The sequence below is a fragment of the Ziziphus jujuba genome, chromosome 1 (genome assembly GCF_031755915.1).
Source record: "Ziziphus jujuba cultivar Dongzao chromosome 1, ASM3175591v1".
Lineage (NCBI taxonomy): Eukaryota > Viridiplantae > Streptophyta > Magnoliopsida > Rosales > Rhamnaceae > Ziziphus > Ziziphus jujuba.
The window spans coordinates 37,860,935-37,933,023 of record NC_083379.1 but is presented as its reverse complement, the minus strand read 5'-3'; the positions used below and the strand labels follow the sequence as shown (position 1 = coordinate 37,933,023).

The following is a 72,089-nucleotide window of genomic DNA, read 5'->3' as shown; positions in this document are numbered from 1 at the left end:
CCCTCCGATACCCAGCGTCCCGAGCACCGACTGGCGGGGAGATTAAAGAGAGAAACTTGCAAACGGCACTTCGGTGTCCCGATAGTACCGCTGCTGAAACCGTCATCCTGGCCAAGGAGGGGGGTGGCTGTGGCCAATATCAAACTTGCCTACCCACGGTCCAATGGCAACTCACGGGAGACATAATACTTGCTCGCTAACCATATATACACCAGAACACCAATACTGTATGAATGCGTCTAAAATAATTATTAAATTAATTATAACCGTACCGTTTTTCAAAAATTACCGTGGGAAATATACCAATTTGCACATTTACCATCCCACATACTTTCCTTTAACAACCCGGTACGAAAACATCGATAACAGTAAAACAATAATTTTTCTCGTAATACGAGGTTCAACAAATAATATACCATGGACATAATTATAACAATTTAAACTTCCAATTTAAACAAATATTTTTCTTAAAATATTTAAACCAATTATGCCCGAAAAATAATATTAAAACCACATACGATTATTACTGAAATATACCTTGCTCATGCATAATAAATAAATTAAATCACAATAAAATCATAATTAAATTGCACCACATGAGCATAATTCAAATATCAATTAAACACCAATTAAATATAATTAATTGCCCCAAAATATTTTTAAAGGTGGATCACTCACCTTAAGCGCGTATATCAGCTAAGATCCTCCGCAGGATCAACTCCACTACTCGCACGCGCACCTAAAACATCCACAGTACACCAACCAAATATATTAATATTTTAATCGGATAACTCCCAAATGGGTACCCGGGGAGCGAACACAAACGACAACTAAAAATTACGAGTGATATACCGAATCGAAGCTTGAGTGATGAGGATCACGGATTCGGTCTTACTTCCCGGAGATCGGACCCGAGGTGGCCGGAATCTCGCCGGAAAGCTTTCGGGATTCGACTCCTCAATTCTCCTAAACCGTCGCGAATTGGAGGAAAATGACGCCGGATTTGGATTCAAGAGGTCGAAATTAGTGGACAGGGACCGGCGGTGCAACTGGGTACTTGCCGGAACAGTGACTTCCAGCGAGCCGCCGCAGTCACCTGCAACCGTCGCCGGCGGCGGCGCGTGCGGTGGCCATTGGTTGAGATTTTTGGGAGTTTTGTAGATCGAGGGTAGATGATTCCAACGGGACCGGCAGTGAGGCAAACGGAGGCTGGACGGCGAAGTGATCGGGGTTTGAAGGTTTTCGGTGCCTCGCCGGAAAATGCTTCGATCCCGGCGCGTCGGAGGTCCGGTGGCCGTGAAATTTGGTGGGCTGGTTGGAAATGAGGAGGTGGTGAGGGGTGGCTGGCGTGTGTGGCCGGAAATGGTCAAACGGTGGTGGCCGGCGGTGGAGGGGAAAATCGCCGTCGAGCTTCGCTAGCTCGATCTGGGCACGTCCGGCGACCGGCGGTCGTGAAATTTCAGGGTTCGGCCGGAAATGGCGAGGCGCTCCCGTCTGGTCGGCGCGTGTAGCAAGGATCGGCAGGAAAATTGGTCGAGTACGACGGCCGGTCGTTTCTCTCTCTCTCTTTCTCTCTCCTCCCCGGTGTTTTTGCCAAATAAAAGCCATCGTTGGTGACATTGTTCACCCACGTTGACCAATCAGGTGACGACACGTGGCATTAATATGCACTTAAGCCAGATATAATAAAATATTATGGTATCCGGTGAACTTTACACATCCATAACCTTTTAAACAGATGTCCAATTTAAGCGTGCCGCTAGTCTATGAACTCATATCGACAAGTACTTTACAACCATAAAAAAGTCAAAACAAAATTATACAATGATAAAAAGTCAACTCCCGGCACCTTTTGGACAATTTGCACCTCGACTTGTTTTGCCCATAACTTTCAAACCGTAGCTCCGTTTTCGACGTGCTACTAGTCTACGAACTCGGGGCATCATGCACTTCGCCACGGTACCATGGTTAAATAGAAATTTCAACTGGAGCAAAAAGTCAACTTTTGATCCACTCGGTCAACGGTCAACCTCGGTCAACGTGCACGAATTCCAATGTGATTTGGGATGGGGTGTTACAATATATATATATATATATATATATTAAAATTCTAATTACTATCATTTTAGATTTTAGAACACAATAAATCAATTATACACGTGTAAAACAAAATTTTGAAAATTTTTTTGTCAATAAAAAGCAATTTCCATTAACAAAATCTATACACAACTAAAATAAAACTTTTAACTTTTTTCTTTTTGTAAATAAAATGCAATTTCTTTTCTTTTTTTTTAAAGTGATATAAAGAGTTTTGTTATTTGTCATTAGTGGTGGTGATTGCTAATAGGATCCATGTTGAGATGCAAAATATTGATTGGATTGATAAAAACCTAATTAGGGAAAATCAACCTTTATAAGGTAGCTAATTAAATTGTCAAATGGTATATGGATTCCATTGGTGATCTATTATTAATGGTGACAAATAGCATTTTTTATATACAAAGCTATTTTCTTGAAAACTATAATCTCAAAGTATAATATGAGATATGATAATGTATCGAGGACACATAATTAATAATATAAAATTAAAATCCATTTCAACTGTTAATTGTTAATACTACATATAACTATGTCATCCATTATATGTAATTGAAGATAGTTATCCAAGGATTATAAAGATAGATGTTTTTCATTATATGTACGTCAAAATAGTTCTTCTCCTTAGTAGGGAAAAAAATGATAGTGAAGGAATTTCTCTAATATCTTTTCTCCCTTTGTTCTTCTCCTTAATAGGGAAAAAATGATAATGAGGAAATTACTCTAATATCCTTTTTCCCTTTTTAATATATCATTTTCTACTTGCCTTATTCCAACATAACCATGATTTAATTAGAGAAACATTAATTAAGAAAACTCTCAAGTTCTTAATGTAAGAAAAAATGGTAATTTTTATCAGATAAGTATTCGTACAACATCTTTTGCAGAAAGCCCAAACATATAGATAGGTAGAAGATAGGTGGAAAAACTTGGGGGAGAGGACTTTTACCATCGTATTTGAAAGTATAATCTAAATGGTTTTAAAATATATTCTAAATGGTTTTACTATTGGACCATGGCTATGAATATATACAACCAACACCGTGCATGTATATGTATGTAAAATATATATTTCTTTTTGGTGGCATAAGTAAATACATGTAAGACAACTAGCTGGTACAAACCATACAAGCCTTTATTCCTTACAAACGTTGCAAACGTACCTTATAGAATCATAAAAGATCCCACATTAACGGATAATTTCTATAAATGCATAAATATAATGACCGAACTAGACTCGACATACAAAAGGAAACAACTATTGTTTAATTTCACACCGACTCCTAATTAAGTGGGCATGAAAACATGCACGAGAGAGGCTTACTTGGTGTGCAGCAAAGTTGTAGCAGTTAAAGTTCGTCGTGTCGGGCAATTGGACGAGCCAAAACATTGCCGTTGGGGGCCGGTGCTACGCAGCATTGATGGAAATGGATTTGATCGTTCAAATGAGTGATATTATCGGTGTCTCCCCAGCTAAATACCACGTCAACCAAATGGGCTGCAAATTTTCCAAGAATGTATGCTCCTGCGATGCCACCCACAATTCCTGCAGCCACCACAAACACTGGAGATGCCGCCGCACCCAACAACCCTGTGGCTAAGGCGGTGGCGGCATATTGTCCGAGCGTCCCACCACCAGCTGCTCCTATGAACTGTAAAGTGTCGCGTGCCGCTGTTTGCAGCTTGTTGTCAGATGTATACACGTCCCACAAGGCTATGGCTGCTGTGAAGATGAGCACCGCCATTCCTGTTGCTCCTAGAGCTTTTGACACGTGGTTCACTGTAATTCTTCCCCTCCCCAATGCCTCAATGATTTTATTATACACCTATATATTCATGTATGTAAAACGTTTAATCAAGATTAATACGTCTTTTTTCATTTCTTTTTCTTTTTAATTAAAAGGAAAAAAGAAAGAAAGAGATATTGATGATAGTCATGAATTACTTGCAGCTTTTTTGCATCTTCAGGTTCCTAAATTGCCCTTGAAAGTTAAGTTTGTTTTGATACCTTCAAGCATTTGAAAAGAAAATTTGTAAGGCTTACTAAAATTTTTGTATTGCAGTCAGTACAACATTATAAATCACACGATTGTGAACATATATATATATATATACGAACTGTGTGAGACTGATAGATTGAAGATTTCAATTCGCGTTTTGAAGAGATAGCTAACTAAGCTGTTTCATTTGTTGAGATGTATCATTTTGCTGTTACATAAGCAAATACATCTGTAGAAAGATTTAGATTCGCATTAAGTCGACTTATGATTTTATCATTAGGTCCTATAGCGGTCCAACGAGTTATAAATAAAATTTTCATATTCAATTTATATAGCGATTCAATAGATTTATACTAAAGGATCTGATAATAAAACTATTAAAAATAAAACGATTAAGTCAACTTAATAGGAGCTTGATTGTAAATATATAAGTTGTTAAAAGATTAGAATGTAATATTAAATGAATCAGTCAATCCGGATTTCCTTTTTATTATCCGAATCACTGTGTCTTTGAAGATAAGAGAATATTAATAATGTATATTACCTTTGGGTGAGTTTTCCAAAAGACAAGCCGGTTTCCTTGAGCCATTTGGCTAAGTAGCGTGAAATAGGTCTGTTTTTCTTCCTGACGATCTCCAAGATGGCGTTCCTGAAAATTATTGCATCTTTGGCTAGGCGTTGGACATTGGTGACGTTATTTGGATCAATTTCTTTCAGAGCTCTGATAAGGGCTTTGGCATTCTCACTGATTTTGTCGAGGTAGTGTTTACGCAGACTGTAGTTGCTCAGGAACTGCAAGGCATTGTTCACAGCATACACCACATAAGAGAAAATGTCATTAGCAATGGAAGATAGATTCTCGTCCCCGTCCTCATAGTCTTTCTTTAATTGTTTCACAGAATCCAAAAGGCCAAGCACCGTATTGTAACAAACTTTGGTTTCTCGAAAGCTGTTGGAGTGTTCGATTTCGGAGTTGCATTTGCAGTGTTTTGCTGCCTCTGCTTCTTGCTTGTAAACGACCTTAGCAAGCTTGACGAGCTTTTCATCATCCAGAAGAACAGGATCCGCCGTTGGGGAGAGAGAGAAATAGAGAATCCTCAAATGTATTACATGCTTAATTAACATCCATGACCATCTTTTTTTTTTTTTAAAGACTAGAGGGCGAGGCGTAAGCTTCAGGGTGTTGAGACGTTTGGGTTATGGAGGTGAGAGCAAGAAAGAATTAAAAAAAAAAAGAAAAAAAGAAAAAAAAGAAAAAAAGTCAGATTGTAACCTTGATTGTTGGTAAGATCTAACGGTCAAAAATAAGTTATTGGACTTTATTTCAGTTCAAAATTCTATAGGAGAACCTTATTATATCTATATATATATATATGTATGTATTTAAAATTATTAGAAGAATTATAAAATTATATAAAAAAAAAAGAATTATAAAATTTTGTTAAATTATATATTTAACAAAATGTTAAGGTAAATTGTACATTAATATTACCGCCACGCGTTATGGGCAGGATATTGAGAAATATGTTTGTTTTCTCGTTCAGCCTTTGGTTTAAATTAAAGACTTCCAATTTAAGTAAAGTGGTTGTTCCTTGATTGAACCTACAAAAATATAAGAAATTTGACAGGTTTCTATTTAGTTCATGGAACTGGGCTTGAAATTAAGATGAAGAAATTTTGTATCTATAATTATAATAATGATTAATCGTTCACCTTTCAACAATTTAAATTTTTGATAACATGAAAAAGAGTATTAAAATAATAAAAATATAACAAGGATCCATCTTCTGAACTATTTAGAACATAAAGAGCAAATTTTTAATGCTCTCGAGATAATTGCTCCCTCCTCTTACAAAAAGGTAATATCCATATTGAACCCACAACCACCTCTTTGTAATAGAGAGGAACTGCACTTCGGGAGTACTGCTTCGGGAGTACTGGAAATTTTTTTCAAGATAATTGAAGTGATAAAAATATCGGTATCTATGGAAATATTAATGGTATGATTTTATAAAAATATTGATGGAAATGTCGATATAGATGGAAATGTTGATAAAATTATGAAAACTGTAAATATTTAATTTAAAATACAGATTTTTATATATGAGATAATTAATATAATAAAATAATATAAAAATACAATAATTAGAATATAATAATAATAATAAAATAATCTATATATATAGTATATTACCATACTAGCATTGTATATAAGATTGATTATCTGTTCGTATTTGGTAACAAAAATCACTATTTGAAGCTGTAAAAATAGAAAATAAATCTTTTTAATAACAAATACATATAATTATCTAAAACTATCTAATAGATTTTGTAGAGCTAAGTTTAAAAGTTTTATATATTTTACCTTTTAAAAATTAAAATTGATTTGTGATTAGAAATTTATGACAATAATTATTTTTTAAATTTAGATTAATTTAATCCTTTTTAACTAGTTAAAAATTTATATCTCCATTTCCAATATATTAGGGGAAAGAAAAACCAATTTGTTAAAAAATAAGTAAAAGTCACATGTCAAACTTTATTAAATAAAATATTTGACTTTATCAAGTTACCAAACACAAAACCCAAGCCAAAAAACAAATATTATAATAAAAAATATAAAAAAAAAAAAAAGGAAAAGCACTCTCTTCGGGCTAGGGGAAGTAGGCATGTGGAGCATACATCGACTCGATCAATTAATGAGCTAGGGGAAGCAGGCATGTGGAGCACACATCAAGTCCATCAATTAATAAGGTACTTGACAAAAATGACAAAGCACAAGCCAAAATAATAATATAAAAAAATAAAACAAAAGAAAAACCAAAGTCAACGTATCTCTCTCTCTCTCTCTCTCCTTCTCTGTGCAAACTATTCACCATCATGAAACTCCATTTTATTCGAAACTTAGGAGTCCAGGCTTTTTCTTGCCATACCGATTTTCTAATGTACAAACATCGTCCTTGTGCAAACGGAAACAACAGCTTTTCTCTATAGAGATGCTTAGAATATCAATTTAGATTGAAAACGAGTAACTCAAATTTTTAGTTTTTGATATCAATAAGAAATATTATCGATATCGATAATATTTCCGTAAATGTCCATAAAAAAATTGATATTTCTGTCGATATTCATCGACAAAGTCGATATTATTCATTAATAACGATGACTTTTTCACAAACATATTAGATAGAAATTTTTTCTTCTCTCTATTGGTGTCGAGACTCACCAAAATCCAATATTATCGCCAAAATCGATGACTTTTTCTTCGTTGAGTAATTCAACGGTTTCCATTCAAAAAGACCACATATTAATTTGTAGAAGTTATTCCTCTAGACTTGTTAAAGGAGATATAGCTTGTCTTCTTAATAATTTAAGGAGGGAACAAAATCTTACAATGTATAATGTGAATCCCCCACCAAAGTTTTCTTTTTTATTTGTTTATTTATTTTCAGGTAAAAAGGTCAATTCAATCAAATTGGATAAGCACCCTTGTCCTGAAACAAAGTTTTCAAAAGCCAATGTGGAGCATCCTCCGCCCAGACTTTGACCTTATTACAAGAAAAAGAAAATTAGCGGTACATGGGAAATATAAACAAGAAGAAAAGCTGATAAGGAATAGTAATCAATCAAATATGCCATCTTTGAATATAACTTTAGGTACCATGCCATCAAATCTCCCTCACGTACTCTTTTGAGTCCCTATTATAAATTTGGCCGTTTTCTAATGGAGAAAAATGGAGATATTCGGTTTCAATTCCGAAAGTCCACATATTCGTACAAGTTATTAATTTCATCTGGACTCGTTAAAAAGAGGCATAGCTTGTCTCCATAATTTAATGAGGGAATCAAATTTTGCAACTAGCAATCATTACCTGAATCATGAAGTCCCCGACAAAGTTGGAAAAGAGTGAACAAGAATTTAATCAATCAAATATGGCGCGATCTTTGAATATGGCTTTACGTGCCCATGGCCATCATATCTCCCACTCTTCCACTCTCAAAGCATTTCCGATGAAAACATACACTGTGAAAATAAATATAATTAATAAGTAACCTAGATAATATTTTAAAAAAGCTATTTCCTGATAATGTGCAAAACCAATATTAAACTGAACTAATATAATTTAGATATTATCAAAGTAAATATCTATTTTTATAGATTTCAATCAGATATTTTTTTTGTTTTCCATGAAAAGAAATTTTTTTTTACAAAAAGTGAATATATAATTAATTAAGAAACCATTAGTTATTATAAAAAACCATAAATAGCCTTGTTTTACAATACCCATTGAAGAACAATTTTTTATTTGATTGTATATTTATGCCATCTAAATATTTATATAGTCAACTTTTCTACCATATATATAGTAATTAACATAGTTAATTTCTCAGTCATATATATAGTAATAAACATTTACCATTAAAGATACTCTTTTTTTTTTTTTTTTAATCCCCACCCATGTCCTAAACCAATTAATTAAACCACATATCATAAGTCTACTTTATTTTTGTTCGTTAAGTAAGATTAACTTAGTTGATATGTCCTTCATATTTATATTCATGATATGGTAAATTTGCGATACGTCCTCTCTTCTTTATTTTAGAAATTATTGTAATGATAAAAAGTAATAATAAAAAAAAGTTATTTTCTTCTTTTTTCCCAAAAAAATTCTGAAAATCCAGCACATGACTTTGTGACACATACAAGTGTTGGAAATACAACAGAAAATTTTATAAAATAAACATAAAACACAACAACAATAAAAAAAAGAGAAACAAAAATTATTCTGAAGTTTAAAAGTAGCTTGTTTTATTTGGATTGGATCACACCAAAGCATTGTCTTTACAGAAGATATTGCAAAAGGTTGACACCATTCTTCTCCCAGACACAACGTCCTCCAACATTTGCATGCAGCTAAGGAATCCCATATATTCTTCAAATGCCCAATGCTCAAGATATAATATAATAAAAATTATTATCTTTGTTTTTTAGAATATAACAAAATAAAATATTTTTAATCTACAACAGTGTAAAAAAATATTTGTTTTATGTGGGAAATAAAACCTGTTATCTAGAGAGACAAAAGAAAATATGAAGGAGAAGTAAAGAATAGGAGATTGGAATGCATTGGACTATTGTAAAAATATCCTGTTTATAAGAAACAAGCACAACGTTTTTCTTCTTAATAATAAAAGAAAAACGTTACATGATTGAAAGCAAAAATAAAAAAATAAAAAATAAAAATAAAAAATAAAAAATAAAAAAAATTCACATCATAACTGCATATAAATATATAGAAAATGCTTCAGGTTAGGAAGACTTAATTATTTAAAATTAGATCTTCAATCCTAAGCTTGATTTCTTTCATTGCTTTATTATTTCTTTGATAAAATCAAATATCAAAATTTAAAACCTGATTTTAAAAAAGTCAAATCGTCTTGATTTAAAACTAATTTAATATATAGTCATTTGGTCCCATCTAAACCTTATCTAAGCTTTTAAATATTTGGTAACATGTGATAGTTACTTATATAAATGATCAAGATTTATCTTTTTCATTTATTGTTCTATTTATTTCTTTTTCTATTTACATAATAATATAATGATATGTAATAACTAGCAAATTAACGGCTAAGATTTATTCATTTAGTTTCTCTTTTTCTTTCCTTAATTTTAAGAATTTTCAAAACTTAAGGCGACTTGTTTTAATCAATTGGGATTCTCTACATCTTTGATATTTTTTTTTTCTTGTGAATTTTCTTTCTAACCCAAACAACATATTTGTAAAAGGAAATTAATAGTTGAATACAATCAAAATTTTAATACAAATTTTAGTTGCTGGAGATTTGTTTTTGTAACAGTCCAAACCATCCGCATAAGATATTGTCTGCTTTGGACCCCGTCCGTATGGTTTTGTCAAAACGCATCTCAATGGTTAGGGGTCCCACCCATTCACCTGTTAGTTCCACTGGCCCGGGCCTCCCAGGCCCAACCGAGATATTGTTCGCTTTGGAAGCAAGATGGTGAGCCAAACCTTTCCCTCACTGTCAGGACCCATCCAAAATTCCTCACCGGAACCCTAGATAAGCCTTGATCCTAGTGAAATCCTACCGAACCCTCCAATGAAAAATCCAACAGAACCTCCCATAAGGGTTGGACTTACCACAAAATTTTCTTGAACGAAAAACACTTCTAGAAACATCCCCTTATTCCTCCCACCTTTCTAGAATTTGTTTCCACAAATTTACAGCACTCTAAAATAATAACAGGAAATCGGTAAGCAATTAAACAAATATCTGTTCAATCTGTATATAGAACATTATACAAATAAATATGAAATTAATAAAATGACAGATGAAGCAATACAAGATGGAGAGGAAAAATGGAGGAAATGCTTCTTGGACTTTCGGCAATGAACTGAGACGTCAGACTCGTCCCGGACGATCAACGTCTCCCAACCTGGGCTTAGGGGAACAGAATTTAAAAATATGAGATGCTAATAATCTCAATGAGTGACCCAATCTATTACACAATTATAATATTAATAATATAACAATAAAAGAAACTTAATTAATCAATACCAAACAATTAAATAAATAATTATAATAAATATTTGAAATAATGTATTCTCTCAAAACTCTCACAATCCACTCTGTTAGAAATGTTCCTCTTTTTAAAACGTTTTACAAAATCTGCTATTTGTATGCCCCGAAAACCAAGAAAACAATTAGTCAACTAAATATCAAATAAAGTATAATAAATCAAGGACTCAAAATTTATAATGAAAATAAAATAGAAATAGAAATAAAAATAATTTTATAACAATTACTAAATGATTGATAAATGTCATAAGCAAATAATACAAAAATATTAATGAAACTTACATTAAGACAATTTAGGAAATAGTTAAAATAATTAGAATGAATTAATTAATTGAACAATTGAATAAAGGAATAATTAAACCAAATTAAAACCTCCATTTAAAATAAATGGTAAGAACATAGTAAGATCTTTTTAAAATCATCAAATCAATGTAAATAGTAAAATAAAGATAAAATGCATTGTTAAAACATTAATATAAATAGGTAATTAAAAATATAATAAAATTCCATAAAATTTGTATTAAAATCTCCAATTGAAATAAATAATAAAAACAACATTAAATACATTCTAATTTAAATATAATTTCAAAATATTTATTTTGAAAATTATGTTCGGAAAACCATTTGATGCACCTACTATATACCAGTGGCACCAACGATACCCAGCATCTCGAGCACCGCCAGACAGAAGGTTAAAGAGAGAAATCGGCATACGATCGCGTGGCGTCCCACCGCGCCACTGCTAACAGGCGTCCTGGCCACGGAGGTGGCCGGAAAGTGGACAAAAGCTTTCGGACAAACTTTAACTTGTTGTGTCTCCCAAACGGTAGGAAATTGAGCTGAATGGACCTCAAAATCGAGCTCTGGAGGTCCAAAACAAGTGGAAATGAGTATCAATTTGGCCCAGTGGTGGCCGGATCGCTGATGGAGCCAATCTTGCCATCGTCGGCAACGAAGCCCGATTCGACCGTATCAGGCGATGGTTGGCCGCCATTTTCCGGCAGCTGGCCGGAATCTTCCCTCTCTTCCTCTCCATCAGGCGTGTGTGGCTTCATATGATCGAAAAAAAAAAAGAGAAACAGGGTGAAGCCAAGAGGGAGAAGGAAGGAAAAAGGAAGAAGGAAGAAGGAAGAAGAAGAAGAAGAAGAAGAAGAAAAGAAAAGAAAAAGAAAAAGAAAGAAATTTTTGTGGGTGTTTCCCCATGTGAGGAAAAAAGAAATTTTTTTTAAAATAATAATAATAATAATAAAATAATAAAAATAATAAAATAATAAAATAAATAAATAATATTAAGATAATATAGTATTTAATATGGTTGACATGTGACATCTCTTCATTGTGACACATGGCACAAAATTCACATATTTAAAAATAATATTAAAATAATATTGTATTTGAAAAACTTTACAGGTCTATAACTTTTTAACAAAATGTCCAAATCAGGTGTATCGCTAGTCTATAAACTCGTATCGAGGAGTAATTCACATTCGTACATGAGTCAAAGCTCATATCCCTAAAAATAAAAAGTCAACTGACACCCTTGGACAATTTGGATCTCAATTTGTTTTGCTCATAACTTTCAAACCGTAGCTCCGTTTTTTACGTGCTACTAGTCTTTAAACTCGTAACAATGCATACTTCGCAGCAGTACTTTAGTCAATGTGAAATTCCACTGGGAACAAAAAGTCAACATTTGACCCCTTCTCGGTCAATGATGGTCAAACGTGATCAACCTTGGTCAAATTTGAGAAATTTTTGGTGTACTTTGGGACGGGGTGTTACACTCACGGTTTTTAAACGTGTCTCAATGGTTAGGGGTCTCACCCCTTCACCTACCAATCCCACTGGTCCGGGCCTCCCAGGCCTAACCGAGATACGGTCCGCTTTGGAAGCAAGGTGGTGAGTCCAAACCTTCCCCTCATGGTTTTTAAACGTGTCTCAAGGGAAAGGTATCCACACTCTCTTATAAAGCATGCTTCATTCCCCTTTCCAACCGATGTGGGACTTCACAATCCACCCCCCTTGGGACCCAGCGTCCTTGCTGGCACACCGATCCGGGTACTAGCGCTGATACCAACTGTAACAGTCCAGACCATCTGTATGAGATGTTGTCCTCTTTGGGCCCTGCCCGCACGGTTTTGTCAAAACGTGTCTCAATGGTTAGGGGTTCCACCCCTTTATCTGCTAGTCCCACTGGCTCGGGCCTCCCAGGTTCAACCGAGATATTGTCCGCTTTGGAAGTAAGGTGGTGAGCCCAAACCTTCCCCTCATGGTTTTTAAACGTGTCTCAATGGTTAGGGGTCCTACCTGTTCACCTGCCAGTCCTACTGGCCCGGGCCTCCCAGGCCCAACCGAGATACTGTCCTATTTGGAAGTAAGGTGATGAGCCCAAACCTTCCCCTCATGGTTTTTAAACGTGTCTGAAGGAAAATGTATCCACACCTTCTTATAAGACATACTTCGTTCCTCTTTCCAACCAATGTGGGACTTCACAGTTTTACTCTTTTTTATTTTTTTCCCTCCTGTTTTAAGTTCTTAAAATTTCATATCAATGTATCAATATTATGGTAAAAACTCCAACAAGTATTCTATGTATAAAGGTTTATAAACCTTGAAAAAAAAAAACAAAAGAAAGAAACTAAGGGACTGTTTGGCCATTAGGTATTAAAACAGTTTTTTTATTCTATAAAATAGAAAACTGTTTTCAAAACCAAAGATTACTTGTTTGGCTATCAGTTTTCAAAAATAGTTTTAGAAAACAAATTTAAAAAGGAAAAAAAAATTTAGAAAATATTAAAATAATATTTTCTATTTTTTATTTTTTAGTTTTGAAAACTGTTTATAAACATCAATGGCCACACCTTTGTTTTCAAAAAAAAAAAAAAAGATAGTTTATTTTTTTTATTTTTAAAATAATGATTTGAAAACTAAAAACAGAAAACATGGCCAAACAGGGCCTAAGTTGTTCTATCAATTAATTAGTTATTTGTTCTTAGATTTTTTTTTTTTTTTTGGGGCTAAAAACATGACTTTTATTTTATAAAATGTTTTAAAACATGAACAACTCAAATCATAATTACCCATGGAGCCAATTTTTTTTTTTTTTTCTGGATATGTGAAACCCAAAGGAAGAAGTCAGGAAAAAGAAAAGAAACTTAGGGTTGGTTCGAGGGAAAAACAAAAAGAAATAAGAGATTAAAAAAAATAGTTATATATATATATATATATTAATTGTTTTGATTTATTACCCAAAAAAAAAATAAATTGAAGTCATAAATATATATATATATATATATTAGATAAAAAGAGGATCTTGGTCCTTGTGGTCACATCTGAATCTAAGTAAAATTAAGAGGGGTGTATTCAATCTAGAGTTTGAAGGATTTTAAAAGTGTTTAAAAGTTTGGAGGTATTCGATTTAGATTTTAAAGAAGTCTATACAAATCCAATGATATTCAATTCAGATTTTAATAGATTTTATAAAAGTCCATTAAAATCCAGGTATATTCAATTAGGATTTTGTAGAATTCTTTTGAAATCTAATGGTATTCAAAAAGTCATTGATTTTAAAATATTTTAAAAAATGATGGATTTAATTGGATTTGAAAGGATTTTAACAGTGAAATTGTGAAGAAAATTGTCAATATGAAATCCAGCCTCAAGGGGTGTATTCAATTTAGAGTTTAATGAATTTAAAATGAGTTATACATTTCAAAGGATTTGATGGATTATAATGGAATTCCACAGATTTCATAAAAAATTTATAAAAATCCAACGAAATCTTTAGGATTAAGAGGGATGTATTCAATTTAGAGTTTGATGGATTTAAAATGAATTATAGACTTTAAAGGATTTGATGGATTGTTATGGAATTCTACAGACTCCATAAAGATTTTGTAAGAATCCAATGAAATCTTTGGATTTAAAGGTGGATTTCATATTGACAATTTTCTTCACAATTTTCCTGTTAAATTCTTTTCAAATCCATTAAAATCCATCATTTTTTAAAGTCTTTTAAAATCAATAACTTTTTTAATACCACTAGATTTTAAAAGAATTCTATAAAGTCCTAATTGAATACATCTAGATTTTAATGGACTTTTATAAAATCCATCAAAATCTGAATTGAATATCATTAGATTTGTATGGACTCCTTTAAAATCTAAATCGAATACCTCAAAACTTTAAAAGACTTTTAAAGTCCTTCAAATTCTAAATTGAATACATCCCCCTAAGGCTAAATTTCATATTGACAATTTTTTTCACAATTTCACTGTTAAAATATTTTCAAATCCATTAAAATCTATCAGTTTTTTAAATCTTTTAAAATCAATGACTTTTTGAATACTATTAGATTTCAAAAGAATTCTACAAAGTTCTAATTGAATATACCTGGATTTTAATGGACTTTTATAAAATCCATTAAAATCTGAATTGAATATAATTGGATTTGTATAGATTCCTTTAAAATCTAAATCGAATACCTTTAAACTTTTAAACATTTTTAAAACTCTAGATTGAATACACCTTCCTTAATCCCAAAGATTTCGTTGAATTCTTATAAACTTTTTATGAAATCTATGAAATTCCATTACAATCCATCAAATCCTTTAAAATCTATAGCTCATTTTAAATCCATTAAACTCTAGATTGAATACAGCCTCCTAAAATGATCAATTTAATCCTTGGATTAGTCCAACAGTACAGGATTATTCCAACAGCTCTTTTCACTTTAAAAAGCCAAAATAATAATAAAAAGTATAAATTTTTAGTAAAGTCAAAGGGTAAAAATGGGGAGATGTGGAATGAAACCGCCATGTGCATGAGCATATATGGCATTGGAACCTAACAGTGCTTTAGCTACAACATTACAAATTCTAAACTTCTATATAAACATAGTGGCATAGGCAATGAATACAACAATAATACCGGGAAAAAAAAAAAAAAAAGGTTGGAAGGGAATATTTAATACAAGAACTCTAGCTCTAGCTCCAGAAATCAAGAAATGGGAGGCGGCGTGTTTGGCATCCCTATCACAAACACAACTCTAGAGAGCCTGCTGAGTATGAAAGCAACAGCACAGACTTAAAACCCATTTGACAGGGCACATGTGGTTCTCAATCTGAAGAACTCAGATGGAAAGGATGCTAGCGCTCTCATGTATCTAAATGACCTAAAAGAAGCCAGTGGTTTCGATGTGGGAACACTGTGCCTTATTTACAATGCTACCGGTGACACCCTGAAATATGCTCTCAGAATGGATCGGGCTGGACATATCGGATCTTCTCCATACCCGATTCAGATTGCAAATGAACAATGACAAGGGCTCTACTCAGTCAACAGGGGCAGTAGTGTATCATGGTAAGGACGCTGACTCGGCTGATTGTGATTGGTTGCTGGCTTGGAACAACGCTTGGGAGAATGACAAGGATTTTGCCACCAAAGTGAATTATTATTTTTGTTTCCTACCTAGTTTATAATGTTCAAACTTAACAAATTTGAACCCAATTGATTGATTATATACATAGTATTATAAAAAATTATCTTAATTTCCTCAAAAAAAAATTATAATAATCAACTTATTAAAAATCGATTAATTATAAAAATAGAAATATATGCAACCAAAGGGTGAGTGTAATTCTGTGTAGTTTTTATTTGGTGATCCATTTTACTAATTAACAACTTAATTTTTGGTGGGTATGAAAATATTGTATACATAGTTATATACTGAGGTCCGTGACAGAGATCACTGGAAGAACAATTATTATTGGGACTTAATATTTGGAAATTTGAAGTCTGGTGATATTTATTATTCCGATGATTGGAACGCAAACCACCCGGATCGAACGGAACATCGTCCTTTGTTTCAATTGGTAACCACAATTTCCCTTTATTTACAGGAATCCTCACGCTCAGTGAGTGATCTACTAATGGAGACAACAAGAGCTATAAGGCAGTTTAATTATTTATGTGGTATGTGTGTGGAATATTAATAAATAATGTCATTAATATGGTTTAGACAATCATATGGAAAGTGGCCAAAAAAAAAAAAAAAAAAAAAAGTCTCATATGGAAGGCAAATGTTATACTACTTTTATTCATGTTGGTGTTGGTTTAAGACGCTGTTTAAGCTCTCCTACTATTTGTGTGGTGTTGAATTGGAATAAAATAATGTATTGCCTTGTGAAAATATTGTACCATTTTGAACATTTGATTTGGGGTTGAATTGGAATGTAATAATGTATTGCCTTGTGAAAACATTATACTATTTTGATTTGGTGTTTAATTGGACTGTGTTACTCCTTTGGAATAGCTCAGTTACAATAAATGTTGGTCTTTGTAAAAAATAAAAATAAAAAATGAAAAAGTAATAAATATTGTGATTACGCCCATATTTTAGATTCCCAATTGATGCTAAATGTTGGAAAAATCTACTTCAAGAGGCAGAAATATTTGTTACGGAAAAAATATTAAATAATAATACTAACGTGATACACAAATTAAAATTAAATGAAATATAGGCGTACAATACTACCATTTTCGACAAGATATGACCTTTTTTGAACTGGATTATGTAACAAGTTTTTTTTTTTTTTTTAAGATACAATAATTCTCTAAGAATTTATGCATGCAACTAAAAAACTTAGCACAATCGTTCAATTATTCACAATGCCCAAGAATATTACAATTAAAAAAAATAGTATACTTAAAAAAAATAAAAATAAAAATAAAATAGCATACTAGAAGTTGAATAGAAAGGAAAAGAAAATAATCTTAAAACCATATTCTAAAAGCCACAACTTTCTCCCATCAATATTAGGTAGAAAAACGTGGAATTTGGCCCATTCCCATCGAAACAGATGCTTAATGATATATATCCCTCCTTTTGATTTTTTTTTTTTTTTTTAAATTTTATCTACCCATATTCTTTTTACTATTCCACTATATCCTTTCCAACAGCCCACCCACCATATTCAATCTCTCTTTCTCTCTCTCTCCCACTCTTTACTAACTTATCATAACTCTAAATTCCTTTTCACCAAACCAAAATCTATTTCATTCAAAAAAAAAATATAAAATAAAATAAAATTCTAGACAAGAATTATTTTGTTCAAACCAAAAAATGCTGAACAAGTTGCTCATGGTCATAGCCATTTCAAATAGTACTCGCTTAAAAGCTGAAACACAAAGAAGGAAACTAGGGCATAATGTTCAGAGCTCCATCTTCCATTGCTGAGCATCGACACCTGAGCATTCGACATTCTGTCCTCCATTGCTGCCTTTGAAACTCCATATTCAACTTTGATCTGCAGAATTCCATCAACGCCTTCCTTCGCCTTTGATAGCATCTAAGGCAATTAGAAGAGTTTTTCTCTTTTTTGTTGTCGATTCAGTTCTTTGATAGCATCTCTGTAGATTCATTGCTCCAGTCATTGCTTCACTTGCTTCGATTCACTGCTCAGATTAGTTGGTTGAGCTATCAGCTTTATTTTTTAAGTTTTTCTTTTTCCTATTTCATTAATTTGATTTAATACCTAGGAACAAGGATTTATTCCTGCCATTTCATCAAATCAGCTTGTCATTTTTGGATAAATTAATTTCATTGAAATTTTTAGGTCTCTTTTTTTATAATTCCAATTTTCATTGATAAGAAAAGAGGGGGAAAAGTACTTAAATTGTATACCAATGCTTTAAAGATGGTAAATTGTCAAATTTTATTGGAAATGAATAATTTTATGTTAAATTGTGTAACATGCTTTAGAAGTTACACATGCATTCGCTGTATAGTAATGCTAATTACTAAATTCAACTGCAATTCATCGAATTTTGTGGATAATAAATAAGTTAATTGATTTGATCTTGTGGATACTTATTATTATAATATATTCAATTTTTTAGAAATTTTGGTGTTCAATATTAATGGAATGTGTGTGCTTGTGTTTGATCATTATCGTAGGTTGATATTTTGTTATGAATAAGAAAATTATTATTTTTTTTGTCAAAACGAATGCATTTTTCATTCTTACATTATTATTCAATTTTTGAGAAATTTTTGGTGTTCAATATCAACAAAATGGTATTACAACTATTTGTGTTGTATATGCCATCATAGAAGTTATATTAATACATCAAACACAACTTAAGGAATGAATAAAAATAAATAAATAAATAAATAAATAAAACTAACCCTTTTCTCAAAAAAAGAAAAAAAGAAAAAAAGAAAAAGCATACAGTTGGAATTACTAATGCTCTATCAATAATCACACTAGCATTCATTGTTAATTTTTCCAGTGAGTAATATACTTTTTGAAAAAATTATCGATGACACCTGTCGATATTACCTATGCACCTTTTGATAATTTCTTTGCTAATTTTTGCATGCGATATGTTTATAACACTCTATAAGCTATTACAAATATTTATGTTATGTAGCCATAATAGAAGTTGTACTGAAGAAAATGAAAATGAAATTAAAAGAAAAAGATGAATTAATCCATTAACAAAAAATAAAATAAAATTGCATAACCCAAATTACCAATTGTATAGCTGAAATTACCAATACCTTAATTTTTCTTTAGAGTATCATATTTTCTAAAAAATTATCAATGACACATGTCTGAAATACCAATATACCTTTTGGTATTTCTTTACTAATTTGGTGCATGTGGTAATTTTTTTTTTTATATAATACTCCAAGTAGTATTACAATTATTTATGTTATGTAGCCCTAATATAAGTTGTATTATAGAAAAAGAAAATGAAATTAAAAAAAAAAAAACAAATTGACCCTTTAACAAAAAATAAAATATAATAAATTAGCAAAAAAATAAAATTACCACATGCACAAATTAGTAAAGAAATTACTGAAAGGTGTATTGTTAATACTGATAGCCGCCATCGGTAATTTTTATAAAAAGTATGTTACTCTCTAGAAAAATTACTAATGGATACTATTGTAATTACCGATATGGCATTGGTAATTTCGACTACACAATTATTTTTTAAAAAAAATACTTTTTCATAAATTTCCTTTTTTTTTTATTCATTCCTTGTGATTCAATATTTCAGTATAACTTCAATGATGATATATACAAAACAAATAATTATAATACCACATGAAGTTGAAATTATCACATGCACAAATTAGGAAAACAATTATTGAAAAATGTGTTGAGAATACTGATAGATGTCGTTCGTATATGGGACATGTATGGTCCACATGCATATGCATAAGGAGTTTGATATTCTAATATGGATATTATTATGTTGTAATTTGATTGTGAATTATAAATTTGATATCTCATTAATCTTGATTGAGTATGTATGTTTATAGCTAGTAACTATTATAGAAAGGGTGATTACTTTTATGTGTTAATAAATTTAATTATCATTTAATACACTTTTTTCTTAATAAATTTAATTATCATTTAATACACTTTTTTCCTTTTTGCATTTTATGAAAATGCATTTAACATTGTTCATTAATTATCTTTAGGATAGAAAATTACCCTTCAAGTTGAGCTTTTATTATGGAAAATATTTAAAGTTTTATGACCTTGCTAAGTAATTGAAGGTGATGTTAGAAAGAGTCCATTCCATATTTATAAATTAATTCTTGCCATCAATGACAAAAAATTTTAGTGATATTTTTTTATGATGGAACTTGGAATTTAAGTAAAGAACGTATGTGGACATATCAAAATCCAAATATGAAAATTGCATATATAAAAAGGAATTCTACATTGGCAGAATTTCAAAATGTTGTCTACAATGCTTTCAATTTAAATTTTATACAATATCACTTGACTTTAAAGTTTATATACAATGTTTATCATGTAAGACATATGTACTAAACTATGATGATGATGTGCAAGGTATTATAGATGAGTATATTCACATAAACCTCAAGATATATCTTTACTTATTGTTAATATGTGATCCAGGGTCCCAAAATTTAATAATCAGGAAGACAGTAATCTACATAGAATACCTTCAAATGTGCATGGAAGCACATTTGCTTTGGATAGTGAATCATGCTTTGTTGTGGCCATTAAAAGACAGACAGCTATTGTCTCACTAAGTCAAGTTCCAAAGCTTGTAATATATATCCCTGAAGTTGAAATGCAAGTTAAGTATAACTCAACTTAACCAAGAAGTAAGAAATTAAGACAAAAATGAAAGACTGAACTGCTACTATGTTAAGTGATTATAACACATGATATTTTTTATTTTTTATTTTAAAAAAGAATATATATATATATATATATATATATGTATAGTAAAGTAACATTTTTATTAGAGCTTCTCCAAATTGACTCTTTAAAATAAAAGCATATTTTTTGTGATAAAGAATATTTTTTAAGATAAATAGTACTAAAAAAATTTGATATTAAAAACCAATTTAATGGATGTGATGACCATTTTGATGGTTTGTTAATTGGTTTTTTTTTTTTTTAAATTGGAAGTTACAAGAATTTAATTGTAAAATGTTTATAACGATCAATTAAATATGAGATTTAATGGCAAAAATTATTAACCATATTAAAAACTATATTAGATACCATATTTAATCCTCTATTTGGTTGAGGCCTAAATCCCTTCTGTGTAAGTGTATGGAAAAAAGTGAATTTAAGACAGAACAGAGGGAGTGTAGGGGATGAAGTTTTGTAAAGGACGAAGATTTATAGCTTTCTTTTCATATCCTTTTGAAATTGTTTTTAGAATTGTCTAGGGTACTTTAGTATGATAGAGGAAAAACAATTTTAAGTTTGCTGAGAAAAGCTTGAAGGTACAGCATTCAAAGTTTTTGTAATTCATTGTATCTTGAGAAACGAACATATATCTGGATGCTAGCACTGGTTATGAGCGAAATTGTTTTAATAAAACTGTGTGGAACATAATTCTCAAACCATAAAGCTTAATTCCTATGTTCCTAAAGGTTTTTATATTAATATATTTAATTTTTATATTTATTTTTCCTTTTGTTCTGACCATGATAAAGCTTTTATGTTATTTTACAAGTTTTCCATATTAGTCTTTCGTGTATATATATATGTATTTTATTCTTTCATTTAGCTTTTATTATTGTATTCAAGCTTATTGTAATTTAGCTAAATTTTTGTAATATTTATTCTCCTTCAATCCTTTCTATATATACTTGTATATTATATTATTTTTTATAATATAATTCTAACAAATATTGAATTTTTAAAAGATCCTCGAATACCATTCTTTATTTGTACTATTTATTTTTGTTTTCTTTATAAATATTTATTCCTTTATTTCTAATCTATCTTCTTGGTTATATGAATTATCTATTAAATATTATAACAGTGGTATTAGAACATATGATGCATTAAAATAAATCAATATTATATTAGAATGAAGAATGAATTTGGCTCTTTACATTTACATTTGAAAAGCCAAACACTACTCTTTATATTAATAAGTTAAAATAAAGAATATCTTCAATTCTTTTTCAAAGTTTGACTTTTCAAAATAAACAATATGATAGATTCAAAAAGCCCCTTATGAGAAGTTTCTTAGATCAAGGAAGTGCTAAAAAGCAAGAAAAATTTGAAAGAAAATCTGGAAGAAAATCAAAGAAAGATAGAGAAAATCTAAAGGAATAAGCAAGACAGAGAGAAAATGAGAGAGTTTTTGGAGAGAAAAAAGTTACGTGTATATTTTCTGGATCTAGTTTAGCTTACAAAGAAAGCTTTTCATCTCCCTATTTATAGTACAAGCTTTATACTCTTGCTAAGCAGTTATACAAGGTAAACAACAATGAAGCTTTTAAAACAAACTGTTGAGCTGGCATACGAAATGACAAAAACATAACAAATGACCTGGCATAATATATTAAACTTCAAACTACATCACCAACAGCCCCCTCAAACAAAAGACCTTGGACTTAGTTAAGTCTTTTGTTTGACTTGAGAAGAGGATTAAACTTTTGGAACTTGCATAACACTCAACTTTGATCTAAGGATCAAGAAACGTGCTATTTCCCAGTGGTTTAGTAAAGTAATCAGCTATTTAATCAGAAGTGGTCACATATCGAATTTCTAACAACTTTGACAAAACCATTTCTCGAACAAAATATATATCTATCTCAACATGTTTCAATCGAGCATGAAAGATGGGATTATAAGCTAAAGCTGCAACACTCTAAGTTATCTGACCATATAATTGGTCTTTGAAGTTGTAACTTTAACTCTTTTGACAATTCAGTCAACCAACTAAGTTCAGCAATAATATTAGCTAAAGCCCTGTATTTTGCCTTTGTACTTGATAGTGACACCATTGGTTGTTTCTTAGAACTCCAAGAAACTAGATTTGATTTAAAGAAAACACAATAACCTGTACATGATCTATGAGTATCAGGACCACTTGCCCAATAGTTATCCGCAAAGCCATGAAAAACTAACTTATTACAATCTGGAACTTTCAAGTATAATCCATAATCAACTATTCCTTTTAAGTATCTTAGCAACATCTTGCAAGCCTCCCAGTGAGTTATCTTCAGAGCATGAACAAACTAGCAAAGTTTATTGACTCAAAAACAAATTTTAGATCTTGTTATTGTCACATATTATAAAGCACCCAAAACGCTTCATTTTCAGGATTATTAAATATATCTCTATCATGAAGAGACAACAATTTTCCAGAGTTCATTGGTGTAGAATAACTATGAGCATTATTCATTCCTGTTTTGTGTAACAAATCCTAGATATACTTAGTCTGAGATAATTACATGCCATTTGCAATTCTCAAAACCTCAATTCCCAAAAAATAATGCAGATTACCAAGATCCTTTAAAGAGAACTCTTTATTTAGATTTTGAATTAAATTTGAGATATATGTAGAACATGAACCAGTGATGATTATATCATCAACGTAGACAAGTAATATAACATGTACATTTTTAGTTTTCATATGAACAAAGATGAATCAGCAACTGAATTTATAAAGTCTCTTTGAAAAAAAGCTCCCTTTAATTTGTCAAACCAAGCTTGAGAAGCTTGTTTCAACCCATATATAGCTTTATGAAATTTGCACACATGATTAGGATAGAGAGAACTTACATACCTTTTAGGTTGCTCCATAAACATATCTTCTTGCAAATCTCCATTGAGGAATGTATTGTTGAAATCAATCTGCTTCACTTGCTAGTTGTAAGTAAGTGCCAGTGTTAAAATAACTCTAATTATTGTGGGTTTAACTACTAGACTAAATGTCTCAAAATAGTTAAAACCTGGTTTTTAATGAAAAGCCTTAGCTACAAGTCTGGCTTTATACCACTAAATACTTCCATCTGAATTATACTTTATTCTATACACCTATATGTTGCCTATAACATTCATATTTGGTGAATAAGGAACAAGAGACCAAGTACCATTTTTTTTCAAAGCTTCATATTCATTATCCATTGTTAGTTTCCATTGTGGATTTTGTAAAGCACATTCAACTAGTTTAGGTTCAGTTTCAAGCAATTTACCTTCTAACTATTGAAGAACTTTGAACTGAGAATCGGTTGAAGTACTAGAAGTCTCATTCAATGCTTTTGTTGAGTAATAAAATTTTGGCTTTGCTTATTCTACTTTTAGACCTTGTTTACATAAGATGAACATTTGTTGTGACTGGTAAAACAACATGTAACCTTGTTGCTAGTATAAAGTCAGTTGATGATTGTCTACCACCAACTAAAGTTGATGTTGATTCATTTGCACCATCACATTCTGAATTATTTATAGAGTAACTTGAGTTATTAAGTTGATTTGTTGTCTCAGACACTGCTTCTACATTAGAATAAGGCAGCCAATCTGAAAATGAAGACGATGAGTAAGAATGACAACCATTCTTATCGTCATTATTATTAGAACATGGACAAGCTAAAATTTTATTATTTTAAGCTGAAGAAGAATTTTTAGCCGTAACCACATACCCATTTAGAAATGTCAAAAAGAGAATGAGAAGCATCATTTGTAGCTTTCTATGAAGATGGGAAACCATTAGCAAAATGGAAAATCTTTTTCATTGAATTGAACACTTCTTGCAATATAAACTCAACCAAAAGCATCCAAGCATTTGTATCCTTTATATTCAGTGCAACGACCAATAAAAACACACTTTTTGTGTAAAAATCAAACTTATGGGAGTTATAGAAACTGAGACAAGGATAACAAGTACAGCCAAACACTTTCATCATAGTATAATATGGAATTTTATCATTTAATTCTTGATATGGACTACAATATTTTAAAACAACAGTTGGTAACCTCTCTATAAGAAAAATAGCTAAGCTGAAAGCCTCCCACCTGTATTGTAGAGACATATGAGCTTGTGCAAGTAGACTCAACCCAAATTCAATAATATGCATGTGCTTCCTCTCTGCTCATCCATTTTGAGCATGAGTATGTGGACAGGGATGTCTGATCATTGTACCATTATGTTTAAGTAAAGTATAAAACTTCAAATTTCACTTCCTCAATCTGTTTGTAACCATTTAAGTTTGCATCCAGTGGCTCTTTCTACCAATTTGCAAAACATTATGGAACAACAAAGAGCCTCTGACTTGAGTTTCAAAGGATATATCCATGTGTATTTGCTAAAATCATCAAAAAAATGAATATAGTGTCTAAACCCTTCCTTTGAATTTGTTGAAGCTGGTCCCCACAAATCAAAATACATAATTTCAAGAGGTGCATTTATAGTAGATTGAATATAGTGTCTAAACATTGCTTTCCAAGTTTGCAAGCTTCACAAAATGAAATGTCTTCTTTATTTATTACTTTGAATTGATTACAAAGTTGTAACACCTTTTGCAGGACAGAGATTGATACATGATGTGAAGTCCCACATCGGTTAGAAAGGAGAACAAAGCATGACTTATAAGCATGTGGATACCTTAAACTTGTGAGGCCTTTTAAAACCTTAAGGGCTGGATTGTAAGAGGATTCCTTAGGTCCAAAGAAGACAATATCGCATGCGGGTGGTCTGGGCTGTCATAGTTGGTATCAGAGCTCTAGATTCTAGAATTTTTAAGGGACTATGCATTATTGTGTGTTCCATTCGCATCCTTTCCCTTATTTTAACCATCTTGGAGCGTTATTTCTCTTGTCTCGAAACAAATTTATTGTTCGAATTTAAGTAACTCTAATATTCAAAGGTGCCAATTAGAATCATCTATCCTTAGTAGGAATCTGTATGGCCTAGTCAAATGGTCAGGGATTACCTCTTCTTCACCTAGTCGAGAAAGCGACATGGGAGCTCGAGGCGCAAATCCGCAACAAATATTTTTACGTATCAGTGATGTAGAAAATTTCGACGATAAAATTTTTGTAAGGGGGGAAGGTTGTAACACCCCGTCCAGAAGAACATAGGAAATTTCTCAAGTTGGTCGTCGTTGATCGAGAAGGGTCAAATTTTGACTTTTTGACTCGGTAAGATTTCTAGATTGATCGAGGCACCATTTCGAAGTACATATCGATCCGAGTCCGCAGACTAGTAGTACGTCAAAAACGGAGCTACGGTTTGAAAGTTATAAATAAAACAAGTTGATGTCTGAACTATCCAAGGGTACCGAGTTGACTTTTTATTTTTATGAAATTTAGTTTTGACTCATACATGGTTGTGAAGTACTCATCGATATGAGTTTGTAGACTAGCAGCATGCCTAATTCGGACATGTGGTTTTAAAGTTATGGACTTACAAAGTTTTTCAAATACTGTATTATTTTAATATTATTTTTTGAACAGTGTATGCCACGTGTAACTTAGTAATGGTGCCATGTGTCACGATGAGAAAATGCCACATGTCAGACACAAGTAAATGATATATTATATTATTTTTGTTATTATTTTATATATTATACTATTATAATATTATTTGTTTATTTATTTATATTTTTTAATTTTCTTTTTCTTTTTCTATATATTTTCTTTCTTTCCTCACATGGAAAAAATACCCCCCATGGGGCCCCCTCTTTTTCTTCTTCTTTACTTCTTCTTCTTTCTTCTTCCTTCTTCTTCCTCCCGTCGGTCTCTCCTTGCTGCATCTCTTCCGGCCACCGCACGGCCACACGCGCCGGACAGGTAGAAAGCCAGTGGAAAACCCGACCGGTAACCGGAAGGACAAGGTCGAATGTCGCCGGATGCACCGGGATCGAGTCTCCATCGTCAGTGATGGCAAGTTGGTTTTCCAGCAATCCGGCCATCATCCGGCCAAATTGATACTCCTTTTTACTATCGTTGGACTCTCGGAGCTCAATTTTGAGATCCATTTAGCTCAATTCCTTGCTGTTTGAGAGATATGAGAAGTTGAACTTTGACTGAATCTTTCCGTCCATTTTCCGATCACCGCCGGTCGAATTAAGCCAAACAGAAGTCGGTAACGTATTCCTCGTCTCTTTAGCTTTCTATAGGTATCTCATTTGTGAATTATGATGGAGTATTTTCAAAGATACCATTTTTACATAAAATATTATTATTTTAATGTGGTAGTCTGAAAAATATATATGTGTAGTATTTAAATAATAATTTATATTGGAGATGCCAGATGCATATTGAATTGAATAATATGGCTTTGAAATAATATTTTCGAAAGTTTAGGAAGTTGTAGTTTTAAGCCGCAATTAAATTATTACTAATTTTATTGTGAGATTATGGTATCTGTTAGAATATATATTTGTATACTTATTTATATGTGAAGTTGTGAAATTATATGTGGATTAAATGATATTTGTTGTGAATTGATCTGAAAGTTGAGGAATTAATTGTGTTAAATTACCATGATAACAAAAATATATTATGTGATTTAAATTATGTAAGAATTTTTATATTGTTTGGTGAAAATTGATTTCATGGATTTGAAGAAAAATATTTATTTAAAATTTAGTATTTCCAAAAAATATATTTATGCATTAATTAATTAATTAATTAAATTATTATTCATAAATTTGATTTTATCTTATTTTACCGAAACTTATTATTTTAATAATACTATAAAAAATTTATAGTTTTTAGATGCACCATACATGTATCGGTATTCTGTAGTTGTGGATGTGATTAGCGCGCAGGTGGATGTGCATGTGATTAGCGCGCATGTTGTAATATCTCCTGTGAGTTGCCATCGGACCGAAGGCAGACAAGTTTGATATTGGCCATAGCCGCCCCCCTCCATGGTTGGGATGACGGTTTAAGCAGCGGTGCGGTGGGACGCCACGCGATCGTATGCCGGTTTCTCTCTTTAACCTTCCCGTCAAATGATGCTTTAGGACGTTGGGCACCGTAGGACACCACTGGTATATAGTATGTGCATCAAGTATCTTTTCTATATATATATATATATATATGTTATATTTGTATGTATCACACTGTACGGGGACAGTGATCCGATATGGTCCATGAAGAGCTAGCCTCGTCACTATGTTGCCTATGAGTCCAGGGGATTGGATGGCTAATCTAGGCAACCATCCCAGACTGTATTAGTAGCAGGGTGCTGGCGACAGTTGGAATCATGGATTGCGCAACATGTTGGAGGGTATCGTTTGTACCCTTGATACGAGTGTATATTTGATCATATTTTTTTGAATTTTAAATTATTATTTGATCTCATATTATTCTATCTATTCATAACCTGATTTTCTAGCATTATACTTAATTGTTTTTATTGTCATTACTATTATTAATATTATTCTCATTATTAATATTACAATTATTATTTATCAGAATTATGTTTACAATTATTTTCATTATTACTAATATTATCATCATCATTATGATTATTATTATTATTATTGCCATTATTTATTTTTATTTTTATTATTTTTATTATTTCTATTATTATTATTAGCATATGATATATCCGGACAAGTATCACAGCCTATGAACAAGAAAGATAGCCATTGGGTAAGTATAATAGTTCTTGGACAAATGGTAGCCTTTAGGTAGGTGAGATAGTCCTTGGGACAGCTGTGATTATGTGATAGTTCTTGAACAAGTGATTACCTTCGAGTAAATATGACAAATGATATTACTTTTCTTCTTATATTACGCATCGATATATTTTGTAACACAATATTTGAGATGTATTTGAAATGTACGACCATCAATGGGTGGTGTGGGCGGACGTGAATAATTAAAGGTATAATTGGTTGTTTATTTAGTTGATTATTCCTATTGCATATATATACATATTTGTTTTATATAAATTGTTATCGAAGTGATGCCACTATGGAAATTATTGTAGTAAAGTGGGAGGGATAAGGTGGTACCATATAGGAGTGTAACTTTGTGCAGGTAAATTTTGTGGTAAGTCCTTCCCTTAGGGGAAATGCTGTCAGATTTTCCATTGGAAGGTTCGATGGTGTTTCCCTGGGATCAGAGCTTATCTAGGGTTCCGATGAAGGGTTTTGGACGGGTCCTGACAGTTGGTATCAGAGTCGGACCCGGATCAGTATGCCAACAAGGACGCTGGGCCTCAAGGGGGGAAGATTATGAAGTCCCACATCGGTTGGAAAGGGAAACGAAGCATGGCTTATAAGCGTGTGGATAATTTAACCTTGCGAGGCCTTTTAAAACCTTGAGGGCTGGGTTGTAAGAAGATTCCCCAGGCCCAAAGAGGACAATATCGCATGCGGGTGGTCTGGGCTATCACATATGACCTAAACGTTGATATAAAACATCAAAATCTATTCCAAGCTTCTGTGTTACAGTACATGCTTTGATATTTACTTCAGAAACTACATCTATTTCAACATGACTTTCACTTATGCTTTCAAAAACAACTCTAGACAACACACAATTCGGATTCATACTATTTTGAAAATCACACAAAACAGATTTATTACAAACTTGTATTGGCATACTAGACAGCATTATACTATTGTTGAAAATTGATTCGTTTCCTTGTAAACCAATTGGTGCTTCAAGCTTGTATAATCCACCATCAAGAACTCCTTTAAAAATTGCTACTCCCAACTTCTTATCCTTAATTAAGCAAGAATTAGATTGAAACTCAACTGTAATAGCATTATGTTGTATAAGTTTTGAAATGTTGGTTAGTTTCTTGGCAATATGAGGAACTATAAGAACATTCTTTAAGAAAAATGAATGTTTCGCGAAACAATGTATACAAGTGAAACCAATACCAATAATCTGTAATCCTTGACCATTACCAACCAACAATTGATTCTTATCATTATAGTCCATACACTGAAGCAAGCTTGAACTTTCATCCACCACATGATTTGTCGCACCGCTATCAAAATATTAGTTAGGATCACCAACAACTATTAGTGTTAGTACATTAATAAAAGCAAAAACACCTTGACCAGATGGCTGAAGTCCAATGATAAAAGCTTGACTTAGTCCAAGCTGAGGTTGTTGGCTTCCAAAAACTGAACCAAACATTACATTAATTGGATTATGATTACCAATTTGAGGTATAGCAATTGAGCTAAACATTACATCATTCTGGCTGTAGTTGCCACTTGCAGGTACTATACTCACGTTAATACCAATATTAGCATAACCAAAGCCCTGTGAACCAATCAATTGATTATATAGAACTAATGTGGCTCTCATTTAAGTTAAACCAGACATGTTATTCATATTTCTAGGAATAGAAAAACCATGAACATTAGGAAAATATGGCACGTTGGCCATTGGAACACCAAAAAAATTGTTAAAAATACTTCTAACTCTAGGGTATCGATTAACACCATTACCAGCAGGATTTCCCACAAGATCGTAATAAGTATCTACAATGTGTATTGGTCTGTGATATATCTAGTATTGTACTTTTCCTTTGGTACCTCTTCCTCTTCCTTTGAAGAAAAACTGCCTATTATAGCTTTGCCCAGTAAAGTATGGAACATAGTTGTTATAAGACCTTTGAGAATTGTAAGCTCTACCAAAGTTGTAACTCCTCTCCATTCTATTTTTTTCATGACCAACATCAATAAAAGACATATTTACATTCATATCGTTAGAAAAGTTGACAGATTGTCCAATTGCCTCAGGATGCACGGACGTCAAAACTAAATTGTTTCCACTGAATGTATTAACCATTGAATCAGTGGTGTAACATCCCGTCCCAAAGTACATTAGAATTTTTACATGTTGACCATTGACCGAGTGGGTCAAAATTTTGATTTTTTGTTCCGGATGGAATTTCACATTGGTTGAGGCATTGCTGCGAAGTACACATTGATCCGAGTTTGTAGACTAGTAGCACATAAAAAACAAAGCTACCATTTGAAAGTTACGAGCAAGACAAGTTGCGGTCCAAATTGTCCTAGGGTGCCAAGTTTGACTTTTTAATCTTGTAATATTTTAGTTTGACTTTTATATGTAAGTAAAGTACTCGTTGAGGCGAGTCCATAGACTAGCGGCACGCCTAATTTGGATATCTGGTTAAAAATTTATGGACTCACAAATTTTTTCGGATATTGTATTATTTTAATATATTTTTTAATTAGGTGAATAGTGCATGCCACGTGTCATGTTCTTAGCCAATCCCGTGAGTGAATAGTGTCACCCATGGGTGGCTTTTATTTTGGCCAAAACACATGTGGGTCAGGGGAAAAAGAGAGAAAGAGGGGAGGAGAGAGAGAGAAAGGAGAGACCACCACCACCGGCCACCGCCGATTTGCCATTTTTCGGCCACCCTTTCCATACACGTGCTTGACCATCGTGACCCACCCATCAAAATCGGCCGGTTAGCCAAAAATCATGGCCAGATCACCGACAATACGCTCAAATCGGGGTGTTTTCTGGTGAGTGGCCCATTTCCTTCTCATGCGATTTCTCCCAAACCAAACCTCTGTTTGCCTCACCACCGGTCCCATTGGTTTACCCAACACCAGATCTACCTCCCCACCAAATTTACGGCCAATGGCCGCCAGATGCGCCGCCGGAGGTAGCAGATTCTGATGACCACGGCGGCTCACCGGAGTTTCCAATCACCTCACCTATCCTTGCCCACTAATTTAACCTCCCTAAACCCAAATCCAAGGTTAGTTTCCTCCAATTTATGATGGTTTGAGAGAATCGAGGACTTGAATTCTGAGAGCTTTCCAACGAGATTCCGGCCACCACGGGTTTGATCTTCCGGAGGTAAGCCTCAATCCGTGATCCTCGTTTCATAAGCTTTGTTTCGGTGATAGTGGATCAACTCACCAAGTCTGTACATTTTCTACTTATTTGAAAGAGGTTTTTCCCTTCAGAAGTTAGTGGGACTCGTTATGAATCAAATAGTGAGTTTGTATGGGATGCCAGTATCGCTCGTATTTGACAAGGTCTACATTTTATTTCGAGGTTTTGGAATGGATTAATGAAGGAACTAGGCATTAAATTGAATTTGAATATCACTTTTCACCCCAAATTGATGGAACTTTGAATGGACTATTAAGACATTAGAGGACATATTGAGGTCATATGCGTTATAGTTCAAGGAAAATTTGAATAAGTACCTTCACATTCAGATGTCACCTTATCAGGCATTGTATGGGAAACAATGTTAGATTCGATTATGTTGGAATGTAAAGGATGAATGAAAACTTCTAGGTCTTGAGATGGTGCAAGCGACAGGGGGCAAGGTCAATATTATACGTACTTGGCTAAAAGTATCTTAGGACAAGTAAAAAAGCTATGCAGATGTGTGTAGAAAGGATCTCAAGTTTAAAGTTGGTTATCATGTATTTCTTGGAGTTATCTCCATGGAAAGGAATCGTATGTTTTGAGCAACAAGAAAAGCTAAGTCCTCGTCACATAGGTCCCTACTAGATTATTGAAAGGATTGGTTCGGTGGCATATAGGTTAGTGCTACCGGAAGAGTTAGCCCGGGTATACAATGTATTTCATGTTTCGATGTTACGTATGGATATTGCTAATCCATCACACGTACTTGGAACTCCCAACATCGGGTTATGAGAAGACCTATCATGCGTGGAAACCTGAGGTGCAGATGTGCGACCAATACCTCATCTGTTTCAGTGTCATACGAAATTTCAAGGATGAAATTTTTGTAAAGGGGGAAGGTTGTAACATCCCGTCCCAAAGTACATTGGAATTTTTGCATGTTGACCGAGGTTGACCATTGACTGAGTGGGTCAAAATTTTGACTTTTTGTTCCAAATGGAATTTCGCATTGGTTGAGGCACCGTTGCGGAGTACACATCGATCCGAGTTTGTAGACTAGTAGCACATAAAAAACGAAGCTACTGTTTGAAAGTTACGAGCAAGACAAGGTGCAATCCAAATTGTCCGAGAGTGTCAAGTTTGACTTTTTAATATTGTAATATTTTAGTTTGACTCTTATGTGTATGTAAAGTACTCATTGAGACGAGTCCATAAACTAGCAGCACGCCTAATTTGGATATCTAGTTAAAAAGTTATGGACTCGTAAAGTTTTTCGGATACCACATAATTTTAATTTATTTTTTAATTGGGTGAACAGTGCATGCCACGTGTCATGTTCTCAGCCAATTCCGTGAGTGAATAGTGTCACTCATAGGTGGCTTTTGTTTTTGGCCAAAACACATGTGGGCTGGGGGGGAAGAGAGAGAAAGAGGGGAGGAGAGAGAGAGAGAGAGGAGAGACCACCACCATCGGCCACCGCCAATTTGCCATTTTTCGACCACCCTTTCCGTACACGCACCTGACCACCGTGACCCACCCATCAAAACCGGCTTGCCAACCAAAAATCACGGCCAGATCACTGGTGATGAGCTCGAATCGGGGTGTTTTCTGGTGAGTGGCCCGTTTCCTTCTCCTGTGATTTCTCCCAAACCAGACCTCCGTTTACCTCACCGTCGGTCCCATTGGTTTACCCATCACCAGATCTACCTCCCCACCAAATTTACGGCCAATGGCCACTGGATGCACCGCCGGAGGTGGCGGATTCTGGTGACTATGGCGACTCACCGGAGTTTCGATCACCCCACCTATCCTTCCCCACTAATTTGACCTCCCTAAACCCAAATCCGAGGTTAGTTTCCTCCAATTCATGACAGTTTGAGAGAATCGAGGATTTGAATTCCAAGAGATTTCCGACGAGATTTCGGCCATCATGGGTTTGATCTCCGGGAGGTAAGTTTCAATCCGTGATCCTCGTTCCATAAGCTTCATTTCAGTATATTACTCACAAAGTTTGGATACTGTTTGTGATAGCTCTCCTGGGTATCGTGTATTACTTACCCAAATAAAATATTAATTTAGTGGTTGTTGTGTAATGTTAATATTTTAGAAGCACGTGTGAATTGTGGAATCGATCCCGTAAAGGATCTTGATTGAATTGCGTTCTCGAGGTGAGTGACTCACCTTCAAAATTATTTTGGGTGATTAATTATATATTTTGTGTTAATTGATTATTTGGAAAAATATGTTATATGTGTTGGAGATTTAATAAAATTACTATCTAAATTTATGTTGCCAATTTCTGATAATTTTTAATATATGTGTTGGGACCAAAAATATATTTGGGAATTTAAAGGAATTGTAGTTTTAAATTCTCTTAATCATTGTTATGTTATTATTGAATTTATTGTGCATAATTGTATGAATTTAATTATATATGGATTTATGTGGTTTCAATACTATTTTTGGTATGGATTGATTCTTGGATTTGAAAGAAATTATCTCTTTTAAATTTATTATGCATTGATGAATCATAAAATTTAACTATGCATAAATTTTACGTGATTTTAAGGATACCTTTAATTTAAATTAATTTTTGAGAATTTGAGAAAAATATTGATTTAAATTATTACGTTCCAAAAATATTTATGCATTGAAATATTAAAGGCTTGACCTTATGCCATTGGAAAATTCGTATACTCAAATTAATTGATTTAAAAGTTGATGGATTTGAACTCGATGGATTTTGAGGATGATTTAAAAGAATTGTGAAAATATTATGGATTTAAAGGGATTTGAAAAGTGGAATTTATGAGACTTTGATTTTTAAAGATATAATTTTATGATTTTTAGACGCATTCATACAATACTGGTGTTTTGTACTGTATTTACATAGATATGATTAGCGCCCATGATTAGGCCAATGGACCTAAGGGCTGACAGGGTATAATGCACAGTGAGCATCAGCCGTCCCCTCCATGGCCAGGTGACTGTTGATAGCATCAGCCCGATGGGACGCCACGGTGACCGGATGTAGGTTCTCTCTTAACCTCCCCGTCAGATGGTGCTTTGGGATGCTGGGCACCGTCAGACATCACTGATATATAGTATGGTGCATAGAGATATTTCGATATGAAATTTTTAAGCAAAAATATGTTTTAAAATCATATTTAAAGATTTAATGGATTTAATTGTGTTTTTATGTTATTTATAATAATTAATGTTTTCAAATTTTATTTGAAACTAAAGATATTTAATCGTGATTTTACTATTTAATTAATTGATGTCTCTCATTATTTTTTTTATTGCATATCAATTGCATTTTATTTATTAAATAGTATTGCTTGATTATTTCATTGATTCAATTCTTGTTTATTTAATTTGATTTGGGCTAAATTCTTCTACTATGAGTTCTATTATCTATTTATTGGTTTACTTGTGATTTGGTTTATTTATTTATGACATCATGTTACAATTTTAATAATTGTTATTAAAATTATCTTTTATTATTTCTATTATAAATTTTAGATCTTTAATTTATTGTATTTTATGTGCAATTTATTTAATTAATTATTTGTGATTTTTTGGGGCATACGATTATTGGATTTTGTGAAAATATTTTAAAAGGGGAACATTTCCAACGGAATGAACTGTGAGAGTTTTGAGAGAAAACATTATTTCAAAATACTTAGTATTTATTCATTAATCATGATCATTTTGTTGTTATATTATTATTATGATTAATATTATTATTAGTGTATAGTGCCGGATCACTCACGGAGATGATTAGCATCTCACGACATTTTTAAATTCGTTCCTCTAGACCTAGGTTAGTAGATGTGATTGACTGGAGCGAGCTCGACGTTTTAGTTGCTGCCGAATTCCAAGGAGTCCTTTCTTTCTTTTCCTTCCTACCCTATACCACTTCCCTTTATACTTTGTTGTATTAAATTCCATAATTTTTTGTAAACCCTTGATGCTCTGTATACTATATGGATGCTTTTATATAATATTGCACCGGTTCCCTATTAATTTTTGAAGTACTGAACTTTGTGGAAATAAATTGTAGTAAAGTGGGAGGAATAAGGAGATATTGTTAGAAGTGTGTTTTCTATGTATGAAATTTTGTGGTAAATTCAACTCTTAGGGGAGATGCTGTCGGATTTTCCTTGGAAGGTCCGGTAGGATTTTCCTAGAATTTAGAGCTTGTCTAGGGTTCCGATGAAAAATTTTGGACGGATCCTAACAAGTGGGAGCATCAGTATCAACCATTTTGCTACCTTCACCATTATTGCAAAACTTCTAACCAGAATTAATATGCTATGTAGGAACTTTCATCATACCAACATTTGAACCATATTTGTCATACAAAGTGTGCTGATGAATTACTAAGTCAAAAGTAATAGATGTATTCAATTGATCTAGCTTCGACTCAAAAGCAAGTAAATGAATTTGAACTTCCTCTATATTATACTATTCAAGTTTTACACGCAGGATTGTAGAAACAGGTTCATAGTTAGACCCTAGACCTCCAAGTATGTAAACAATTAGATCAGTTTCCGAGACCTCATCTTCATCAGCAACTAAATTGTTCACTAGGTCTTTCATGTTCAAGATATAATCACCAATTTGTAAATTCCATTTCTTAGTATTTTGACACAGCTTTCTGTAATGTAAAACCTGATTTTGAGACTTAGTAGCATATCGACTTCCAATAGCATGCCAAAGTTTAAATATTGTTTCTTTTCCAACAAAATGTCCAGAAATAGAGTAACTCAGACTTCCTTTAAGCCATCCAACCAAAAATTGATCCTATATGTAGCAATTTTCTTTTTCATGATCAAAATTATCTGTATTTATAACAATTGGACTACCAACTCTACCACCTATACCAGAACTATGTTGTTCATCCTTGATCCATTCTTCAAAAGATGAAAACTTAATGAATTTAACAAATTTGAGACCTTTGAGTAGAGGAAGCACCTGAGATTTCCAAATGAAATAATTCCCATCATCAAGCTTAATCAAATGCTTGGAGATGGAGAGATCATTAGAATCGCACTCTATTCAGCCATCGCGCCGTGCTCTGGTACCATGAGAAGTTTCTTGAATTAAGAAAATGCTAAAGTAAGAAAAATATGAAAGAAAATCTGGAAGAAAATCAAAGAAAGATAGAGAGAATCTGAAGGAATAAGTAAAATAAGTAAAACAGAGGGAAAATGAGAGAGTTTTTGGAGAGAAAAATTACGTATATATTTTATGGATCTAGTTTAGCTTACAAAGAAAGCTTTTCATCTCACTATTTATAGTACAAGCTTTCTACTCTTACTAAGCAATTACACAGGGAAAACAAACAGTGAAGCTGGTAAAATAAACTGCTGAACTAGCACACAAAATGACAAAAACATAACAAATGACTTGGCACAAGATATTAAACTTCAAACTACATCACCAACATAGATGCTCTTCGGTTAGCTAATATACTGAACAAATTAACAATTTAATTTTTGCTGGATGAAAAAACTTGAGCAGGTATATATCGAGGCTAGTGCCAAAGATCACTATAACTGGATGGATCAATATTGGTGGAAATTTATACTTGGAAATATGGAGAAATGTGATGTTTATATTTTGAAAATATCACTGACAAGGAACCTCGTCGTCTGCTTCAATTGGTAACCAAATTTCCCCATTTTTACTATAATCCTCGCACTTCAAGGTCTCTGATTTACTATACGGTATGTGAAATTGTCTTAGCAAATCATATGAAGGCAACTCATATATGAAGGCAGATTTACACCAAACCCCCCCCCCCCCCCCCCACTGAAAAGCACGAATAGCACAGTAAAAATATAAATATTAAAATATTTATCAAATTTATTTATTAAATAACATGTATTAAGATTTTAATGATTAATGTATTCATACAACTTAAATATAAATGAGTAAATCCTTAAATAAAAAATTAAATTAAATTATCATACCATTCTATCAACAAATTTAATAAATATTTTGATAAATCTAACATTATTATTTATTTTAATGTTTCATCGGCGGACCTAGGTACAGGAAGGAGGCAATAATTCTCTTTTAATTATTTTTAATATTTTATTTTATTTATTTAGTATTCTAACTCTTAAACACTAAAGTGTCCTTTAAGTTTGTCGATTTTGATCTTTAAGCCCCATGAGATTTTTTTTCTCTCTTAATTTTTAAATATTTTGTTTTACTTATTTGCTATTTTACTTCTTAAATACTAAGAGCATCTCCAATTTTCATTACCAAAAAATAGTATAGTTATGTTCTTCGTATCCTCCAATGGCACATTGCATAAAATGCAATTAGCATTTTTTAATAATAAACCCTACTATAAGAAATTATTTGTGATCCGCACTATTAAATAATAGAATTTTCAAATTTTAATTTTTTCAATTGTTAAAGAACATTGAGCAACCCAAATTTGGCAGTCCACAGCTTCTTCGCAACGCCTTCCTGCAATTTTTTTTTAACGTAAAACCAATGCAATTGAAAGCCTAATAAATACAAGGAGCGATTGAAAATGATGTATAGTGAGGAGTTGTTAAGGGGGAAAAAATGGTGTAAATATCGTGATAGTATGGATAAAATATATATATATATATAATAATAAATAAAATTTTGGTAGATAAAAAAGAAGATGATAGATGAAAATAAATTTAGCAAATAACATAAAATAATATAATTAAATAAAATATATATTTGCTAATGTTATTTTTTATCATATATTATTGGAAAGATATTGATAAAATTTACCGTTGACATATATAATATGTCAATGTAAAATAAAATGCAATTTGACATTAGATATACTCTAGAATATCGCCCAAGTTTGTCTACTTTGGTCATTAAATCAATAAATTTTTTCTTAATAAAATTTCATTATCTTAATTAATTTTTGTTACTTTAATTAGCTTTAAAATGTTAACCAACATGCATTATTGAACAAAAAGTTATAAATTTTAAATGCTTTAATTAATTTAGATTGTTTTGATAATTTTTATAGTTTGAAAAAGTAGTTCCGAATAATACCGAATATATTTAATAATTAATTCATTATTTAAGTGATAATTGCTAATAAAATATTATATTGTTTGTTCTATATAATTTTTTGTAAAAATTCCCTGAAAAAATTTGTTACAGAGAAAATCATGATGAAAGAAAAAAAAAAAAAAAAAGAACAAATGTTGATTTTTTTATTAATTATTATTTATATGTTTTATGAAGAGTTTATTTTATATCCTTCATATATATATATATATATATATTTAATACCGAGGGGGGGAAGATGAACTAGGATTTTCAACCAAAAAACGTAATATCTTCGTCACTAGAAGAATTTTTATGGATCCACCACTAGTTATAGTGCATGTTTTTTTATAGTGCATGTTTGTCTACTATTTTGGTCATGAATTGGAATATAATAATTTTTTTGCTAATAGAATGTAAGAATGCCTTGTGCAAATACTATAGTGTTGACCTGTACCGTTCTATATGATTTATGCCATTTGGTTTTCTATTTGACATTTCTATTTGTATTTTATAAATTTTATAATTATTTTTAATAGAGTTTAATTTAAACCACTTTTATTTTTATCTCAAATCACATTTAAACCCCACACTTTCCAGTTTTTAACAGTTAACTTCTAGCCTTTAAGGCCACAATCTGTAATTGACAAATGGATCTATTTGTTAACTATAAAAAAACGAAAATTACGGATGACGTTTCAAAAACATAAATCTAAATATCAATTAACGAAGAAAATAACTTTAATAATTAAACACTTCTAAATATGAATTCAAATGGTAAACATTTTTATCTATCTCAACAAGACCCAACAAAACCATGGATTCAAATCATAAAAAATTTTGGTTAGATTATACAATAGATAATTTATTAAAATATATATATATATATATATAGATATATATATATGTATATACATATATATATATATGTATGTATATATATATAAATAAATTAATTTTCATAAACATAAAATATAAACATGTCAAATCAGAATGGTGTAACTGAAATTTGCTTCCTTTATTTTTTTATTAATTATTTTTTTTTTTCAAGATTCTAATTAGACGAGAACCCTAGCATACGAGAACACAGAAAAGATTTACCCAAAGTTACCGTACAATTGAAGGGACCCTTTTTATATTGCTTGCCATGGGGACAGAAAGTTGGGCCGGAACCCTAGCACATGAGAACCTACTATCAAATTAGAACAGAGAAAAGATTTACCCAAAGTTACTGTATAATTGCAAGGGCCCTTTTTATATTGCTTGCCATGGAGACACAAAGTTGGGCCGGAACTGATGCTTATCTGCTTGCATATAAACTCAGCCCCGTGATCATAACTTCTTGTAGTTAACATTCAATCCATGCTCATCGCTTATATTAGAAAATGCATTCAAAACATGTAAAATGGGTACTTAATATTGTCTCGATAGGCATCTGTATTAAGGACAAAGGTATTAATTATCACACAATCCATAATCATCCCACATCACACGGATGCTATAACGCTAGAACACAGGAACTAAAGTGCATGCAACAAACTAGCATAAGGTTTATATTACAGCACTCTTATATTGAAAATCAGACAAACACCAACACAAGAGAGGGTTGTGCTGTATATTGCAGAGACTTTGAGTAGCTGCGGCTCAGAAACCATGAATTTTGATATGTTCCTTCTTCACAATACCAGCCTAAAAGAAAACAGTAGGAAAAATAGAAGAATCAGCAACTGGATCACATCACACTCAATACAATGAACTATATGCAATTAATTTTCAGCACTTAACAACCGATGATCAAAAGACAACCACACGGTTTGATTACATGAGATCAGAGAATCTTTTGGGCAAAAAATTTTTATTTGTGCTTACATGACACTCAACTATAAACTCTGAACTAAAAGCTTCATTTTCATAACACAATCAGAAAAATACGGCAAAATAGGGATTTAGTAAATGCATAAAGATGAGCAATGGTCCACAAGAAGGAAAAGGACTAGTATTAATTGTATTAAGATTTAACATCCTTGAAATTTACTTGTTACATACCTGGGTTAGGAAGGTGGATACGTTCTTACGCTGATCACCCTGAAGTTGAATAACCTGTCGATAGATGAATAGTTAAGAGATTTTTTTGGAGCCAAACAGATGTCGAAAAGTTGTGTGATTGTAAAAAGGACATACCTGCCCTAATTCTGGATCCTGAACTACTGTACCATTACAGCAAAATTCCTTCTTAAGGTCTTTAAGTATCTTATTGTAGCTGTATTCCTTCTTCAATCCCTGCACAGTTGTCAGGCTTTTCCTGCCATTCCGCTGCTGAATACGAATATGCACATATTCCTTTGCTCCAGCACCTGAGTCGTCAGCATTTGCCTCGGCAAACGGATCTATACCCACCATCAATACAAACAAAACACCAAATAGACATACGCACCAAAAGCACATCAATTAGCCCATTATTCAAGAGAGAGAAATTAGGGGAGGAAAGGATGAGAATAAGTGCTTACAAAATTCCAGAAACTATACAATACTTCGCAAGATACCCTAAACAACATAATTCTAAATTATGATTGGGTATATGACACACAACTACTACACTACCCAAATGCACAGCAAAACATATCGATCAAAACTTGATCCACAAGCACTACAACACTTCAAGCAGCTTAGCGTTAGAACAAGCCACAAAATGAAGCACCTTCTTAGACTAAGTTTCCACTGCTACTTTTCATGATAGTCCTTTTATATTTAATCAAAACCCATTGCTTACAGGGTACCTCTACATATGTACAATTTTAGCACAAGAAAATTAGAGCGATTTCTCAACTCATCTCATCTAACCATCAACAATTTCAATTTAGGTACGATAGTAAAACTTAAGAAGCTAACAGTCCTAAGAGATCTGTTCATAAAATAAGAATAAGAAGCGAACATACCGAAGGCAGTGGGAGTCTGGTGGTCGAGTTCAGACATGAACCTTAGCTGGTTGAAATAAGAGAACTTGACAACCAGAAGGCTCAGACCTAAAGCAGACGAATATGAAATTCAGAATGTAGAATAATAGAGAGGATAATTGCGTACCCAAAATAGAATATTCAATCGCTTATAAAAGCATGACAAACACAGCCAAATCATTGAAAAAGTTAGTGGTACCCATTGTGAAATGTTTAAGCCCGGGATCAGAATCAATTGGACCATAAGGCCATTTTTAGAAATCAATTGGAACACAAGGCCATTTCCAAACCGTTCACACATATCTTAAAGAGCTGTTTTTGGTTCCAAATTTATATTTTCCACACTAAGAAAAGGATAACTTAAAGAATGTGGAACAATCGTTTGCAACAACGTTAAGATGAATTGGGTTATCACCAACCGTCTAACAGTACCCAAGTGAGACACAAGCCACATAAATCTTCACTTTAAATTCAACCAGACCGCATTACAGGTCAGCTATATCCAAAACATTTATAAAAATAAAAAAATAAAAATAAAAAATTCAATAGAATTTTGAAACCACCCCCCCCCCCCATAATAATAACAAATTATAAACGTCGCAATTATTATATTTTTTTCATTTGAAGACTAAAACAACAAAAAAACTTAGAAGATCTGAAAAAAATTACATCAAAACACAGAAAATTTACACTGTAAACGGTCACAGGAACAGCAGTGTCATCTATCGAAACCATGAAATTCACCGGATTCAATTAAGAATCTCGTGTAATAAATCGAAACCTTAAAAAAACAAAAAAAAAAAACAAAAAAACAAAAAGAGAAAAGAGAAAGAAGAATTAACAAAAACGAAGATCGGGTTGTGAAAACGTTTACCTGATCCGATAGTTAGGGTTTCGAAGTCGTAAAGAGGCGATAAAAGAAGGAACCCTAACAATTGGATAAGTCCGAGGCTCCGATCTCTCTACCCCTCCCTCTCTGTGTTTGGTAGGAGAGAAAAAGTGAATGGAAAAATATCTTATAGCTAGAGAGAGAAATACTTGGTAAAGTCGGTCGCACGTATATTCACGCTAAAGAGATACTAAAAAATAGATCGCGAGGACTAAAATGGAGCCCAGAGATATATATTCACTACTCGCAACGCTAGCAAAGAGATAGAGTTCACTACTCGCAACGCTAGCATCTGAGAGTTTACCAACCGTTTGATTTGCTCTGATTTATTATAATTTATATGATTGGACACGTGTCGAAAGATGATGAGAGAGTATCGAGGTTACAATATGACTGCAAGGGCATAGATGAAGGGTACAATCGTAAACGCATCCCTGCTCTAGGCAATGCTCGAAAAACAGCGTCTTTTTTATTTTTTTTATTTTTAATTTCTTCATTTTTAGAGTCGGTAAGTGGGTCCCCTATCGCACCAAGCAGCACGGTGACGTTTCCGAGTTAGACTGTTCGCCACGTGGAGGAATGTTGACGCATGGGATGTTGAGGACATTGTCATATATTATAAATCATATATCTATCTTGTACACTTAACGTAGGCATTATTACCTCTTTGAGATTCTTTGAACCAAAAAACCTCTCGGGGATTTTTTAACATTGTCAAAATTTATGAAACTACTGGACGGAAGGAAAATTTTTTGTCATCTATATGCCACAAACAATATTTGTGTTGTACTTGTGTAAATTTTTTGTCATCTATATGCCACAAACAATATTTGTGTTGTACTTGTGTGTGTGCGTGTATACATATACTAGTTTTTCGCATGTGCGTTGCATGTAAAGAAATATATTTTTTGTTTACAATTGTAATATTTTTGTATACAGTTGCAAATTAATATCATCATTTATGAGTACTTGGATTGTTAGTATGACCGTATCAATGAAAGCATTATTTAAATGTTATAATATAAAAATATATGTAAAGTATTATTAATTATATCAATTGTGTAAACCGTTACATATCAATAAATTAGATTAATTTGAATAAATATTAATTAAAAAATATGTGAAACAGAAAAAGTTTTTTTTTTTTTGTGTATAATTGATTTAATTTGCATTTTTTGGTTATTCGGTGAATGGTCATGTATTATTCATTTTTTAAAAATTATATTTACTTAAAATCGTAAGTAAAAGAAGTATTTTTTTTTCTTTTTTTTCTTTTTTTCCTGATTATAAAGTGACAATTTAAATCATCATGTGCTAATATGATGAAATCGTAAGTAGAAGAAGTGTTTTTTTTTTTTTTTTTTTTTGTAAATATTGTAGGAGTGATAATTTAGATCATGACATGCTAACATAATTCGAAAATTACATGAAATTAAAAGATTTTGGTTTATTATAAATGAGTTTGGTTCAAATTTAGATCAACTCGTTTAACATAATTAATAAAAGCATCAATTTTGGACTGAATAAATTAGAATCTACTTGAAATATGACAACTATAACACTACATATAATTATGTCACCCATCATATATAATTAAAGATAGTTCTCTAAGGATTATAAAGATAATTATTTTCCATTATATGTAACCTAATGATAGTTCTTCTCCTAGAAAGAATAGAATGTTAATGAAGGAATTCCTCAAATATCCCATTTAATGTATCATTTTCTACTTGCCCTACTCCAACAGAACCATGATTTAATTAGAGAAACGTTTAATTTCGAAAACTCTCAAGTCTTTAATGTAAGAAAATATGGTAATTTTTATCAGATAAGTTTTCATACTACATCTTTTGCTAAAAGCTCAAACATATAGATAGGTAGAAGATAGGTGGAAAAACTTGGGGGAGGGGATTTTTACCATTGAATCTGAAAATATATTCTAAATGGTTTTGCTACTGGACCATGACTATGAATATATAAAACCAACGCCATGCATGTATATGTATGTAAAATATATATTTCCATTTGGTGGCATAAGTAAATACATGGAATACAACTAGGGCGCAGCAGCTACATGGACCCCTTCCTGTTGTTGCCAGCGGTTTCCCGGGCCGAGCCAGAATTTTTTACTAGAACGGCAGGCAAAGCCAGAAGGCTGCTATCCCAATAGGCCAGCGGGCAGTCTAAACATTCTGGTTCTGCAGTCGGGAATAGGTCTGAGGTCAACTGTACATCCGCTCTTAGTTTGTAGTTTCTCTTTGAGTTCTCTCTTGCTTTCTTTATGGGTCTTCCCAGGCCGTTAGATCAAGATAAGAAAGATAAGAATGGTATTAGATAGATGTCTTCTTCTTTACTGAGGCGCCTACTTCATAGGTGTTGAGTGGTGGCAGGATTCTTTTCTCATAGACCGTAACCGTCATGGATTCTCCTTCTGGTAAAGACAGAGAAGCTGCGATACTGAAACAAAGGAAAGGGGCCTGTTGGAGTTGGAGGAGGTGCAGGAGCAGTGAACATGACTCTTGCAGAAGGAAGAAATGCGGTAAATAAAGAGGAGTTCCAGGCGTAGGAGTTTATTCAACTATAATAATAGGAGAAGCTCCCAGCCAGCAAGCAGTTAGCCTTCCTCTACAAGGAATGGAAGTGTGGATGAATCGACACTAAATATATAGCTTTAGATCTATAGCTTTATATCTTATAGAAGATAGATAAGCTTATCAGCTATATAGCTTGGACAGTCAATCCAGTACAGATTCGAACCAGATCCAGATAGTCGGCCCCTTCCTTACAAACGTTGCAAACGTACCTTATAGAATCATAAAAGATCCCACATTAACGGATAATTTCTATATATGCATGTATCCTCATATATATAATGACCGAACTACACTCGACATACAAAAGGAAACAACTATTGTTTAGTTTCACACACCAACTCCTAATTAAGTGGGCATGAAAACATGCACGAGAGAGGTTTAATTGGTGCGCAGCAAAGTTGTAGCAGTTAAAGTTCGTCGTGTCGGGCAATCGGACGAGCCAAAACATTGCCGTTGGGGGCCGGTGCTACGCAGCATTGATAGAAATGGATTTGATCGTTCAAATGAGTGATATTATCAGTGTCTCCCCAGCTAAATACCTCGTCAACCAAATGGGCTGCAAATTTTCCAAGAATGTATGCTCCTGCGATGCCACCCACAATTCCTGCAGCCACCACAAACACTGGAGATGCCGCCGCACCCAACAACCCTGTGGCTAAGGCGGTGGCGGCATACTCTCCGAGCGTCCCACCACCAGCTGCTCCTATGAACTGTAAAGTGTCGCGTGCCGCTGTTTGCAGCTTGTTGTCAGATGTATACACGTCCCACACGGCTATGGCTGCTGTGAAGATGAGCACCGCCATTCCTGTTGCTCCTAGAGCTTTTGACACCTGGTTCACTGTAATTCTTCCCCTTCCCGATGCCTCAATGATTTTATTATACACCTATACTCATGTATGTAAAACGTTTAATCAAGATTAAGACATCTTTTTTCATTTCTTTTTCTTTTTAATTAAAAGGAAAAAAGAAAGAAAGAGATATTGATGATAGTCATGAATTACTTGCAGCTTTTTTGCATCTTCCAGGTTCCTAAATTGCCCTTGAAAGTTAAGTTTGTTTTGATACCTTCAAGCATTTGAAAAGAAAATTTGTAAGGCTTACTAGAATTTTTGTATTGCAGTCAGTACAACATTATAAATCACACGATTGTGAACATATATATATACATATATATACACGAACTGTGTGAGACTGATAGATTGAAGATTTCAATTCGCGTTTTGAAGAGATAGCTTACTAAGCTGTTTCATTTGTTGAGATGTATCATTTTGCTGTTACATGAGCAAATACATATATAGAAAGAGTTAGACTCGCATTAAGTCAACCTATGATTTTATCATCAGGTACTATAAAGCTCCAGCGAGTTATAAATAAAATTATAAAACTTAATTTTTATAGCTTTACAATAAGGATCTGATAATAAAACTATGATAATAAAACTATCAAATCAACTTAATAGGAGCCTGATTGTAAATATTCAAGTTGTTAAAAGATTAGCATGCAATATTAAATGAATTAGGCAATCTGGGTTTCATTTTTATTATCCAAATCACCATGTCTTTGAAGATAAGTTTAAAGAGAAGATTGATAATGTATATTACCTTTGGGTGAGTTTTCCAAAAGACAAGCCGGTTTCCTTGAGCCATTTGGCGAAGTAGCGTGAAATAGGTCTGTTTTTCTTCCTGACGTACTCCAACATGGCGTTCCTGAAAATGATGGCATCTTTGGCTAGGCGTTGGACGTTGGTGACGTTATTTGGATCAATTTCTTTCAGAGCTCTGATAAGGGCTTTGGCATTCTCACTGATTTTGTCGAGGTAGTGGTTACGCAGACTGTAGTTGCTCACGAACTGCAAGGCATTGTTCACAGCATACACCACATAAGAGAAAATGTCATTAGCAATGGAAGATAGATTCTTGTCCCCGTCCTCATACTCTTTCTTTAATTGTTTCACAGAATCCAAAAGGCCAAGCACCGTATTGTAACAAACTTTGGTTTCGCGAATGCAGTTGGAGCGTTCGATTTCGGAGTTGCATTTGCAGTGTTTTGCTGCCTCCGCTTCTTGATTGTAAACCACTTTTGCAAGCTTGACGAGCTTTTCATCGTCCAGAAGAACAGGATCCGCCATTGCGTTATCAACAACGGTCTAACAGTACCCAAGTGAGGCACAAGCCACACAAATCTTCACTTTAAATTCAACAAGACCACATTACAGGTCAGATATATCCGAAACATATAGAAAAAATTAAAAATTAAAAATTAAAAAAATAAAAAAAAAAAGAACCGGCCTTTTAAGTCAAAATCTGAGGAATTCACAATCAAATCACATAAAATAGAATTATATGTGATTTACATCAAAACACAGAAAATTTACACCGTAAACGGTCACAGGAACAACGGTGTCATCTATCGAAACCATGAAATTCACCGGATTCAATTAAGAATCCCGTGTAATAAATCGAAACCTATAAAAAAATTTAAAAAAAAAAAAAAAAGATAATAAGAAGAATTAACAAAAAGGAAGATCGGGTATGTGAAAACGTTTACCTGATCCGATATTTAGGGTTTCGAAGTCGGAGAGAGGCGATAAAAGAAGGAATCCTAACAAATTGGATAAGTCTGAGGCTTCGATCTCTCTGCCCCTCACTCCCTCTGTGTTTGGTAAGAGAGAAAAAGTGAATGGGAAAATATCTTATCTCTGCCCCTCACTCTCTCTGTGTTTGGTAAGAGAGAAAAAGTATAGCAAGAGAGAGAAATACTTGGTAAAAAATGCAACATCAGATTTAAAACCATATTTTTATTTTTATATGCTTAAAACTTGGGGGCGGGGGGAGGAAGCCTTTTAAATTTTTGTAATTATATTAAGCATTTGTTTTTGTAAACTAATTTATATAGTGTATTTTGTCATAATTTAAACTAAGTTATATAGATAGTATTTTGTCATAATTGCATAATGATAAATCTATAGATATAGATTTTTATAATATATTTTTAAAAAATTATACAAATTTTAGCCCCATTAACCTAAATAATAAAATTTTGGCTCCACCCCTAAGTTGTTGGAAGAAGGATTATCATATTATTGAGATAATTGATATAAAGGATGAATTTTAACTCCATTAACATTTTTTTTTTTTTAACTTTGTAAAGCTAATCATCATTTTGATAATAATTGGAATGAAGACAATGCTATTCCTTTTCACTTTGTGGTGCAAAGGCAAATTAATTAACTTACTCTTGGAGAAAAATGAGCTGCAAAATTAATGCTATAGGGGGTTGTTTATTTTTACTCTTTGTGGTGACCTATCTTATTTCTGAGATATGATCATGGACTTCTGTTACTTTACTCTCATCTGGTTAGTAGCTTAATGCTCTAAATTAATATTATTTCTTACAAAAATTAAAGTATATACCTTTCAGTACTCCGATGTTTTTGGTGGTAAAGAAGTAGGTTCTATGCCTTTGGGGTTCTTTTTTTTTTTTTTTTCCCTTGAACTATGCCTTTGGGTTCATAATCAGATTGAGAAACATTATATTTACCCACATGACACAGCAAAGATGTTGAATAGTATATAGTAAATGTGATTCTCAATACAAATTAACCTAAAGTACTATATATACAAAATCATTCGGGTCAAATTGTGCGTCTTTTAATTATAAGAAAATCCCAAAAGCAAAAGCGAAGAAAATGTTAGTCTGTTTTATTAAAATCATATGGTAACATCTTGCTTCCTCAGATACACCAAGAGCAAATTTAATTGTTTAATTCCATGTATGTATATCTTTTTTGTCAAAAACAGAGTTTCTCTTTAGAGTTTGACCCTATTCGTACTCCAACTTGGCGACCCTGGAAAGAACCAGGATTTGACAAGGCAAGTGAAGAAGCAGGATATACAGCTGTGAGAGGTTGAAGAAGTGGTGGAAAAACAATTCTAATTGTGGACCATTTCCTCTGCTTTTGTCATAGCAGAGTTTCCTCCCCTAGACAATGTTTTTTTTGTTTTGGAAAAACAAAAAAAGAAATTAAATCTTTAACTAATAAATTATTTTCCACTTAATTTTTTCTTTTTTTTTTCTTGGCTTCCGTTATTTACCATTTACTTTATTATGTACACACTGTTCCTAATTGATACTCAAAATTCACAGATTAACGTCAAAAAGCTCACAGCCCTATTACCCCTTCCTTGTCCTTCCAAAGTAACTCTCTCTGTTTTCTCAAAACAGAGCTTTCCTAGTTTCCAAACCAAACCTCAAATTGATTAATAAATTAATCCTTTTTTTTTTTTTTTAACTACCATTACTCTATTAAAGTGATATAGACCATTACTCTGCTAGAAAAAACTAAATCAAATAATAGATTTATATTTCAGAAGTTTAATAGAAAGGATCAATTTATGAAACTATAGTCCTTTAATACTATTCTTCCGCTATAGTGAAGAACCTTCAAAAATACTAGTTACAATTAAATTGATGTTAATCAATTGCAAACGTCTTATTTACAATTATTATATATTTTTCTCATACCATATATAATCAGGTTAAAATTCCCACAACCCATCAAGCCCTTGATGTGTTTCAAAATCAATATCCAAGAACAATATCAAGAACCACCATCAATGGCAAAGCTGATCCAAACCCTACCATTACTGCTAATCCACATTGTTGAAGTATCAAGCAGTGAGAAGAGAAGATTGTCAGTTTGTAGTATGTATGTAAATGAGAAATGATATAGAGGGAATAATGTATCAACATCAAAATGTATTGGTGTATCAAGTGTTTAAAATGATCTGAATAAATAATTTCCAATTAAAAATCTAATTAAGTAAGTTAATGTTCAGTACTTGTTATGTTAATAAATTTCCAAATTAAAATGGGAAAAACAATTAAAATGCTATTTGTCATTTTTGTGGCCATTATTATTAAAATTTATATATCAAAGGACAATTTAATTGATTATTTAAAAAGATTTACTTTTTCATATAAGTTTTAATTTAAAAAATAGATACAGTTAATTAGTACTTTCTAATCAGTAATGAATTTTGTTGGTGGTTATCACTACATTATACCAGTAGTGATAAATAGAAAAATTTGGTCAAATTCTCATTGACGCTTATTCTTTAGATTTTAAAGAAATTGAACCTTGAATCAATTAATAGCTAAGCTCTTCTTAATCTGACCAGAAACTACCTTCTTAGTCAAGATACTGATTCGCAAAAGCTTTGAATAAAATACATATAAAAATCAATAAATAAAATTGGCCGTGACAGGGCACCTTTCTTCTTCTTCTTCTTTATTTATTTTTTTATTTTTATTTTTTTTGGGGAAAGAGCGGTGACAGGGCACCTGCTTCTGAGGCTACTTGGCAACATGCATGTTTGAGGCAGATCAACCACGCATATTCACTTTTGATAGTGATGACAGTTTTCAGGCTCCAATCATATATATATATATATATATATTAGGCAATTAATTAATTTTTAAATTCCTCATCGTGAAATCAAACTGCTAACAAGAAAAAAAAAAAAAAATGTGATACTAAAACAATGGATATGATTAAGCCCGAGTATATATATGTTTCTATAAACAAACACAGGCACGTTTAAGGGCAGCATTTGCATGCGATCCTCAAACGTGGAAGCACAAGACATAAACACTGGGAAGGAAACCCGGCCAACTCCACCAAAAATCCCAAAAGCCAACACCCTCTTTAGTCTCTTCTATCTACCACGTATCCAACATGCAACGGCCAAAAATAGCCTTAAATACCCCCCACCCATCACCTTCACCACATCTCCTCCTCACCAACAGTCCCTCCACCCCCCCCCCCCCCCCCCCCCAAAATAAAAATAAAAATAAAAATAAAAAAACTAAACAAAACAAAGTCCACCCACCAGAGATCAAAATCAAACCAAGATTATCGGCAACAATGGCCGCGGCCAGGCTCTCAATCGTAGCAACGACTCTACTAGCTGTGGTCCTCCTGGTCACCACCAACACATCCGCCTACCGCACCACCATCACGACCGTGGAAATCGAGGGATCCAGGCAGCAATGCCAGCAGGAGATCCAGATGCAGGACATGAACCACTGCAAGCAGTACGTGATGCAGCAGAGCAGAAGCAGGGGCGGCCGATCCAGAGGTGGTGAAAATGTGCTGGCGATGACCACCGACCCAAACGACAAATCAGAACACTTTAAGCCTTGCTGTCAGGAGCTGGAGCAGCTGAACGAGCAGTGTCAATGCCCAGCACTCGCACAGATGGTGCACAAACAAATGCAGCAGGGACATTTGCAGGGGGAGAAAGTATTCCACCGGGTGGTTCAGAAGCTCCAGAATCTGCCACAGGAGTGCCAGGTGGGCTCTCAACAATGTCAGATTCGAGGATCATCAACTAGCTGGTTCTAGCTTAGATCGTGGAAAGGAAATGGATAAGGCTTTAGCTTATAGTCTAGGCTAGTGTACCATGTCGAGTACTAAGGAATCCCAAAATAATGAAAAGAATACCCATGGGATTAGTGGATTGTGTGTCCTCAATCTCATGTGTGTATTATTGTAACAAGCACGTTACCGCGTGCTTTTGCTCTGTCTGCTGTGTGTATGAGAACCTACTCTTTTATGTATCCAAGTCTCTTGTTTTTAAGTATATAAAGTTTTTTTGTTTTTTTTAATTCCCAATGATATGTTTCTGACTATATATATATATATCATTTAATTCGTCATTAGCTTTAATTAGAAGCTGCATGATAATATTTTATTTATTTACAACCAAAGACTACAAAGTTCGTTTTCGATTTTTAATATTTTATTTGTTTATAGTAAGAGACTATAGAGTTTGTTTTCGATTTCTTTATTCTCCAAAGTATCCCTTCTAAAGATAGATAATATCCAAAATGATTTGCAAATTGGCAAAACTCACGTTGTCCGTCATTTTTTATCTGACAATTTTGTTCGAAAAGCAATTCATTTTTAATTAATCTATGGAATTTTGAAGGCAGGGGATCGATTTGTTTTTTGGTTCACATCCGTTGATCAGACGAGTCGATGGTTTATTTATTAGCTGGAATATTATTACACATATTTGCTCGAAGGTATATCTAATGAATTTCATAAAATGTTTTTTTCTTTCTTTGGTTGAGTGAATTTAATAAAAAGTTAATTGTGTGCATATATATTCTAATTGATAATATTATCTAGTTTACTGATATAAAAAGTACATATTAATCTTCCTCATCCAAAGATCAACCATCCACACATCTAGTTTGAGTCATGTTCGATCCCCTCTTTTCAGATCTAACTATTGAAATTCCGACGGAAATATATATATATATATATATATATCAGGTTTGGATGTCGAGTCGTTCTGGTGACTGTTGAAGAAAATCAATGTGAGAATTTTAATAGGCTAATAATGAATTTATGATACTCATTTACTATTGTTAAATAGATAGAAAACTTACTGCTGTGCATATAAAACTTTGTTGGCAAAGTTGGAAGCTCTCAAGGGAAATTGTGTTCCAACATTCACTGTGTATATTATAATTAACCTGATAAAAAATAAAAATAAGAATATTCACTGCGTAAAGCCACATCCAATATGACAAATAATGTAACAGGCAGACCATGCGCGTAAAACCTTCGATTAAAAACCGAACAAATATGGAAATATAAGAACGGTTTAAGTTAATAGTTAGACTAACTGAGACAAATTTAATTTTGTTAAATAAAAACAATATAAATTTTGTTTCTTGACTTTAGCACCAATTAATAGATCTTTAAATGCGTGTGTGTGTGTATATATATATATATACATATATGATCGTTCTATGGTACATATATCCAAATTTTTTTATTGTATGAACGTTTAAAAAAATAATAATTAAAAAAAAAAGCAAAAAGTTTTTAAGAAATTTTTAAATTGTTCTTTTAAGAATATCCACACAATAAAAAAATATAAATTTCCGTATCCTAATATATATATATATATATATATATATAAACTACAGTAGGGAGAGACCTATATGTTTTGCTGTATATATATACACAACAAAATCGATATTTTTTTTAAAAAGTATCGATTTTGGTACGGATCCATATATAAACCGTCCATACCATATCTTCCTCCTATATATATATATTGGGTATCGTAGAAAAATTGTTTTTTTTTTTTTTTTTGTTTTAAATATGATATATGTCAATATTGCAGTTAGTCATTTGATTGGGGGAGCAAAACTATATGAATGTTAAAAAATTATGAAGCTCAGATAAAAAAAAAAAATGCATTAATTGTTAATTTTACGTTTTAAAATTGAACTCGGATAATATCTTAGCTAAGGCCAGATTAATTTTCTATAGCATTTGTTTTTGAGAGAAGTGAAAACTATTAAAGTGTTTCTATTAGTTAGTCTAAGAACCATAGAATGTAAGAACATATGTAAGAAATAATTTTTACTAGCATAATGACTTTACGATATTTAACTATTAATATCAAAATAAATTATATAGTTATCATAAAGTTTTTCATTAACATATATATATATATATGTATTATACGAAGAGCTTTCCCAAGAAGTTATATATGTTCATCTTGTAATTTTAACGACGCCGTTTTCGCAGGCATTGCATTGGATCCGCCATACTCAAGCGAAAGAAGGGAAAACAAAAAGTAAAATAAAATAATGACAAAATATGTAGCGAAATGACAATGTAAATCTGCATCCGTCGACAAAAATCTGAACAAATAGATAAGGTTGCAGAAATGAGAGAAAAAAAACCAAACAAATGGATAAGTGTCGCTCCACTTAATTTTAACTTCAAACAGTTTTAACCAAATTGGATTGAATTGTGTAATATTAGTTCACCAATTGAAAGAAAAAAAGAAAATTATTATAAATTGTGTTTTTAACTCTTGACACCAATTAAAATTTTATCTTTTTTATCTTTAGATTTTTCTTGATTGATGTCTAATAACCTATGAACTTTAACAAAAACTATAAGATTTTGAAAAATTCAAAGAGAAAATAATCTATAATGGGATTTATATGAAGATTAATAGAAAAATAACAAAAAAGACGGAGACTGTAATTTTTATTTATTTTTTTCTTCGATAAATCAGAGACGGTAATTAAACAAGAATTATGAATAAAACAAAAAAGCAGTTTCAGGAATGCAGAAAACAGACGACGTAACATTTACCAACCCAAATAAACAAACAAAATCAAATTCAGGCAGAGCATCTGCATCATCTTCAGCACTTTTCTGCATGGTATTTCTTATGTGGAAGCACAAACACAACCTCGGAACCAAGCTTAGCCACCAAAACCATATTTCCACCACCTCATCTTCTTCAATCCACCACGTTCCCAACATGCAATGGTCAAGAACAACCTTAAATACCCACCACCTTCGCCATCCTTCTTCATCACCCCTCAAAACAAAAAGAAAAATCAAAACCCATATACCTTACCGTGTTCAACAATGGCAAAGTTCTTAATCCCAGCAATCACCTTTGCTCTGGTCCTTCTGATTGCCAGCACCTCCGCCTATCGCACCACCATCACCACCGTCGAGGTCGACGACACGGTGGACCGGCAGGACCGGCAGTCCCAGCAGTGCCAGAGGGAAATCCAGAGGCAGGAACTGAACAACTGCGAGGAGTATGTCAGGCAGCAGATGAACCAGCAGCAACAGGGACAACAGGGGCAACAGCAACAGCAGCAACGCCAACAAGAGCAGCAATGCTGCCAGGAATTGGAGAACCTGAAAGACCAGTGCCAGTGCGAAGCACTCGAACAGATATTTGAGCAACAGAAACAACAAGTGCAACAACAACAGCGACAGGGACGACAACAACAAGAGCGACAGGGCCAGCAAAAGCAGCAGCAGATTCAGCAGGTGGCTAGGCGGCTCCAGGACTTGCCAATTAGATGCCAAACTGGTTCACAACGCTGTCAGATTCAGGTCCGTTCGGTCCTCTTCGTCTAAACATATGGCCACGGGGTACCTCCCTTAGCCAAAATAGTCAATAATAAAAGTTGATCACGGTTTTGTGGCTAGCTAGTGTGTTTTCTCCTAAAACTCGTATGTACGTTGAACCAAGCACCTTCTACTGGGTACTTTTTTCAATCAAGAACGGCCTATGAGATCTAAATAAAAGTCCTTTAATTTTTGTTTCTAATAGTTTTAATTTTGAAGCAAATGTTTGAATTCTCAACTTTTTAATTTCAAGGGCAAATTAATTAAAAGACGGAAACGACTTCTATATAATTTTGAACACTGATATAGACTAAGATCCATCGTACCAACAATGAAATGACTAATCTCATCAAATGATATCAGAAGCTACTTAAAGATGCACTTGAATATAGAAAACTCGAGCTAGCTATCAGTATGCATAACGAGACTACAATATATGATTGGAAAAGAAACCTCAACCTTATACTTACCGGTAATTTGCACATCTACATCCATAGAAACAGGGCTGATGGTAGCATCTGTGCTATCGAAACCCATCACCATACCTACACTAGTGTTCAAACAAATTGCTACGTATTGGTCATCTTAACCTGTCCTGGTTCCAACTCAAAGCAGCAGATAAACCAACCCTCAAAAGCATAAACCATTCACCATTTCATGAAATTTTTCACAATGTGACAATTAACCAGCATCGAAGGGGAAACAGCATGGTTTTGAAGCAGCATTATTCGAATTCTTAAATTTTAATTTCAAGGGGAAAGTTATATCAACGACAAAATTAATTAGAAGATTCTAATCACTACCACATATTTTGGACAAACACAATGGACTAGTGCGACTCCTAATTACATTTTTACGGTTCACTTAATTGCACATCCATTGAAACAGAGAACGATATAGTATCTGTGAAACCGAAGAACTTTGACAAACTCTACGCAAGAATTTACCCGAACTCACAATAGCAGGTACCCACCATTCAGTCACAAATGCGATTTCATGAATTTTTCACCATCTGATGATGGACTACATTGAAACGGAAACATCCTGATTAAGAAAACTTTAGAAAAATAGACACACAATGCGCTTCCCCTCAGCTAATCTTTAGACTGAAGACACTAATAGACAGAGATACAAATCCCTCTACTGATCCTTCAAATAAGTTGGCTTGTTCAATGTGAGATCGCCCTAAATCCACACACTGAGCACACAAATTATTCCCCATCTTCCACCATTTCAATAATAATTATGTTGGTTTGACACATCAAACTAGGCGAGCCGCCACAGCAATCCATCAAAGCAAGCTCAAAAAACTTCGTCTACCATCGTACAATATTATTACATTGGTTTTTCATCCCCAAACCAGTAATCTGCGTCTAGCAGTCTACCTTCCAAGAATTGATAAAAATACTCCGCTTGATCAATGTAACCCCCACCTTTAGTCCCACACTCGAAGCTCACAAGTTACATTACCGTCGCTCTACCCTCGTTCACCCGTTTCCTAATCATGCAAGTTGCAAGTCGAAAGCATCTAACTCCGCAAGCCACAGCAATTCATTGCGGCCTTCGAGCTCACATTACCACGTTAACAATGGCTTTAACACGGTAGGATTTTATACTCATCCTCATAGTGAGACGACAGATACCACCCATTCAGTGACAGAAATTACAGGGGTAACAAGTTTCTTCAACGACTAGTCCAAAAGCAACACCGATAGAAATAAATTCAGGGCATTGCTTTGACTGACTACGCCCAAAACCCACTTAGTATACTTCTCCTCTTCCCCCTACAGCCTTAGCCTTCATCATATGATTTTATCACGGCAACAAACACTGCTACAAGCACTGGTCTAAATTTTAGAAGAAAATGATAACACAAGAAAATAGATAGTGATCCACAGACATCATAACAGTCAATAAACATCCACATTCACAAACACAGATAAACATCTTGAGAAAAGCACAAGGCTTTATATAGGAAACGAAATCATAGTTATTTATGACCTATTGGCCATTAGTAGTGATTAAAAGAAAACCATAACAAAATACAAATTACATAACCAAATAGTCTAAAAACTTATTCATTACTAACACCACAAACAGATTCTTAATAAGACAACATAATCATGATTCAGAAACCACCACGGAGGCGAAGGACAAGGTGCAGGGTAGACTCCTTCTGGATGTTGTAATCCGCCAGAGTCCTCCCATCCTCAAGCTGCTTGCCAGCGAAAATCAGCCTCTGCTGGTCTGGAGGGATGCCTTCCTTGTCCTGAATTTTTGCCTTTACATTGTCAATGGTGTCGGAACTCTCAACCTCCAAGGTGATGGTCTTCCCGGTCAGAGTCTTCACAAAAATCTGCATCCCACCACGCAGTCTCAGAACCAAGTGCAGGGTCGACTCCTTCTGAATGTTGTAGTCAGCAAGGGTCCTCCCATCCTCGAGCTGCTTACCAGCGAAGATAAGCCTCTGCTGATCTGGGGGAATTCCCTCCTTGTCCTGAATCTTCGCCTTGACATTGTCAATGGTGTCCGAGCTTTCAACCTCCAAAGTGATGGTTTTCCCTGTCAAAGTCTTAACGAAAATCTGCATTCCACCACGGAGACGGAGCACCAAGTGGAGGGTCGACTCCTTCTGGATGTTGTAGTCAGCAAGGGTCCTTCCATCCTCAAGCTGCTTACCAGCGAAGATGAGCCTCTGCTGGTCTGGTGGGATTCCTTCCTTATCCTGGATTTTGGCCTTGACATTGTCAATGGTATCGGAACTTTCCACCTCCAGGGTGATCGTCTTTCCGGTAAGGGTCTTGACGAAGATTTGCATGCCACCACGGAGACGAAGCACCAAGTGGAGGGTGGATTCCTTCTGGATGTTGTAGTCAGCAAGAGTCCTGCCGTCCTCAAGCTGTTTTCCGGCGAAGATGAGCCTCTGCTGGTCCGGTGGGATACCCTCCTTGTCTTGAATCTTGGCCTTCACGTTGTCAATAGTGTCGGAACTTTCGACCTCCAGAGTAATGGTTTTTCCGGTGAGGGTCTTGACAAAGATTTGCATTCCACCACGGAGACGGAGGACCAGGTGGAGGGTGGACTCCTTCTGGATGTTGTAGTCAGCGAGTGTACGGCCGTCTTCGAGCTGCTTCCCGGCGAAGATCAGCCTTTGCTGGTCTGGTGGGATGCCTTCCTTATCTTGAATCTTGGCCTTAACATTATCGATGGTGTCGGAGCTTTCCACCTCGAGGGTGATTGTCTTGCCGGTGAGGGTTTTCACAAAGATCTGCATCTGTAGGTCCCCAAGAATGATATCAGAATAATCCGAAACAAAAAAATAATCAAGGGATAGTAAATAATAACAATAATAGAGCGAAAGAACAAAAATCCGAGAATTTAAATTATGATTTCAAAAATTGATAAATTATAACTAAAAAAAAACAAAACAAATAGAAAAAATTATAATTGAAAACAAAAAAAAAAAGAAGAAAAATTAAAATAAAAAAATCCAAATAAAAAACCTAGATGAATTTACGGGACAAAAATCACAGACGAACCACAAAACGAAACCTATTATAGATCTTAAAAGATTTTAGGAATTAAATCTTCAAAATTATCCATATCAAATAAAACTCTCGAATAGATTAAAAACATGCAAAACAAATTTAATACTGTATAAAAAATTTCCAGAAATATATTCAAAACAATTTATCGCGCAGAGGAAAACAAAAAAACTATTCAATACAATTTTTCAGAGGGAAAAAAAAAATCAAAACATGATAAATCTTGGAATATATACGAACTAGAATCTAATCGCAATAATCGATGGTAAGAAAAGTAAACTACGAAAAACTACAAGAAAAAACAAAGATTTTCCATAACAAAAATCTTCAAGAATCTATCGCTCTAAGATTAATTGAAAAGCAAAAGCCTCAAAACCACGCAATAAAAAAACGACATGACAAAAAAAATAAAAAAATAAAAAATAAAAAATAAAAAATAAAAAATAAAAAGAAAGGGAAAAAGAGAAAGAAACAGAGAGAAAATACCTTGAGAGAGGTTGAGAGAGAATCGCTAAAATAGAGAAATGAAGAATTCAAAGCCAATATGAGCTGTGGATGAGGAAAGGGCCAGGAGGACCGTGGTTTATATAGGAGCAATTGCCGACTTGAACAAGTAAACTTTCCTAAACGTCAACCAATAGACAGACTCCACGTGTATACGCCTTCTTTGTCATTCCCGGGCCTTCACGCCAAGATTAGTCTCTCTCTAAATTTAATCCATTGGCTCTCCATCCTCCCGTGGCCATTTTTTGATTAGCATACCTCTCCTCCTTGTTGTTCACGCCCCCACGCTCTCTATCGCGATTGTACTCACGTTTTTAGTTTTTTATTTTTCTTTTTACTAGTGAAATTTAATATTTATTTAATTAATGCAGTATATATATATATATATATATTTCTAGGTGAATTATATAATTAATTAGCTTTAAAACACATAATTCTACTTTTTTTTACCATTTATATGCTATAAAGATCATCAACATTTAAATAAATTATAAATGATCAAATCGATTGTGTTTTATTATTATTCTTAAAACTTGTTTTTTTTTTTATTTGGTAATGAATATCTTGTTTTTTTAGAACTTATAGTATGTTTAATCATGTATTCAAAAATTAGTTTATGTTTTTTTAGAAACAAAATCATTTATTTTAAATGATTATTTATTTTTATAGTATATAATTTATAATTTAAAAATCAAAATTACATGTATAAGATATTTAACAAATATCATCATAGTTTTAAAATGGATAAATCTAATTCTTTTTAAATCAAAGCCTTAATCATCAATAGCTTCTTTTTGTCAATGCATTATTTCATTTATCCATTCAACTTCAAAGACTAACATGATTTCTCAATATTTTTTTCTTTTTCTTTTTTTTTATATCAAGTACCTTGTTCACTCCTTATAATTTTATATATTATATCTAACCTCAAAACATCTATTATATAATTATTATCATTAAATCTAATATTATGTTTGATCATGTTCTAAAACTTTTTTTTTTTGATATTGAATAATATGTTACTTTTATTACATTACCAAAAAAATTATTGTAATTCATGACAATACAAATAGAGTAATGCTAATGCCATTAAAGTCATAATTTTATGACTTTTGTTTCTAATTCATATCGCTTTATCACTTGCAAAAGCATGATTGTTATTGGAATAAAGTTGAAAAAGCATGATTGTTGTTGGAATAAAGTCGAAAATTTTCAACAATATGTCGTCTTTTAAATTTATGAGTATTAATTATTGAAAAACTAAAGATTCGATTGCCTTAATGAATAAAAGATTTTTAAAATAAAATTTTAACTAAAAACAATAAAGTAAAAATAAATAAATTTTAAAAAAAATAAACCAATTAGTTTATATTCTTATAATCGTTTGTGAATTGAAAAAAAAAAAAACCACTTTCAAAACCATAATTTATACATGTGCAAGTTTTGTTTTTCTATTATATTCCATTAATGTGAAGTTAATACTATTTAATTAATCTTCCAAAAATAATACTTTAATAAACTAAAAATATTAATTTGAAAAAATTAATATTATAGTCTAAACAATTATAAAAGATAAACATAATGTAAAAAAGATTATGGGTAACGGATCAATGATGTTTGCATATAGAAGATAATTAAGATAAAAAATTAAACTCGAACTCTATAAAGGAAAAAAAGATATAATGCAATCTATAAAAGCACGCGCCTATCTAAGACGTGGGGGTATGTAATCATTAAATAGAAAGCAAGTGGGAAAAGGGGTAGGTGGACGCTCCTTTTTTGGCGTTATTTTCCAAGTTGTGTAACGGAGTTTAGCGTTGGATACCTAAAAATAAAAGATTCCTTCTCCGTTTGTTCACGATTCTTCTTTCGAGACTCTCGACCCTACACCAACGCCGGAGTCAATCATTGTACCTGGACTTATATTTAAAACAAAAAAATGTGAAAAATAATTGGACCATTCTTTGGTTTGGTTTGGTTTTACCAAATTACATTTATTTAAAAGAAATTTATTTATTTATTTATTTGTTTATGTCTGGAAATGATGTCACTGTCTAAAGCAGCGCAAACATGAAAACTTTATATTTTATAAGCTATAATACCCCTATTAATTTAATTTTATATCAAACTGAAAAAAGTGATTTCATATTGCAAAACCAAATGTAGCGTCAACATTTATAGAGACATTTTAATTTGCGTATTTTATCTCTAGTGTTGCAGCCCCACTTGCTTTTGGTGAATGTGTTGCAGCACCACTTTATTTTAAAGGATTGACTACAAACAAGAAAAGATTGATGTATCATCTCGGGAATACGGATTTTGCCTTCACTTTTGTTCAATTGTATATAATATTTATTGCGTTTTATTTATTTATTAAACAAATTTAAATTAAAAGTGGGTGTAATGACTTTTCTTGTATCTTCCGTCCTTTTGTCTCTTTTCTCCGTCCTTTCATAAAAGTAAAATTCCTCTAAAACCAGAAGGAAACAACGGAACCTAATATTATCAATCAATTTAATACCCACAGCAAATATAAAAAAAAAACAAGTGGCTTTCGTGACTCGAGACCTAAACATTTCGTCAATAAGCAATTAAGAATACAAATTTTATTTGTCACGTTAATTAATAACGGAATACAATGGAATCTGTATATTATAAGAAAAATTAAATAGTTATTAGTTTTTTAAAAAATAGCTACAGATCACTTATTTATATTAAATTTTTAGTACATTAGAAAAAACAAAAAGCAATTATCTTAATTAATGATTGCCAATGTGGCGGTGCAAACGACAAAACTCGAGAGGGCTGTACTAACCATGGGCCGAAATTTTGTCACTGAATATTGGGCCAGAACCTTTACCGGGGGAGAGGAAGAATGTTGGGCATCCAGATCATTTAGTTCGTATCAGTAGATCGGTGATGGACTGGATCCGATAGCTCAAGCCCACAACATCTTCGTCTCGTCTTTGGGACCAGAATTCTGAAGCTTGAGTGCCCTGTGCTTCACCTCCACTGCACTGTTTCGCTCGTTCTCTCGCACTCTCAGCTTATATCTCCATGGCTCCCGTTGCACCTAGATCCGGTGACGCGATCTTCGCTAACGTTGAGCGCGTGGTAAGCAGAAATGCCTGACTTGGCACTTTGTTTGGTTACCGAGAAATACATGGGAAAATTAGCCTTTATTCTGTTCAATTTTTCAGTTTTACTTCCCATTTCCATACTTTCTTGCATCAAATCAAACGTGAATTTTTGTTGTATGATTTTTTTTTTTTAAATAGCTTAAGGATTTTGTATTCACTTTTTTCTCCTGGAATCTTGCGCTGTTGTTGTTGTTCTTAGTTTCGCTGTTGATCTCTGCAACAGAATCAAAATTACTCTATGTTTTAAAACGGATTTAATGCGAAGTGTGAAGAATGATGCTATTAATTTCTCCGCCAGAGAAAAAAAATTGTGATGCTATTGAATTTGAAAGTTTTACTAATCTCTGAAATTGAATTTGTTTTTAGAATGCCGAGCTGTTTACCTTGACGTACGGCGCGATTGTGCGCCAGTTGCTTACGGATCTGGAGGAGGTCGAGGAGGTTAACAAACAGCTTGATCAAATGTAAGGGTTCTTTATTCTCTGTTGAAATTCCATACATGATTTTACTTTATTTTATTCAAGTTTTCATGCAATTTTAGTTACGTTTTATCTAATGTCAACTTGCTTTTGGGCTTTACCTTTATAAGAACTTTTTAAGCAATTCAAATACCAAAATCAAGTGTTGTTTGTATGTTCAGAGTCTTAACTTCCTCTAAACGTTTTGTATTCGGCCATGTGATTGCTTTTATCAGACTGAAATTTATCATTAGGAAAAGCCTGATTAGAAAACTTAGACCACACTGATTGTTGGATAGATGAGCTTACTTTTCAAATTTCCTGAGAAGTCTGTGAACTAGTTAGTTCTTGGCTACTACTATTCTTATGCATCTGTGTTGATAGTATAGTAATATATTACTTTTATTTGTGTACTTTTGGGGCATGACTGAGAGCAAATTAATTTTTGGCTGCCTTGAATCAAGCTGAGAAAAAGGTTGTGATACTGACTCCATTCATGTGTACAGTGTATGCAATTTCATATCATCACCAACTCCAAATAATTAATTTCTTCCTTTTAGTTTATTTTCTGGTTAGCTTATTAATCTGATATTTTGTATCACAGGGGCTATAATATTGGTATTCGTCTGATTGATGAGTTTCTGGCGAAATCTAACGTTTCTAGATGTGTTGACTTCAAAGAAACTGCTGAAGTAATTGCAAAGGTCAGTCAATTATCAGATGGTTCAACTTATATGAACGGATTTAGTGGCTTAAAATTATATCCTAACTTTTATTTTGGAAGCTTTTTAAAAATTTAAATAGTTTTGTTTGTTCTTACCTATATAAGTTTGGAAGCTTTTTAAAAATTTAAATAGTTTTGTTTGTTCTTACCTATATAAGTTTCATCACAATGCCACTTGTTGCGTAGTTGTGCTTTAGTACTTCTTATACATTCTCTTTTGTTGTTCAGCTGATATATCTTTGCTATTTTTCTGTGTTGAAGGGTGGGAGAATTTTGTCGGTTGGTGCAAGGAATAGGATAGAAATGTTTTGGTTGGTAGACTTAGTATATGAAGATGGGTAGTTTATAGCCGAGGTCTGTAGCACAAGCACCAGAAGATTTAGATTTAAATTGATGGAATTATCAACTACGGAAATCAAGTTTTATTTGCAATCACAATTCTCTAGCTTTCATTTTCATTTAGACAAAAACTCCAATTATTGATATTTTTGCTTGGAGTGATCTTTGAACTATTTTCCTGTTTTCTTTTCCTTGTAGGGAATCTTTTTTATTGCTTTATTGCCATCAATTTCAATAGCTTAAGAAAATGGACTCGAGTTTTTATTTTAAGATAATGATGTATAAATAATATGACTTAAATCTAATGTTCCTCCTACGTGTAGGCTGGTCTAATAGCACTGTAACAGAAATATATTATATTTGATTCAAATAAACACTTTTGTTACATGCTATTTCGTGTTTTAAATTCTTAAGGTGACACATAAGTAGTTGTTTCTCGTGTTTGGATCGTTACTATTTGTTGTTTTTGATGTTAAATGCAATGCTGTAGGGTTGAAGAAGATGTCTTTGCATAATAAGATCCTTAAAAAAATATAGTGGGAGGTTATTGAGCGTAAAAACCCATGTAGGACAGTCAGATTTAAAGACTACAATTCTTCTTAGACTCTCCTTCATCACCACCACACCATCTACAATACTATCCTCTGATGTTGTCCCTGGTTACAGTAGGAACAAGCAGAAGTTGTGATCTTTAGATATGGTCTCAGTATGCTGAATTATATTAATGATGTAAGTTTCAAGTCCAAAAAATATGTGCTTTGTAAAGGTAGATCAAACTCAACATGGTTTTAAAGTGCCCAATATTGTGCAGTCATTTTTTGAAATGGCTTTTGTGTAGTGGTTTGCAACTTCAGTATGTTGAATTCCTTTTAACCCTAGAACCACTGGGCTGATATGTTAGCAAAGTATTTGGCCAATTGTAAATAAAGAAGCTTAAACCGTTGGTTTGATGAATTGTGTTCTTTCTTTCTCTCTAAATTATTTTAGATGTCATAATGTTTCCTCCATTTATTATGCAAGTCTATGAGCTTGTTTTTTTGTTTCCCTTGTCTCTGTAGGCATAGGAGGGGTGTTTCATTTTTGGTCCTGAACTTATTTCCACTGTTTTCTCAAAAAAAACTCTAATAAGAAATGTTTTCTGATGGAATTATCATATTAGTAAAACTCTATTCCTAAGATAAAGTGTTACTATCGAATTATCTTCTCATGAGCTCCTGCAGCTTAACTGGCATGCTTCTCATATTTGGCTAGATTGCAAAATATTTGCTGCATTATTATTGTTATTATTATTTTTTTTCTTTTTTGAAGTTGTATTACATTTTACCTTAAAAACTTCCCTAAAAGAGTGTCAAGTGGTTATGTTTGGAACAAATGTTTGTATTTGTTCCTAATAGTAATTGTGTACAGGTAGGTTTTAAAATGTTCTTGGGAGTCACGGCATCTGTAACAAATTGGGATGCTGATGGGACATGTTGCAGCATTGTTTTGGAGGACAATCCTCTGGTAGACTTTGTTGAGCTTCCTGATACATGTCAGGGTCTTTATTATTGCAACATCCTAAGTGGAGTTATCAGAGGTGCCTTAGAGATGGTGAGTTCCAACTTATGCTCCTTCTGCTTTAAAGTAACGTGCTTGGATTTATTTTATTTGTTTTATTCTTTTCTCCTCAAACTATGAGATTATTTTACTTAGTTGACATATTCTAGACTTTAAATGCATCCCTCTGCTTGGTTTTTGCGAAGAGGCTGTGTTGTGCTGTTAATATCACAAATTGCTTTTTATTGTCCACTAGAGTGTCGATTAGGTAACGTATAACAAGAAGCCAGACCACTGCTAGTAAATCATTTTCTATATTTTTGTGTCTTTGTATATACTTTAAAGGTGGTTCACATCTCATGTGATATTTCCCAGGTATTTACTGAGGCAGAATGTTGTCTCGTATTTCTACTTTTAATTTTCTAATGCATTGATCAATACCACGATTCTAACGTTTTTGTAATATATACAGTTGGAGAGATTTTGAAATCATTTATTGATTTACTAGGACTAATGTTTTTCATTGCCATTTCTTTCTAGTGTTATAGTATACATCTTAAAATTGCTGTAGCTTGAGAAGATCTGGATGGTTGCCCTAGTTCAAAAGTTAATTTGTTACCTTGTCATCATAGTGCCTTTTTCATCATTCTTTTCTATCTTCAGGTATCCATGAAGACTGAAGTGACATGGCTTCGTGATATGCTTCGAGGTGATGATGCTTTTGAGTTGCAGGTTAAACTCCTGAAGCAAGTTCCGGAAGAGTACCCATATAAAGATGATGAGTAAAATGGTAGATTATAATGTTATAGACGTTCACTGTTTTCTAATGTTCTCTTTTCTGTTGAGAGCAAACGTAGTGGCAGCTTATCTTCTCTTTGTTACACATTCCTTTGGTATTTTGAATATATAATTAGTTTTTATTCATAAGAATTTATAACTATGTAACAAAAAAATCAACATTTGTCATGATATGCCGTTGCATTTTTCCTCAGTTTATACATACAACTATGCAAACAGGTTACTTGTTCGCTCGCTGTCAGCAGAAACAGTTTGGTTGCGGTGTTAGCAGCCACTTGATATTCTCATTCCAAATTGATTACCTGAAGTAAGCACGGGCGGCAATATATTTGAGTAATAATTGGGTAACATTTTTAACGTGGATTATTAAGTGATTTTATTTATTTTTATTTTTTTTTAATATTGGGGAGTGGAGTAGTTGGAACTCAGCATTATTGACGTTAATTAAACCTAACTCTTTCGATATATATGTATATACTCTAATAGCAATAAAAATTAATGATGGATTGGTTAATGATGGATTGATGGATCACTAAACAAATCTTCCACTTTTTTGGGTAAATAGACAAATCTTAGTCTTACATGTCATTACGTCAACAAAAGGTATAATATTTCAATTAAGTGACTAATCTTTGTCACTTTTGAGCTATATTAATTTCTAATGGAATGTGATAACATTTATAGGCTTGACCAATAGTAAAACTAGTTTCACCTGGTAATTCACCAGTGGAACCTAATAGCAACTTAATAGTAATACTCATTTTGATAGTAAAACTTATTCTGATTTGTTAAAAATAAGATCTTCAAAGAGATATCTTCATCCTTTTCTAGGAGATATGCTGATGTGGATGTCCAAGCCGTCCAATAAATTTTCATTTTTATTTATCTTCTTGCAACCTTGGTTTTACGTAGTAATTTTTTTATTTTTTATTTTTTATTTTTTAAAACTAAAAATCTAAGATGAGAGAGAATTAACCGATAAAAGTGGCCAATTAAATCACCATAAAAGGATGTGGATCCTATTGGTCTTATCCACCTTATAGCATGTCTTGGATATAACTTCTATTATTTCAGATTCTGAATATATTTATAGTTATTTATTCATTGATGTCAACACAACTTCTAAACACAATGGCCACATGTAACAAAAAGAACAAATCAAGTTATAGTCCATCCTCTTGTCCATATGATTATCAATGGTATATATCTAAAGAATATTGAGTACATGCCTCTTATTGAGAAAACCACGTCTAATAAGTTTTGATCACAAAATTTTGAGTGTCGGCAACAACGAGTGATTTCGGAGCTTATAAACCAATGATTGATTGATTTAACAAAGGAAAAATCAGGCTTTCAATCCGTACCATGCATGCTTGTTGTACTCGGTATTTACAGTGCTTTAAGCCATCGAGGTCCACAAACTCTTTCACATGTTGTAATCGAATTTTTCACTTATTGAGCATTTGATTTCCTTTCTATTTTTTTTTTTTTTAAACTTCGCATTTTTATGTCTGCAATTTGGATTTCATATATAAATTATAATTAAGAATTTTTTAAAAAGAAAAACAATTTACATAAATCCTCTAAAAAATATAGTAAAATATGTTTATATACTTTTCTTTTCATTTATAAATTGAATACATATATATATATTTTGTATAATATATATATATATATATATAGTAATATATATAGCATAGAAAATTTAAAAACTAAAAATTGTCGTTCTTCCTCCGGAACTTAAGACCCTAATTTCAAACCACGGCTTTCAAAACCCCAGCATATGAGGACCTGACACCATATAAAATTAAAAAATCAAAACTATTTGTGAGATTGACTCTGGTTAAAGACTGAGATATACAGAGTATAGACAACAACGGGTTGGCAATGAAATATATCTTTGTATAGCTCCAAACATGTATCTTCCACATGGCACTTTACGATTGGGATATCGACATGAATCATAATTTCCAAAAGTTTTGGGTATCTAATTTGCCTTGAAAATCGACCTTGCTGTGGAAGAAAGGGAATCCAAAATTTGTTTTTCTCACCATTCAAATTAGAAGAATTCTTTTGACCAAAAAAAGAAGAAGAATCAAAAGACTGCCACTTGTCACCCATGTTCATCACAAATGTGAACGTTTCAGTTTGAAATATCAAAACATACTTTTTTTTTTTTCTTTTGAAGAATATTTTTAGGAACTACAATCCCCACACCTAAAAAATAAATAAATAAATAAATAAATAAAGGAAAGTTGATGGTTGCATTTGCTAAACCTTTTTGTTTTCTTGTAATATTGTGGAGCTCAATTAAAGAGGCTTTAATTTTTTGCAGACAATATGGTTTGTATGAAGGTGAAATTGTGAGTGATTCACAATTGGCAGTATCCCTCGTTCAAGATTCTAGTGTTTTTTAGGTTTTAATTATTTCTTGTTGAGGATATTAAAGATTTATTATTTTTGGTAGTTTTAGATGTTCTTTTGCTTGTAGAAAAACTAATTGAGTTGCTCATAAAATGGTTAGGCATGCTTCTCAATAGATTGTAATGAATTTTGATAGAGGAAGGCCCTAGTTGGTTAACAAAGGCTTTAAAAGATGATGTAAACAATTATTCTTCTTATATAAATATATATATATATATATATATATATATATTTCCAAAAGTATATCGATTACCAATAGTTAAATTAGTAATGGATTCCATCGGTGATAAATAACAACATTTTTAAAATTAAATCTATTTTAAGATAAAATAAAAAAGAGAAATCAAGCCCAATATGCAACCACATCTATCTTTAAGCTCTTTCATTACATAATATATATATATATATAAAGAAAACTAAAAAAGTACTAGTTGGTACATAGTAATATTTTGCAAATACTATAAATTTGGATTGTGTTTGGCGCTTTTGCGCGTTGAAATCTCAAAGATGTAGAAGAGAAGAATTTGTTTGGGAATTTTCTTTTTATAAAAAATGTTATATTTTAGTTAAAAAAAAATCTTAATATTGGTGTTTTCTCCAAAATAATAGTACTCATTAACAAAAACGATGATATATTTAGCCAAATACAATCAAATGGATTTTTATATACTAAGGAATATTTAAAATTAATTATTATAGGCTTACAATTATATTTTAGTTTTTTTATATTTCCCTGCAAATTTTTTGAGTGGAAAGACCTAATAAATTCACCAGTTTCTGTTGATATATTAAAATAAAATAATTAGAATTTGAAAAATTATCCCAAAATTTCAAATTTGTGAAATTATCCCATGTATCACAAACACCATGAAACAAGGAGAAAATCAAGTGCTTCCTAGATTACCTTTCTCTACAAACTCCTTCCATTCAAATTTCAACAGATGACAAAATGACTGACTGATAGCCAAATCAATTTTCCCCATTTAATCTTTTTTTTTTTTAAATAATTTTTGCCACTTAAAAATTTCTTTTCATTAAAATTTTTTCCCCGATCAAATGTTTACAATTTTTTCCCTATTTTTCCAAGTAAAAACTCTATCTATTTAAATTTTTTTTCCCAATTTAATCTTCTTCTTTTTTCAATATCTAACACCTAAAAAATAATTTTTTTCGAATATAATATTTTTTTTGATACAATGATTTTTATATTTTGATTTGGCTATGTAAAATCCTAGTCAACTATTTTTTACACTTGTAGAAATTTGAACGAAAGGGAGGAAGGTGGTTCAAAGACCGCCTGATTTTTCTCCCTCAGAACCAAACTTGTCAAATATAGATCGCGAAGTTAAATGTTTAAATGCTCAATCAAAATTGGACGAAGACTACTCCAATTCTTTATTGATTGATTAGTAATAACTAAACAATCATTAAAAAAAAAATTTTCATTTACACATTCGATATTTGATAAAAATTTATTAACATCTTTGAGGTTTGAAAAATCATTACTTACCATGAAGTTTGAATAATTATCATTTACCACCTGATGAGTCGATTCTTTTTTTTTTTTTTATGAAATTAATTTATAAAAAGTCTATTTTACCTTCATATGTCAAAATAAATATTACATTACTATTGTATCATTTACTCTATGATGGTGTATATTAAAAAATATCATTTACTGTAAATTTTATTTATATAATGATCAACAATATAATTAAAAAAATAATGAATGAATTTCAATTTTTAAAATATATTATTATATAAAATCATAAATCATAAATTTCAATTTCATAAGTAAATTTACTTTAAAAATCAACTCTAAGGTGGTAAATAATGATTTTTCCAAACTATGAATGTGTGAATAAACCTTTACCAAAAATATATATATACATATATATATATATATATACATATATATATATATATATATATATATATATAGCATATAGCATATACCTTAAGCAATACCATGTGTAAACCTTGAAAGTAACAAATCTTGTAAAAATAATTCTTCTCGCATTTCTAAAGCAAAATCACTAATTAAACTCTTATAATCAATATTTACCTTTAAAAATTATCTTTAAAACCATTTTCCAATGGAAGATCTTTTATAGGATCATTTACCACTAACAAATCTCTAGATTTTATATAGATTATCCCAAATTCTTGGACCATAAATATTAGAGGGAATGGACCTATTATCAATTAAATCATTTAAGTTTTCAATTTTGTCATTTTCAATTTGCACTTTATCATCAAATGAACATCTTCATTTTTATTATTTTCATTAAGTCCTAATTTTATTTCATGATCTAGTTGATGGTCATTATTAAATTTTTCATTGAATTTTCAACTACATAGTCTAAATTTTTTGGATCCTTAATAATGAATCTATTAAGATCACAATTTTTAGATTGTATAAACTCTTCAGTTTTTTTTTTCTTTTTCTTTTTTTTTATTTCTTTCGTTTTTCATATCCAGATAGTTATTTATTAAGATGCATTGAAAAAAAACTTTATGGAAAAAAAGAAGAAGAAATAATTGGAAAAAAAAATAAAGAAAACAAATACAAAAGTAAATATAGAAGATTTAAAATATAGAACCTGAATTACGGTAAAACAAAGATAGAGGAACACATTAACAAAAGCTTATAGAAGCACATAAACAAAATTATAAGTCACATGGTTATAGAGAAGATGAGGGTTTTTTTTTTTAACTTTTTGTGTTTCTTTTAATAAGAGAAAATTTCTCAAGAAGCTGTTAACTTTAGTCTTAGGCTAACTAAATTTAAATAAAATATTTATTTTCTTTCTTCTCATAAAATAAGATATAAATATATTTTTATGAATTAGTTTTGCATATGGTGATAGTTACTATACATTATTATATAGGTTGTCTTAATCATATTCAGCCATAATTTATGGTGATATGGATTTCAAGAACAATAAAAAAAATCTTGTTAATTGATATGCTATATTTTTTTCAAGAAAATAATATTTATATATTTTTGAATCATTTTATCCGCAAATTTTGTGCCTATTAATTTCGGCAAACAATTTTTTTTAATTAACTTTTTAAATAAAAAATACATATATATAACATATTATATATCTATGATTATATGCCCTATTATTGTGAGGCCTGTGCAGTCGCACATTTTGCAAACCATTAGAGCCGACTCTGAAAAAAAACTTTATTCATAATAAAATCAAATTGATTACACGTCTTTTGAAAACTAATTACTATGTAAAAAATAATAATAATAATAATATTAATATTGATATTGATAATGATCTATGATCC

General features: G+C 32.4%; 6 protein-coding genes across 7 annotated transcripts; 2 read left to right on the top strand and 4 right to left on the bottom strand.

Moving 5' to 3' along the window:
- Positions 1-3,386: 3,386 nt before the first annotated feature.
- On the bottom strand, positions 3,387-5,222 carry LOC107432446 (uncharacterized). Its single transcript, XM_060814034.1, has 3 exons — positions 4,642-5,222; positions 4,043-4,105; positions 3,387-3,923 (listed from the first exon to the last, which is right to left on the bottom strand). Exons 1-3 carry the CDS (start codon positions 5,220-5,222, stop codon positions 3,875-3,877), a joined length of 693 nt encoding a protein of 230 aa, XP_060670017.1. The 3' UTR covers positions 3,387-3,874.
- Positions 5,223-40,307: 35,085 nt separating this feature from the next.
- LOC107432484 (protein translation factor SUI1 homolog 1) lies at positions 40,308-42,903 on the bottom strand. The gene is made up of 5 exons (XM_016043630.4): positions 42,737-42,903; positions 41,845-41,931; positions 41,090-41,295; positions 40,955-41,008; positions 40,308-40,597 (listed from the first exon to the last, which is right to left on the bottom strand). Exons 2-5 carry the CDS (start codon positions 41,879-41,881, stop codon positions 40,553-40,555), a joined length of 342 nt encoding a protein of 113 aa, XP_015899116.1. The 5' UTR covers positions 41,882-41,931; positions 42,737-42,903; the 3' UTR covers positions 40,308-40,552.
- Positions 42,904-44,748: 1,845 nt separating this feature from the next.
- LOC107432415 (uncharacterized) lies at positions 44,749-48,124 on the bottom strand. 2 transcript variants are annotated; one of them, XM_016043545.4, is made up of 4 exons: positions 47,893-48,124; positions 46,947-47,532; positions 46,347-46,410; positions 44,749-46,229 (listed from the first exon to the last, which is right to left on the bottom strand). In XM_016043545.4, the coding sequence occupies exons 2-4, from the start codon at positions 47,471-47,473 to the stop codon at positions 45,753-45,755; spliced, it is 1,068 nt and encodes a 355-aa protein (XP_015899031.3). In that variant the 5' UTR covers positions 47,474-47,532; positions 47,893-48,124; the 3' UTR covers positions 44,749-45,752. The 2 variants fall into 2 exon arrangements, with proteins under 2 accessions (XP_015899031.3, XP_015899040.3); XM_016043554.4 differs by having other exon boundaries at positions 46,947-47,527.
- A 3,054-nt stretch (positions 48,125-51,178) lies between these two features.
- LOC107432438 (uncharacterized) lies at positions 51,179-55,520 on the top strand. The gene is made up of 3 exons (XM_060814028.1): positions 51,179-51,744; positions 53,960-54,008; positions 54,656-55,520. The coding sequence occupies exons 1-3, from the start codon at positions 51,272-51,274 to the stop codon at positions 55,325-55,327; spliced, it is 1,194 nt and encodes a 397-aa protein (XP_060670011.1). The 5' UTR covers positions 51,179-51,271; the 3' UTR covers positions 55,328-55,520.
- Positions 55,521-57,264: 1,744 nt separating this feature from the next.
- Positions 57,265-59,505, bottom strand: LOC107432461 (polyubiquitin). Its single transcript, XM_048467617.2, has 2 exons — positions 59,350-59,505; positions 57,265-58,592 (listed from the first exon to the last, which is right to left on the bottom strand). The coding sequence occupies exon 2, from the start codon at positions 58,590-58,592 to the stop codon at positions 57,447-57,449; it is 1,146 nt and encodes a 381-aa protein (XP_048323574.1). The 5' UTR covers positions 59,350-59,505; the 3' UTR covers positions 57,265-57,446.
- Positions 59,506-62,251: 2,746 nt separating this feature from the next.
- On the top strand, positions 62,252-66,588 carry LOC107432396 (uncharacterized). Its single transcript, XM_048467496.2, has 5 exons — positions 62,252-62,481; positions 62,874-62,971; positions 63,570-63,669; positions 65,436-65,618; positions 66,228-66,588. Exons 1-5 carry the CDS (start codon positions 62,425-62,427, stop codon positions 66,348-66,350), a joined length of 561 nt encoding a protein of 186 aa, XP_048323453.1. The 5' UTR covers positions 62,252-62,424; the 3' UTR covers positions 66,351-66,588.
- Positions 66,589-72,089: the final 5,501 nt, after the last annotated feature.

Excerpts from the sequence above, each read along its gene's own strand:
- LOC107432446 (XM_060814034.1), bottom strand. The coding sequence starts at position 5,222 with ATGTTAATTAAGCATGTAATACATTTGAGGATTCTCTATTTCTCTCTC. Across the intron at positions 4,106-4,641 it reads TTTGGAAAACTCACCCAAAG|GTATCAAAACAAACTTAACT; the intron begins GTAATATACATT and ends AAATGCTTGAAG. Across the intron at positions 3,924-4,042 it reads AAGATGCAAAAAAGCTGCAA|GTGTATAATAAAATCATTGA; the intron begins GTAATTCATGAC and ends ATGAATATATAG.
- LOC107432461 (XM_048467617.2), bottom strand. The coding sequence starts at position 58,592 with ATGCAGATCTTTGTGAAAACCCTCACCGGCAAGACAATCACCCTCGAG.
- LOC107432415 (XM_016043545.4), bottom strand. The coding sequence starts at position 47,473 with ATGGCGGATCCTGTTCTTCTGGACGATGAAAAGCTCGTCAAGCTTGCA. Across the intron at positions 46,411-46,946 it reads TTTGGAAAACTCACCCAAAG|GTATCAAAACAAACTTAACT; the intron begins GTAATATACATT and ends AAATGCTTGAAG. Across the intron at positions 46,230-46,346 it reads AAGATGCAAAAAAGCTGCAA|GTGTATAATAAAATCATTGA; the intron begins GTAATTCATGAC and ends ACATGAGTATAG.
- LOC107432438 (XM_060814028.1), top strand. The coding sequence starts at position 51,272 with ATGGCCGCGGCCAGGCTCTCAATCGTAGCAACGACTCTACTAGCTGTG. Across the intron at positions 51,745-53,959 it reads CGAGGATCATCAACTAGCTG|GCATTGCATTGGATCCGCCA; the intron begins GTTCTAGCTTAG and ends CCGTTTTCGCAG. Across the intron at positions 54,009-54,655 it reads GAAAGAAGGGAAAACAAAAA|CCACCAAAACCATATTTCCA; the intron begins GTAAAATAAAAT and ends AACCAAGCTTAG.
- LOC107432484 (XM_016043630.4), bottom strand. The coding sequence starts at position 41,881 with ATGTCTGAACTCGACCACCAGACTCCCACTGCCTTCG. Across the intron at positions 41,296-41,844 it reads CCAGACTCCCACTGCCTTCG|ATCCGTTTGCCGAGGCAAAT; the intron begins GTATGTTCGCTT and ends TGGTGGGTATAG. Across the intron at positions 41,009-41,089 it reads AGGATCCAGAATTAGGGCAG|GTTATTCAACTTCAGGGTGA; the intron begins GTATGTCCTTTT and ends ATCTATCGACAG.
- LOC107432396 (XM_048467496.2), top strand. The coding sequence starts at position 62,425 with ATGGCTCCCGTTGCACCTAGATCCGGTGACGCGATCTTCGCTAACGTT. Across the intron at positions 62,482-62,873 it reads TCGCTAACGTTGAGCGCGTG|AATGCCGAGCTGTTTACCTT; the intron begins GTAAGCAGAAAT and ends ATTTGTTTTTAG. Across the intron at positions 63,670-65,435 it reads CTGCTGAAGTAATTGCAAAG|GTAGGTTTTAAAATGTTCTT; the intron begins GTCAGTCAATTA and ends AATTGTGTACAG.